At 36.6% G+C, this 72089-nt stretch overlaps 1 protein-coding gene across 1 annotated transcript; it reads right to left on the reverse strand.

Annotated features, from left to right (window-relative positions):
• Window positions 1-32591: 32591 nt before the first annotated feature.
• On the reverse strand, window positions 32592-45490 carry LOC112777333 (probable inactive ATP-dependent zinc metalloprotease FTSHI 5, chloroplastic). The gene is given in 20 exon segments (XM_025821684.3): window positions 32592-32783; window positions 33129-33209; window positions 33953-34060; window positions 34136-34195; window positions 34951-35025; window positions 35194-35379; window positions 36280-36399; window positions 36599-36781; window positions 37400-37528; window positions 39964-40165; window positions 40280-40401; window positions 40860-41033; window positions 41418-41549; window positions 41672-41761; window positions 42310-42582; window positions 42674-42967; window positions 43057-43257; window positions 43392-43863; window positions 44368-44503; window positions 44506-45490. Coding segments are annotated over 20 exon segments (3852 nt in total). The 5' UTR covers window positions 45266-45490; the 3' UTR covers window positions 32592-32729.
• Window positions 45491-72089: the final 26599 nt, after the last annotated feature.

Here is a 72089-nt window from a genome sequence, read left to right on the forward strand (position 1 = left end):
CAAGTGTTGCACTCTATGCCACCAGTGTTCAGCTTCTCCCTCCAGTATATAGGTTGCAAACTCCACATGTTGTCCTTCTGGCACATGTTGCACTTGCAGTGACTTTTTGATACTACAGAACCAGTTATCAGTTTCAGTAGCCACCAGTTTTCCTCTAAACTTGGGTAGATTTGCTTTCAGAAAAGTTGCCAGCATCATAGGGTTATTGTGATTTCAAACACCTTCATTACCATTACAATCTCCATTGCGCTCACCATTACATCCTCCATTATGATCTCCATTCCTTTCTCCTAAATGGTCAATTGCTCGTGTTGTAGCAGTTGCAAATTCATGCACAGCCTCAGCCATGGTGTTTACCGCATTGATGAGTGGATATTTTATACACTTTTTGGCATCATTTTCTTAGTATTTCTAATATATTTTGTTAAGTTTTAATATGTTTTAGTAGGTTTTAGTGCAAAATTCACTTTTTGGATACTACTTTGAGATTTTGTGTTTTTCCCATGATTTTAGGTGAATTTTGGTTGAATTCGGCAAGTTTTGGCAAAGTCTGATTCAGAGGCAAGGAAAGCATAGGATATGCTATCAGATTCTGACCTCCATGCATTCAAACGAGCATTTTTGGAGCTATAGAGGTCCAAATAACATGTTATCAACCGTGTTGAAAAGCTAACCTCTAGAGCTTTCCAGGAATATATAATGGTTTATACTTTTCTTTGAATTGAACCGGCCAAAATGGGTGTTGAACGCCCAAACTACCCCCTAGTGGGCATTCAACGCCCCAAGAGGACCAAAGCCAGCGTTGAACACCCAAACCTGGCGTTCAACGCCACAAGGGGAGCACAGAAGCAGCATATTTACTCTCTAGTAAGTGTCCAACGCCCACTCTTTCAAGTTGGACGCCAAGCTCAATTCAAACACTCACCAAGTGGATCCAAAAGTGGATTTTCACACCTTTAGCTTAGTTTATTTCATTTTTGTAATTTCTAATTATAATTAATGTCTCTTTAGGTTTAGTCTGAGTATATATAAGGGAAGATCACCATTGTTTAGGATCTTCTCCACTACATTAGAATATTACACATTACTCTCTGTACAGTATGAGCAACTAAACCTCCTAGGTTAATGTTAGGAGCTCTGCTGATTCCTATGGATTAATGGAATTACTTTTCTACTTCAATCTATGTTTGATTCTATTCTATGAGGCATTGTCGTTCTTCATCCTTATGAATCTTGATTCTACATGAGTTCCTTACGAGTCCTGACTCGGATAGTATTGAGCTACAACTTGAGAATGCCTCACGGGTTCCAACAAGTTAATTGGGCTAATTGGGGTATGTGATATAAAACCTCGTTAGTCAGGGGTAATTGAGGTTCATGTGGCTTTAAAGGCTAGAATCATAGAGCGTCAGTCTCTAATCCAAAAGATCCGACCTTGTCTGTGGCATTTTGAGTAGGGTAATCCAGAAGAAGAAGCATCTCCGAAGCCTTAATTGATCTCTCACTACTGTTTCTACGTTTACTGTTATTGCTTGTTTATGCGCCTACAACAAACAATAACTATCCTTCTATTCGCCTGACTAAGATCTGCAGGATAACCAAAGTTTGCTTAATCCGGAAATCCTCGTGGGATTCGACCCTCACTCACTTGAGGTATTACTTGGATGACCCAGTGTACTTGCCTGTTCAGTTGTACAAGTCACAAATTCGTGCACTACGCAGCCATAAAAGCATTTGCATCCCTCATCGGATCATCTATAAGGTTCGCACCACGCCTACCACGTCCCCGTTCCCATGCAGCCATCAAGATCCTGTTCACACCCTACATTCAAAATTAAGGTGATCAGTCTTAACATCTCAGATAAAGTGTGAATAATCTCTTAAATGAATACACAGCGACACTCATGCAATATATATCATAAGGATATTCTATATGTATGAGACACAACTCAGAGTATGCAATGAAGCATGATTTAGTCCATTTCCCCAGGCTTTAATAGGAACAAACTGCTCTGAAACCAAAATGTAACGATCCAATTTTCAGTACATCATGATCATACTGAAAATCAAGTGTCACTAACTTGCTTTCCTAAAAATTAACTAAATATTTATTATCAAGCTTGTAATCGTATTAGCATGAGGCCGATTTTTTGAAAAAGAGTAATAATTAAATAAGTACGATAAAATAATGCAAACTTCAGAAATAGAGATAATATACATCATATATATATATATATATATATATATATATATATATATATATATATATATATATATATATATATACTATCATACAGGTCATAAGTTAGTGTAAAACCCTTCACATCTTGTTACTATATACATAATCAACACTCTGCGCCCTGGTCCATATAGGAAGGCCCCAAGCTGGCGCCCGAAAACTAGCTAGTCAACTATATACATCCTACTCTCTCAGTGAGTCTAATCAAAAGTGAGAGACTAAATACAGAAGCTAGGCTAACACAAAAACTCCCAAAAGCCACATCCTCAGCTCCCAAGCATCAACTGTCATCGTCAGAGGAAATCTCAATCACATATGAATACTCCTCAGGATCCTCGTCCTCATCATCAATAATCTCAATAATCTCAGGAGGGGTCTTAGCACTCGTACTACTACTCTGGTCCACACTCGTCGGTCCACTGATGGAGGTGGTATGCAGCTCCTCAGATGAGGGCTCAGACAAAGACACTAAGATCTGCTCTACAGAAATATCCCACTCAGGTATATGGTTTGTAAATCCTAGATAATTAGTAAATAATTAACCCATAAATTATTTATTATTTAAAAAGTTAGAAAATTAAATTTGATAATTTAGAAAGGTAAAAATAATTAAAATGTGAATTTTGATACTAATTTTAATGATTTTGGCCAAAAATTGTGTCGTTGGGCCAAATCGGTTGGACTGGATCCAAACCAGGCGTAAGGCCCATTATATAAAACCCAAAAATGTCATCTTCTTCCCCAAAACCACATGAATGCATGCTGAAGAATAGGGATTTCACTCGAACCCTAACCTCAAACCTTATCCAACTTCAAATCTACATATCTTTTAATCCGGAGCTCCGACTGACGAGCCATCAATGGCCACGCGTTTGTCTTGGAGTCCTCTTTAATTATTTCCTAACAAAGTGGTAAAAAACTTTGTTTTCATGTCCAGATCTTCCCTTCCATTCAGATTTCATTTTTGGGTTAATGGGTATTGAGAATTTTGATGTTTTGATGTATTAGGATTGAATTAACTTGAAAAAATTGATGGGCTTTGTCTAAATGATCTGTGAGTAAGGTAAGAAAACTCTAAAAGCTTATGGTTATCCAATTATCTGAACGCCAGTTATTAATTTGGTGAATTTCATGGAATTAGATTGAGTTTATGTTAAATTGGAGACTTAATTGGTAAATTGGGGCACTTAAAATCAAGCTTTGGTGGTTGGACCTTATAACACTTGATTTGGAATCTTGGAGGCTTAAATTGAGGAACTTGAGCTTGGGGAGAAATTGGCCAACGTATGGTTTTGGTTTCTCGTAGTTAATGTTTAATCTCACGTGAAAACTTAGGCTAGAAGGCCTTAAGATAGGTTGAACGGTATGAGTTGATTCAGTAATGTGGTTAGTAAATGAGTATTTATATATGTATGTATGGTTTTGGTGGTAGTATTATGAATTTAAATTGTTAATATAATGAGTTGATGATAATTATAAATTGTTGATATTTAATGTTGATGTTGGTGGTAATTATGAGTAGGAACTATGGCTTTAGTTGACGAATTTAGGTGTGGAGATGATGAGAAGTGTTTGGAAAATAGGTGAATATGATTTTTGGAGCTGTGGGGCAGTTTTAGTTGTAAAGCAATTGGTTTAAAATTGAGAATTCGGAAAGTGGAGGTTTTAAGCTCTTTTGGTAAAACTTGATTTCTGACCAATTTCGGCGTGCCATAACTCGGCTTCTGGACCACCAAATTTTGTCAAACTTTTTCAAATAAAAATTGGCTCCGTGAAGTTTATACCATTTGAAGAACAGATGAAAAATCATTTAAAACAAAAGAGTTATGCGCGTTTGAAGTTTGGTGTCAAATTTTGAAATTCTGCAACTTAGGAGCTTTTTTAGGAAAAGAAGGGGTTGTGTACGTGCAAGCATGCACACGCGACGCAAGATTCACTCACTACTTCGATATTTCGCGTATGCGGACCTGCTAAATTGGACGCTCACGTATGTGGGCATCACACGCTATGCGAGAAGTTCCTCCTGTTTTGCCCTCTCGCGTACACGATCAGAAACTCGCGTACGTGAGACCCCTGTTTTGGCTAAAAGTGAGATTTTTGTATAGTAAACCAATTCTCTAGCTTTTCAAACCTCCCTTATACATGTTTAAGGTCCGTTAGTGAGCTTTTAAGCAATAGAATAAGGAAGAGTTTGTTGTATAATAGAGGAGATATTTGGAAGAGCTTTGCAAAGTGTTAGCTGAAGTAAAGAGGCGTTGGTAACGTTGAATGAAAGGAGATTGATGAGGATGATAGAAGTAATGATGACTTGTAATTAGATGAGATCTATGCAATCGGGAAAGAGGTGGTGCCGTTGTCCACTCGCTCCGAGTAAGGGTTTGAGACTCTCGGTAAGTTGCAGTGGCATTGTCCACTTGCTCCGAGTAAGAGTTGAGGAAGAAGAATGATGAGAATGATTGAAAGTGACTATGAGAATAATGATTATGATTGGAAAGTGTGACGGTGATGGAGGATAAATGTCGGTCTAAAATTTTCTAATAGAATTTCGTTGCAAGCATAGTCCAAACCAACAAATTATCCTCAATCAAAGTTTAAAAAGATTGTCAATATACAAATCAAAATAACCGGGAGTATTAATCCCGGGTCGTTCTCCCTAGGAAATGAAGTGCTCAATTATTGGCTATGAGGATTTCTTTTAGGGTTTTTGTAATGAGAGACAAGAAATGTAAATAACAAGAAACTAAATGACAATTAACAAACAAAGGAACGGAAATCAAATGGTAAAAATGTCTTGTCAAGGGTTGATGGTTAAGGATCACTATCCTAGTTACTAACAACAACATGATAATTGCAAGTATCAATCCCATTTAGTCATCCTCTAACAATTAAAGGAAAGTCAAATGAGCTTCATCAATCCTAATCCATAAGTCCTAGCCACTCACTAATTGAATTAGTGACGACTAGTGTCAATGGACACCAATTATCAATCACTTGGACATTAGCAACTCAAGGTCACCCATGTAACCAACCCAAGCCAAGAAGAGGAAATATAACCTATAGCTAAAGAAAACATTTTATCAAACACCTAGAATGCAATAAAAGGAAAGGATGGTAAAATAGCAAGAATAATAAAATCTACAACCACCCAAAGCAAGAAAATAACAATAACAAAGCAATTAAACAATGAGAACATCAAACATAAATTGCATTAATGGAAATCAAAGGAAACAAGAGTGCATAAACAATAAAGTAAACAAATACAAGAAATAACAAATAATGATAAAAGAGACAAGATGCTAGAACAAGAAATAGTAAAGGAAACTAAATCAAAACAACAATTAAACCTAGATCTAATAGAAATTAACCTAAATCTAACCTAATTCTAAAGAGAAGAAAGAGCTTCTCTCTCTAGAAATCTATCCTAAAACATGATGAAAATTAATCTATGACTACTTGGTTCATCCCCCTTCAATCCTTGGGTTCAAAAGCATCAAAAATGTGTTAGACTTGGCCCTGCATGGCTCAAAAATCGCCCCCAGCGTATTGCCTTTAAGTTGGTCACGTGCCTCTTATCACGTGTATGCATGGGTCACGCATACGCGTTGCCTGGCAAGTGACCTTCTCACGTGTACGCGTCGATCGTGCGTACGCGTCGCCATGAATCTTCCAAATGCTCATTTCTTCATGAATTCTCCACTTTACATGCTTTTCTTCTCACTACTTCCACCCAATCCTTGCCTTATGAACCTGAAATCACTCAACAAACATATCAAAACATCGAATGGGATTAAAGTAAATTAAAATTAGCTAATTAAAGGCCTAAAAATCATGTTTTTAACCATTAAGTACAATTAGGAGAAATTCATGAAATCATGCTATTTTAGTGAATAAATGGGAGAAAAGTTGACAAAATTCACCAAATTCATTACAAAATAAATCATAAAATTGTGGTTTACCAAACGAGCACTATATCCTAAGAGTGTACTGAGCACTATATCCCTGATAGGTAGTGACTGTGACTATGATGAGGTGGATTGAAGAATGATTATGTTAAGTTACGTTTTGGTTTGTGATACTGGTTGTGTATTATCTATCCTGTTTATGTTGCATTATTTTCTCTCTGTTTGTAAAGTGTGTCGGGTACTATATCCTATGAGTGTAGCAAGCACTATATCCTAAGAGTGTGGCGGGCGCTATATCCCAAGAGTGCAGGAGCACTTTACCCTGGGAAGTGTGTCGGCCACTATATCCCATGAGGGCAGCATGCACTATAACCCAAGAGCGTGGTGGGTCCTATACTCCAAGAGTGTGGGAATACTTTATCACAAGAAATTCGACGGGCACTATATCCCAAGAGTGTGGAGGCATGTCAGAAAGACGATATCTAGGTTAGCTACCGGTGTGTCGAGTTCTAGCAAAGTAACCGACACGTGAGCTCACGGCCAGTAGGGCAGGCATACATCTTATGCATTTGCTATTTTGTTTGAGTGTGCATTACTTGGGTTTGCCTAGTTGATTATCTATGCTTATTTGCTATATGCTATACTTGTTGTAACTATATTCTATCTGTGTTTTTTCTTGTCTGTATTGTATGTCTCTACAACTGAGAGATCCCTCGTATGGTGGAGGTGTGACGAGGATTATTCTACCGGAGTTTTGAAGGGTTGGAGGAGAGTGAGAATTGTGGGGATTAAGTTATATTTGGATTAGAACCAAAGTACCTTTAATAGTTTACCTTGTTTCTAGTTTAATTTATAACTCTAAGCTTTAAATCTGAGTGTCGGAGTTCTAGGAATGCCTCTGGCTTTTCCGGGATCATTTATATTAACTATGCGGGCACCTTTACCTTGCTGAGAACCCCCGATTCTCATTCACATGCATCGGGAGCACCTCACTGAGAGTCTGGAGACTTTTAAGAAGCGAAGAACTATATTTGGGTTTAGCATTTTGGTTGTTCTTGTATATACGTATGTTCATAGTTATTCTCCGAACCTTGTATTTTGTATATTGTCCCTCTTAGAGGTTGATAATAGAGAAATAGGTTTTAGTTCAAGTCGTGTTTTGGGTTGTATACATATATATTTACATACTCTGGCTGGCCTTAGCTTCACAGGTCGAGTTTGGAGCTTGTTATTTGTATCTTTGGAACTCTGATCATATATATATTATCCCTTCCGTTCAATTTTATCTACCTTTCTGATTTGACCCAATCGTGAGTCATGTGATTTCTGTTTCGTTTTTAATTAACTTCTTTTTCAATGCTTCTAGTTACGATTTCCTTCAATTATATTATTTTATGTATTTTTTATTTTAGAGGTCGTAGTGCCTTGCCACCTTTGATTTACGTCCTAGGCGTAAAGCTCTATATGGTAGGGTGTTACAAACTCTGGTACAAACTCCTCCATAGGATCAGGCTCAGGGACCACCTGATCCTCAAGCTTATTAGGATGCTGATGAGCTACATATCCGTCTTGGAATGGGTGAAATGCAGCATCAGGATGAAGCCAATACAACGGGAACTCATAAGGCATATTGGCGTTAAAGAGCGGAGTGTTAATCAGATTTCGGAAAGGGTGGTCATGCAGAACGTACTTCAAACACTTCTATTCTTCAAAATCATTTGGATTTTCCTAACAGATTGAAGAGTCCATATTTGATCGTAAATTTTGGCTTGAATTGAATAGATTTCATCAGATAAACCCGTATTTATTCACTTAAATAGCATACTTTTGTGTTTTCTCTCTAAGTTGCACCTAAATGTGAAAACATGCTTTTTCATGCCTAAATTGAGCAATTTTATTCCACTTTTTTCCATTCAATGTCGTGATGTGTTTTGTTGAGTATTTTTAGGTCAATTAGGCAAGAAAGATGTGGGAGAAGTGGAAAGAAAATATGCAAATTGGGATAACACAAGAAGAAACAAGGGAGAAAAGCATTTCAATGTGTGCGTACGCATAACCTTCTGTGCGTATGCACAAGTCTGGGTGCGTGACTTCATTAATAGTCATGTGGCTCACAATTTTAGGGGCCTCTTGTCAATTTTGATTTCTTTAATGAAATTTTGATATTTTATATTCCTTTGATGTTTGTTTGAGTGATTATTATTATTTCTTTGTAATTAGTAGTTATAGATTTTATCATTATTGCAATTTATGATATTTTCCTTTTGTGTATACTAAGTGTTTCATAAAATGCCTATTATAGTTTTTGTATAATACTCTTGGCCTGAAATTGGGCAATTAGGTGACCTTGAGTCATAGATGTCCATTCTATATTGTGATTAGGATTGTTAGTTGGTTTGGTTTCCACTAACGCTAATCTTTCACTAAGTTAATTAGTGAGTTGACTAGGATTTGTGGATTGAGATCAATTATGCCCTTTTGACTTATCCTCGATGTTAGGATTGACTAATTGGAATTCTTCACAATTACCATGTTTGGGGTCAATGACTAGAATAGGAATCCATAATTCCTAACTGATGAGTGGATATTTTATACACTTTTTGGCATCATTTTCATATAGTTTTTGTTATGTTTTGTTTAAGTTTTATTATATTTTCATCAGTTTTAATGCAAAATTCATATTTTTGGATTCTACTTTGAGTTTGTGTTTTTCGATGATTTCAACTATTTTCTGGCTGAAATTGAAGAGTTTTGGCAAAGTCCGATTCAGAGGCAAGGAAAGCGTAGCAGAAGCTGTTAGGATCTGACCTCCGTGTACTCAAACGAGCATTTCTAGAGCTATAGAGGTCCAATTTATGCGTTCTCAACGGCATTGAAAATCTAACTTCCAGAGCTTTCCAGCAATATATAATGCTCTATACTTTTATTCAAAGGAGCCTGCCCATTCTGGGCATTGAACGCCAAGGAGCTACCCCCTAGCTGGCGTCCAACGCTCCAAAGGAGATCCAAAGCTGGCGTTGAATGCCAACCACCCCCTAGTGGGCGTTCAACGCCCAACACAAGCACAAGGCAGCGTGGTTCACCTCCCATTCCTCAAAGTGGACGCCAAGCTCAGTCCAAGTACTCAACCAAAGTGGGCCCAAGGATGGATTTCGCACCTCTAGTCTATTCTATCATATTTTTTGTACTTCTTAGTTATTAAATTAGTATATATAGAACAAGGATCACCCTTGTTCAGGACATTATACCATATTTTTGAATACATTACTACTTTCTGTAAGCCATGAGTCACTAACCTCCTAGGTTAAGGTTAGGAGCTCTGCTGATTATTATGGATTAATAATATCATTGTTCTATTTCAATCTATGCTTGATTCCATTCTAAGATGTATTTTCGTTCTTTATTCTAATGAATTGGAAGTGTAACTTGACCACCATCCCTATTCTACATGGGCTCTTGCGAGTCCTTGACGGGATAGCACTGAACAACAAGCTTGATTATACATCTCTTAGACGGCTAATCCATGACTTCGTTGGGGACTTGGAGACATCAGTTCAGCTAAGGTACGGGGAGAATAGGACCTTTGTGGTATAGGCTAGAATCAATGGAGCAGCGTTCTCTAATCCAGAATCCGACCTTGTCTGTGATGCTTTGAGTAGGATCACCAAAGGAATGGACTGCAGGAGCTTCACCCCCGTTCAGATTGGATGACCACTGACCTAGAGTTTGATCTGAAGCAGAGAAGATTAATGACCACTGACCTGGCGTTAATCACTTACAGCCTGCCATGGAATGAATCATCAGAAGTTGAAGTAGACAGTGAGAAAAGTTGATCCAGAAGGAGGAAGTATCTCCGAAGCCTCAACCGTTCTCTTATCAATTGAATTCACATCTATCCAGTAATACTTTATTTATTCTGTTTTTATGCATTTTTCCATAACTATATTTTCTATCTACCTGACTAAGATCTACAAGATAGCCATTGCTTGTTCAAACCAACAATCTCTGTAGAATCGACCCTCACTCACCTGAGGTATTACTTGGATAACTCAGTGCACTTGCCGATCTATCTGTGTGAATATTGCGGAGTCAATTTCGTGCACACTAACCCTTGCCAAGAGTTCCTTTTTGCCACTTAAATTCTATTTTCATTGTTTCACTTGCTTTGAGTTAAATTCCTTGCATGCTTATTTACTTACTTGCCTTTTATTTTCTTGTCAATTTTTATCTCAACCCCCATTCCCTCATAGCCAATAATTTAGCACTCGATTACAATTCCTAGGGAGAACGACTCGAGGTTTAAATACTCTCGGTTTTTTATACTGGTTCGCATTGTGACAACCTTTATTTTAAACTTTGATGTGAGGATTTGATTGCCGGTTTGGACTATGCTATCACGAAGAAGCTCTTTTCTATATTGAGAAATTCTAAACCGGCATAAATCTCTCATCACAGATCTTAGAGAATCGGCATAGATCCTCAAATTTTCGGGTTTACTCTACTACTGACATATTCCCTTGTTTCAACTGCATCAATTCCATCTCTTTAGCATCACGAACGGATCTAAGGAAATACTTTTTGTAAAATTCCTCCTTAAAAGTATCCCAGACAATCTCTTCCACCTCCTGTCTCAACAAGCATTTCACTCCATGCCACCAGTGTTCAGCTTCTCCCACCAGCATATAGGTTGCAAACTCCACATGTTGTCCTTCTGGCATATGTTGCGCTCGTAGCAACTTTTCGATACCACAGAACCAATTATCAGCTTCATTAGCCACCAGCATTCCTCTAAACTTGGGCGGATTTACTTTCATAAAAGTTTTCAGCATCATAGGGTTGTTGTGATTTCCAACGCCTTCATTACTGTAACGGCCTAGCTTTTAGCCTCGAAGAAACAGCGGTTTTTTGGGATCAAACGGAAATTTTATGAAATTTTTAGGAATTTTAGTGCATATAAGCACCTCTGCTGCACAGGTGCTGTGTCATCAAGCTGACTGCACCAGACACCTCTCCTGATCTAAGTAAGCAAGTCGTGAAAAGTTGCGTTTTTGAGCCACTTCGAGTCCGAATTTCAAAATTCTGATTTCCGTGGTTAGTCTCTATGTGACGAGCCAGTCACGAATTTCGAGAGAAAAATTATATTAATATAATATTCATATATTATTATTTTATTTGGAATATTATATTATTATTTTTTCTACTGTGGTTAATGTTCATCTATGTTTAGTAATGTAATAACTGAGCTAGAAATCTTCCGGTAATGGATAATACCGGCATTCCTAGATGAACTTAGCAATGCTAATGCTTCATCATATATCGTTTATTCTGATGATTATCATGTTACTAGTATCATTTATACTAGTAAAGCTCATGCTTATCCTTTAGTAGTGTAATCTGATGTATCTAGTTTTAGTAATTATCTCCAGAATGATATTTTATTATTAAACTCTGATGAGTCAGCACCCAGTGACACGTGGCTCTCCCAGAGTTAGCCACCACATGTTTCCTTTCTTTCTCTCCGAGCCAAGCTTTCTTAAGAGAAAAGTAAGAAACACTTGTATTCTAACACATCTAGCTTCAGTAATTATCCTTTCTTGAGATATTTTTACACCAAACTTTAGGATAATGCTTATCCAAACCCCACATTCTCCCATGTATCATCATTACTATCATTTTTACTTTCTAAACAAGTTAGAATTCGAAAATCACCATGAGAGAAAGTGAAAGAACTTCCATGAACACCTGAGCTTCAACCTCCGTTCTTTCTCAAACTAAAACCCGTATCAAAAATCTAATCCGACCAAAATGTTCATCTCTTTCTCCTCTTCATTTTTATGACAATTTTTAAGGAGTAAATTAAGGTATGATGGCTGCTCCTCCTCCTTGAAGTTTCAGCCATGGTGGAAACTCAAGCTAATGGTGTTTTCTTCATGTTTTCTCTTCGGATCTCTTGTTCAACCACCATAGGCTCTAAGTAAACGTGATCTCTAGCTGCTTTAAGGTGAGAATAACCTTCTTTTCATTATCATGAAGCTTCAGCCTTCATGGTTCATATGGTTCTAAAGTTATTTTTGATGTTAAAATAGGCGTAAAAGTGCTTCTAGAAGCTTGTTTTTAGTTCAACTTTTAGCAGCAGCAAAGAAAGTAAGGTTTGGTAAATTAATCAATGATTGGCTGTGTTCTTGAAGTGTTAAATCAGATCTTGTTGCTTGAGGCTTGATTTTGAGTGTTTGTGTGATGGTTTGATCATGAGATCTTGTTGTTTAATGCTTGAAAATTATGTTTTTGATGGTTCTGAAGTTGTTGTTGTTGCTGCTGGAAAACGTGGCTTTCCAGCCATGAAATTCATGATATTTGACTTGTTTTTTATGTGTATTTGATGGCTGAAACGTTGCTCTTTGGTTTGGTCAAAATCAGGTAAAAATCGGTTACCGAAAAGTTTGAAAAACTGGTTGAAAATCAAGCTAAAATTTGATGAACTTTTGGAAAAATGTTTTTGGTTTTTGGAAGGATGTGAAAACGTTCATTTGATGATTTTGAGGACAAAATGCAATTATTAAAAAGTTTGGGGTTGAAAGTTAATTAAAGAAAAGTTAAGGGGCCCAAGTGCAAATATTAAAGTTAAGGGGTCAAAATGCAATTTCCAAAAAGTTCAGGGGTCAAAATGCAATTTTTGAAAGTTGAATAAAATATTATTATTTTAATATTAAAATATTAAAATATTATTTTATTAATAATATTATTTTATTAATAATAATAAAATATTGATAAAAAGACAATTTTTCCCAAAAGTCTCAAGATGGCAGTTTTGAGTCTATAACTCCCTAATTCTCTTTATTAAACACCTAAGTGAAGGTATAAGATAAGGTATCGAAGAATGTAAGGTAATGAAATAAGTTCTAAAAACTTACAAACATGTTAGAAAGAAAGGGAGTTAAGAACTATATAGCAGTGTGCTGTTGTGATGTTGTGATGTATACAGAGAATTATGAAATGACATCACTGTGATGCTTGACTTATGATTGTGGAAAGATGAAAAAGGATGATTTCTAAGTGATGGAAAGTATGGTTATATGTGACTTATGAGCCTTCGGGCGATGCTTGAGAATGGTTATGTAAGAATCTGCTGCAGAGAGGCAGTCAGATAAATGGTGGTGCGACCACTGAGAACGCTTTCCTGGGATACTTAGCTATAGTGCTATTCTGTAAGTCAGAGGACTCTTACAGAGGTGTCAAGAAAACACAACTAGCATATGCTCCTGTAAGTCAAAGGACTCTTACAGTGAGTGTGTGTGTGTGCTCTTGTAAGTCAAAGGACCCTTACAGTGAGTGTGTTGGGCAAACTAGCTCCGTCCTGCAAGTCAAAGGACTCTTGTAGTGGGTAGCTAGTGCCACTCTACAAGTCAAAGGACTCTTGCGATGGGTATTGCCAACAGGAAAGCCCTACCTGGTCAAAGGACTCCGGGTAACGTCGGGAGTGGGTCTGTAACCGACAAATGAGCTCATTACCTGCAGTAGGACCAGACATGCATCATACTTATTTGTGCATATTGTAATTGGATTTCCTTTGTGAATAATTTTGTTTAATTGCTAATTGCTATACTTGATGTAGCTGTTCTTGATTGTGCTTGAACCTTATTGCTTGTGTTTGTAACTGAAATTGGTTGAGTTGTGGTGAACTGGATGTGATTGAGCTGTTTAGGCTTGAAGCCATGATTGATCATGTGATGGGCCGAAAGCCTTGATTAGTTTGAGTGTGGTTTAGTAAAGTGTGAAATATCAAGCTGGTTCAACATAGACTTAATTAACCTATGTTTGGAACAGGTTGGTCATTCATACCACTGGGGAACTTTTAAGATTCTTTTATCTGAAAAGTGAGTTTTGATTTTGGGTTAATTAACTGATTTCTTTAAAAAAGGTTTTGAGTTTTTGATGGTTAAACCACTGATTTTCAAAGGACTTAGAAACTTGCAAAGACATTATAAATGAACTTAACTAATAACCCCGACCTTACTAAGAACTCCCCAGTTCTTACCCCTTCTCTCTCCCTTCTCCCTTCAGATGCAAGCATGAGTACCCTTCCGTAGTTCGTTGATGACGTTCCACCTGACTTGAGTTTTGAAGACCTAGAATGTACTTTCCCTCACATTAGTATTTTAGAGGGACTAGGTGAGTGAAGAGTCTAGGCTAGCCTGGGCGCCAGCTTATGGACTCCTTGAACAGGTCAGGGCCTGGGATGTTGTATGTATGTATATATATATATATATATATGTATAAGGTTATTATCTAGCTATATCTAGGGGTGTTCTAACCTAAGATCTATGATCTAATAAAGGCTAGATGACTGAATGATGTCAGTTGTTTGAGATGTATGAATTTATATAAATGTGTGTTTACTTTTGACTGCTTATCTTGTTGTTACTTATGATATCATCTATGTATGTTCATGCCTGAAAACTTAAATGTTTTGAAAAAAATTTACCCCACAAAATAACAACACTTCAACAACGAATCAGGCTCATATGATAAATAATAGATAATAATTAGGAAGACAAATTAGTAGCACTCAGTTTCCGGTATGATCTAGAAATACTGAAAATTTGGTCATTACAATTACCATTACAGTCTCCGTTGCACTCACCATTATGACCTCCATTACGATCTCCATTCCTCTCTCCTAAACAGTCAATTACTCGTATTGTAGCAGTTTTCATTTCACGCACAGCCTCAGCCATGGTATTTACCGCAGCAATAAAAGCATTCACATCACTCATATGATCATCTACAAGGTTCGCACCACGCCTACCACATCCTCGTGTTTTACTTGATTTCCAAAATAATCCTCGCTATGGATTCATCAAAATAATTCGGTTCTTGGCTGTATTTAAACCGAACGAACCTCAAACTTATCACAAATATCAATATATCACAAAAATTCAACATAAATTGAATCACTCCAATTAGCAATCAATCACAACATTAATTCACTCATCCAATACAAATTTAACCGGTGAGAAATTACCAAAACCCTACCTCTGTACGAAATCAAGATAACGGAAACTCAAGAGAAGCTTTTTGAGCAAGCAGCTGAAGAAGCTTTTTGGCCAAACTCAAGGGGAAAGGAAGCGACATCACCATCAACTTCTAGCGAACAAAAGTGACACGAACGTATAGAGGAGGAAGATACGATCACTTTAATCGGTTTAGATTTTTTATTGGAGTTACAGATTAAAAGAAATTGAAGAAGGAAAATGGTGGAGGGTCACGGTTCTCTCAGGAATACCCCTGACTCTCTCTCTTCTTTTTTTTTTTCAAGTTCAGTTCAGTGGTGAATGAAGAGAAATGAAGATGGTTAGTGATTATTCATGATTAAGTGTCATTGGTTAGTAAATGAAGAGGGCATGTGTCATGATTTTCTCCCTCAATATTCTCGTGCTTTCTTTCTTTTGTTTTGTTTTTCTTTTTCGGTCACTTAAGGGAAAAGTTTAATAGATGTAATGATGATTAAGGATGATTATTGACTAGGTGTCAAGGTCTGGAGCTACTGAGTAAACGATTCAAGTTATAAATATCTTAAACGAATAATTATAAAAACTGGATATATTAAAACACAAGTAATAATAATATATATTTAGGTCTTAGGGTTAAATATATATGAGTTACTAATATAAATGACATTAGTAACTTAAGAATAAAAGATATTTGATGAAACATTAGCAACTTTAAACTCATGAAGAAATACCGATAATTACTTATATCGGCAAATATCAGATTTGATAATAATAATAATAATAATATCTAGGCTCTATTATAATTATAGCATGTAAAATCATTTAATAACATAATAATAAAATTATATTATCATTTATTTTACTTCAAAGCTCAGAATTGACTCATCGAATAAAACTAATTGTTGAAAATAACATTTTTCGAAAAATATCGTGTTGACATGAAAATTCGGGTTGTTACCAAACCCTTGACTTGTTAGGCAAAAATTTAATCATTCATCAGGACTAAGACATTTATTCATTTATTATTCTGTTAATAATCTTTTAAGAATGTTCATTATAAGCATTCTGTCTTTTTCAATTTTTTCTTTCTTCATTACTTTTTCTCTTCTCTTTTAGTCATCACTGATCTTCCCTCAGTTCCTCACATTTACCTTAAATCTGTTATGTAAAATGGCTCAACGTTCTTAGCCTTAAATTATATTTTTTCCCCTCTTTACTTAAATTACCATTATATCCTTAGCTTTTTCGTAATATTACATTTATGTCCTTAATTTTTTACCAAAATTATCGTTATGCCCCTCAGCTTTCGTAAAATAATTTTATAATCTTTTTGTCCTCAAGATTTTATATATTTACTATCTTGCCCTATCACTTTTCATTATTATCTTTTTACCCTTGATCTCTTATATAATTACCTTTTTATCCCTGAAAACCAAAATGACTTTTTTACCCTCATATTTTATTAAATGGTCATAATGTCCTTGTATCCTCAAATTATCATTTCGACCTCAATCTTTCATCAAAAGACCACTATACCCCACTTTTTAACATTTTCATCTCACTATCTTTTCTCCTTGACCAAATTCTTCTCCCTCTTGATATATTTCGCTTCTCTTATCTTCTTTGATTATTAACATTTTCTTTAAGCGTTTACTTGATATCTTTAAGTATTGTTGTTTTCATGAATTAAACCTTCAATTTTCACTTCAAAAATATTAAACAAGCTTAGAACAAGGTCCCTTACAAGTACCTAACAATTCGACCATGGTACTTCTAAGGAACACCAAGTTTCTAAGCTTGTAAATAACATACAAATATCACCAAACAACCTTTTAAACATCTAATACGAATCAATAATCATTAATTTATCAATCACACAACAAACATACACTTTTCATACAATTAATACAACTAAACTCTTACTTTTCTTTTAAGCTTGTAACCAGTTTTCTCTTGGAACTTCTAACACCACTTTCTTGCCTAGTTTTCAGTCAAAGATAACCTTTAGCCTAAGAAAGCCATGAAGACCGAATTACAAACAAGGGAAAAGGGAGAGTTTTACTCACCCCTTGAGCGTAAAACTTTAAAGCTACACTTCTCAAGATACCTAGAACATGAATCAATCATGAATTAGAACAAAACATGGATACTCGTTTAGTGCATCATCAAAATCAAACCTTCTTTAGCAAGGAGTAAGAAGTTTTCTTCACCTTTCAAGCTGGAAATCAAGGATTCCTTATTCCATAAGGCTTCTAATTAGATTTTCCTAAGAAGAACATCAACAACATTAAGAACATCAAGTTTCTTCCATGGATACATCATGGCCGAGACTTCAAGAGGAAGAAACATAAATCCTACTTTAATTTACCTCAGGAAAATTAATATAAGAGTAAAGAGGAGATCAAGGAGAACACTTTTATCGGTTTAGATTTTTGAGAAGGGTTTTGGCTCTCTAGTTAGCCGAACTTGAAGCTTGATGAAAATGGACATATTTGCTTGGTTTTCTCTCTTATTCTTTTTCTCGAAATTTCGTGGATGAAGGTGAACAAATGAAGGAGGAGGTGGCTGAAATGGAGGAGACTATGTCATTAAGAAGGTGAGTCATAAAGTGAGTTATCGTTAAAATATCATTTGGGTGATAATTACCAAAGCTAGATATATCAGATCACATGTGTTTACTTTTCTAAAGTAAACATATAAGCTACTAGTATATATGATACTAATAACATGAATATCTTAGCTATGAAGGATCTACTAGATTGTCTTAACATAGCTAAGCTCATCAGAGAATGCTGACATTAATTCGTTTTGGAAGATTTTAGATCCGATTATTATATTATTAAACTTATCTCAGGTTTAACTATAACTACTAAAATAATAATATAATTTTTTATCTTCAGATTCGGATCCAACTCGTTGCACGGAGTCTGACCATGTCATCCGGATTTTTCAGATTCCCAATCTAAATGGCTCCAAAAGTTAGCTTTCTGTAGTGCTAGGCGAGGTTAGTGTGTTGAGGTGCCTGCTAGTACATTTAAGGTGTTTGCTTTACTGTACTAGTATATTTTAAGGTGCCTGCTTCATTGTACTTCCGGCAAAAGGTTTGTTTGCTAATTGGGTTGTTACATAGTCAATGGGAGAAAAAAAACTAAGAACAATAAATATACTTGTGAGAGAGATCAAGATAATTCTAGTTTAGGCAAGAGTGCATTAGTATCATTAAATTTCAAAGAGTCTTTAATTTTTCATATATCTAACCTTGAAATACCTAGTGTTTTCATGTTAGTTTTTCAAGATTTTATAAGTTTTATAGTAAGTATCGAAGGAAATAACGTCGATGGGAAGGAAGAAAGACAACCAATTCCAAATTTTAGTAAGCAGTAATATGAAAGACGTATCAAGTACTCAACATACGACAAGGTGTTGTATGTTTTATATTTGATAGTACAAGGGATCTTGTACAAAAGACATGCAAAGTGGACGGAGTTGATTGATTATTTTCCATATGTGATTGAACAAGGTAATGACAATGTGGTTATTGATGAGTTGTTCAAAAGATATGATCTAATCACTACTCTTACTCCCAACTTATTTGTATTTAAATATATGAATAATTTTTATGAAGCTCAATCTGATTTTCCTTCTATATAGATGTTGCTTGTGAGAATATTGAGCTTTCTTATAATTCTGCAATTTATTACTCTGTTGGGTGTTTTGTGAATCTTTGCATGATTTTAATTACTTGGCCATTTTAGAATTAATGTCTTTGCCTTTGAGTGATGGCTAGTGAGAGTAAGGCTAAAAAAGTTAATGTCTTTGCCTTTGTTTAGTAGCATCTTTTGATGTTTAATATTTAGATCAAATCTAATCTAATCTAATAAGATCAAATTTGATTTGAATTAGTTAGAGTTAATTTTGGATTCATATCTTTTATTTAATTTCAGATTTCATAATTTTATTCTAGGAAGATTTAGTTCATTTTTAAACTGATCAATTAATGGTCTATTTAAACAAGTTTGTAAGATATTTTATGCAATTTTTGTATGAATAAATTTTATGGGTGCTATTATACACATTTTTCTATGTGTATTTAAGTGAGGTGAGTGATTTGCTTTTGTAACACCCTATCACACAGAGCCTTATGCTTAAGTCGTAAAGCAGAGGTGGCGAGGTATTACGACCTCTGAAAGAAAGAGATGTATATAAATATAGTTGAAAGAACTCATATCTAGGAGCCTTGAAGAAGAAGCTAAACAAAAGAAAAGACAGAAATTTGCATCACACTTGCAAATATACGCGTAAGATGGATAAAAGACATTAAAAAGGAAAGATATCACATATATATAATTATTGGAGTTCCAAATATATAGCTATCAAGCTCCAAACTCGACCGGTGAAGCTAAGGCTGGCCAGAATATACATACATATATATAAAACATAACCCAAAGTTATCCCAAAACATATACTAAACACTTGTTTCTCCAAAGGCCAAAATACAAAATATACATGCGGAAAATCTATATATACATATATACATAGCCTAAAACAAAATATAACAGCACAAAAGATTATTCTTCACTTGTAAAGAGGGACTCAACGAGCTGCCTAAAGAAACTTGAAGATTGATGGTTTAGAGGTTATAGTAAACTCTCGTTGCAAGTATAGTTACTAAACCAAGCAATCAACCTTTCTTACAAAAGTTTTGGTTGTCACAAGTAACAAACCCCTTTAAAATTGATAACCGAGTATTTAAACCTCGGGTCGTCTTCTCAAGGAATTGCAGGGAAGTATGTTCTTATTATTGGTTATGAGTTTTGTAAATTGGGGTTTTGGAAGTAAGGAAGAAGTAATGTAAGATAACAAGTCGTTAAAATAATAAATAACAAAGCTCTTGGCAAGGTATAAGAACTGGAAGTCCTATCCTGGTTATCCTTATCAATTGTGATGAGAATTGGATTTTTCTCCCACTTTGTTAACCTCTAACTATGAAGGTAAGTTAAGTGGATGAATTAATTTTTACTCCTCAGATCCTAGTCTTTCCTTGAGAAAAGTTAGAGTTATTGGAACACGAATTAATTCTTGAAGAATTCCAATTTTCAACCAACAATGAGTTTGATAACTCAAGTGTCTCTAATGACTCAACCAAAGCCAAGAGGGAAAATTCTAAATTAAATTAAAAGCATCAATATAAATAAAGCTAAGCAATCTTAAATCTGAAATACCTCAAATAATATTAATTAAGAAAATCATAACATGAATGTAGCATAAGGCAAATAGGCAACATAACTAATATAAGGATTAAAGTATCTGAAAGTAAGAGATAAATATAAAGTAAAAGAACATTGAATCTGGGATTGAGAGGCACTCCTAAAACTAAGAGAAATCCTAAATCCTAATCCTAAGAGAGAGGAGAGAACCTCTCTCTCTAAAAACTACATCTAAATCTAAAATTGTGAATTATGAGAGCTTGTTCATATATGGATGCATTCCCCCACTTTATAGCCTCTAATCTGTGTTTTCTGGGACGCAAACTGGGTCGAAAACAGCCCAGAAATCGCTGGAGAAGAAATCTGCCACGCTGATTTTTCGCCACTGCGACGCATCCGCGTGGATCACGCGACCGCGTTGCCTAGCGTCAGAGAAACTATGGCATATTATATATCAAATCAAAGTCCCGGACTTTATCTTTCCAACGCAACTGAAACCGCGTCATTTGGACCTCTGTAGCTAAAGTTATAGTTGTTTGAGTGCGAAGAGGTCAAGCTGGACAGCTTAGCAATTTTTCCAACTTCTTGTATTCCTTCCACTTTTGCATGCTTCCTTTCCATCCTCTGAGCCATTCTTGCCCTGTAATCTCTGAAATCACTTAACACACATATCAAGGCATCTAATGGTAATAAGAGAGGTTTAAACATAGGGAACTTAAGGCCAAAGAAGCATGTTTTCAATCAAAGCACATAATTAGGAAGGCAAATGTAAAACCATGCAAATAGTATGAATAAGTGGGTAAAGAGTTGATAAAAACCACTCAATTAAGCACAAGATAAACCATAAAATAGTGGTTTATCTACCTCCCCACACTTAAACATTAGCATGTCCTCATGCTAAGCTCAAGAGAAGCTATAAAGGAGTGAAGAGGAATGGTAAAATGTATGAAATGCAATCCTATCTATATGAATGCAACTAAATACAAAATGTTTCTACCTACTTAGTTAAAAGTAAACAAATCTTTCAAGAAGAAATATGAACTGGATTTTACTAATTCAAATCATGAAAATGAAGTACAAATAGACTTGCAAGAAGAAAATAGCTCATGAAAGCAGGGAACAAGGAATTGAGCATCGAACCCTCACTGGCAGTGTATACACTCTAATCACTCAAGTGTTTAAGGTTCGATTCTCTCAATTCTCTACTAACCTTGCTTTCTAAGGCTTGCTCTTTATCTAACAATCATCATAAATTTAATGCACAGATACACATATCAAGAGGTCTTTTAAGGGTTGTAATGGGGTTAGGATCAAGGTAGGATTGTATTTGGCCAAGTGGACTAAAATTTGAATCCTTAATTAACTTAAACTTTCCACCTAACTTTAGACAATCCATGAATCATAATACCACATCTAACTATCCATTAACCATGTTTTCCACAAATTCATGCATTCTAATTTCAGGTACAGTACATATGCATTGCTTTCACCATTTACTTTGGGGTATTTTGTCCCCTTTTTGCTTAATTGCTCTTCTCTTTTTTTTTTTCTTTTTCTCACTTTTTATATATATATATATATATATATATATATATATATATATATATATATATATATTTTCTTTTCTTTTATTTTTCTCAATGCATATGATTAAATTATTGGATGCATGAATCATGTCCTAAACATTTTTTTTCACATTTTCAGAAAATTCTAACACACTCAATTCTCAAACCAAATGTTTCCAAATTCAACTTTTCCCCATACTTAATTCATGAGCACTCTCACTAGTCTAAGCTAACCAAGGATTCAAATTAAGGACATTATTGTTTTCCGCTTAGAGTTAATGATGTGCTAAAGTAAAGAACAAAAGGGTATAATAGGCTCAACATTGGTTTGCAAAGAATAATGAAAGGGTAAGGCCATATGGGTATGTAAGCTCAGTGAAACAAAGGCCTCAATCATGTAAGTGTATGCATACATCAAATAATGGAAATATAGAATTAAGCAAGACAAAGATCACAATTTTAGAGAGAAAAACACACACCAAAAATAAAATATTGGTTGGTAAAATGCAACCAATTCAAATAGGCTCAAAAATCTCACAAGTTTTGTGTGTTCGAGCTCTAAACCATGTTCCAGTATAATATTTCTTCAAACAAGTGTAACATTAAATTTTATTCAAATTAGTGAAATGCTCTGAAAGTTTTTTTTTTTTTTTGAAAAAGAAAATATTTCTTCAACCAAGTGGTAAAATATGCACAAAATCAAATAATCATGCAATCAAACATGCAAATGCAACAACTAACAAGGAAAATAAATCATGGGTGTTGAGATAGAAGAGTAACTAACCCATGGAGATCGGTATCGACCTCCCCACACTTAAAGATTGTACCATTCTTGGTGCATGCAGAGATGTGCAGGTGGACGGGTTGTTCCAACTGATGTTTTCCTTCAAGGATTGTGCAGATGGACTTGTTTGTCTCCCCTTTTAGAAGTTTCTCCCTTTTTCCGTCTTCGGTGGCCAGCCTAAAAGAAGAGAAAAAGAAGAACAGTAATACCCAGAAGTAAAGATAAGAAAATAAATGAAGTATGGGTGGGTTAATGCCAAATGATAAGGGTCTCATTTACATGGAAGCTTCAACATGTACGTGAGAAAACAATAGAAGCCATGGCATACCAGTGGTGCAAAATTTGCAACAATGGGAAGAGAGTGGGGAAGGAGAGATAATGTAAATTCATGTCAATGCAAAAGTAATACAAATATAAAAGATTGGCATTGATTGAAATAATATTACTCAATCAGAATTAAACAAGTCACTAAACACCAAGAAAATACCAGAAAAGATGTAACAGTTGAATAAGAACATTTGAACACCAATGGTAAAATAATAAATTTAGAAAAAATAAAAATATGCAATGAATGAAAGTATGCAAATAAATTTAATAAAATAAAATGAAAGATAAGAAGAATGAGAAGGGAAAGAAGGAAAGAAGAAGTAAGTAAGAAAGGAGGGAGGAAAAATTAGGATTGGGGAAGAAAAGATAAGATAAGTGGTAAATCAGGGAAGCTGTGCGGCGCAATCGACGCGGTCGCGTGGGGCACGCGGTCGCGCAACTTGCGCTTATACTGATTGACGCGGTCGCGTCGGTCACGCGGTCGCGTGACCCGTTTTATGCTACTGGCGCGAGGGCAGCCTCGCACTCGCACAACTCTCTGTTCAAAATCATTAGTTGCCAAATATTGGGTGACGCGATCGTGTGGGGCATGCAATCGCGTGAGTGGCCTTATTTCCAATATGACGCGGACGCATGGGGAACGCGTTCGCGTGGGAGGGCTTGGGCTTCCATCACGAGTCCAGCCCAATTCCAGCTCAACTTTTGGCCATACACCCTTTTTACGTCGATTTACAGGGCCACGCGGTCGCGTGGGTGACGCGGACGCGTGGGGAAGCTATTTTTCAATTGACGCGGTCGCGTCGGCGACGCGGTCGCGTGGGTCAAATTATGCTAAAGGCGCGCCTCCAACCACGCTTTCGCATGACTCTCTGTTCAATTCTTTTCTTCCCAACGCACTAGTGACGCGGACGCGTCAGCGACGCTGTCGCGTCGCGTGCGTGCTTTTTTTTTTAATCTGAAAAAAAAAATGCAGAATGCAGTGTTAATATGAATGTGATGCAAAACTCCAGGTTCAATATAATAAAATAAAACAAATAAAACTAAATAAAAATAAAAAATGAACGATCATACCATGATGGGTTGTCTCCCACCTAGTACTTTTAGTTAGAGTCCTTAAGTTGGACATTTGGCGAGCTCCCTGTTATGGTGGCTTATGCTTGTATTCATTCGGGAATCTCCACCAATGTTTGTAATTCCAGTAGCCTCCGGGATCCCAAACAAGGCACGTAAAGCCCTTAAGAAGCTTCAAACAGATTCTTAGGCTCCCGGGGTGACAAATGTCAGAGCAGATTTCAAGATCCCAAATCTTGCTTTTACACCCATTTTTGTCGGGATCTGTATTTTTCCAACCGGGTGATAAGTGATTTGAATTCTCACTGCAGCTACCAAACAGCTTCCTAGACCCATTCAATTGAGCTTTACACCAACCTTTGCGTTTAAACTTAAAGCTTCCAACCATAATGAACCTTGCAGGACAATTCTTACCACTGACCATTTTTCTCTTACTCTTAATGCCACAAAGAGCTCTAAGTTGACCATCCGTCTCCAATAGCCCATATTCAAGTGGGATTAGAAAGCTAAGGGATATGAATTTTACCCACTTGAATGTTGTGAAGGATGATGGCAACTTAGGGGGAGGAGTCTCCAATAACTTTGGCAAGGTGATTTCAAGCTCCACTCCCTTGTGCTCTTTGACAACTTCCACCTCTTTGCAAGCTTCTTCAATTTCAACCTCTTCCTCTTGGTAGCTTTCTTCCAATTCAATCTCTTCTTCATTACTTACCAAGGGCATGGGAGGCTGTGCTTCTTTTTCTTTGATCTCCATCTCTTGATCAACCTCTACAAAGTCTTCAACCATGATCTACCTTGGAGGTTGTACACCCTCCTCAACATCAAATGCAACCGTCTTGGAAGGAGGTTCTATGTCTTGACTTTTCCATGGTTGATAAACCACTTCTTCTTTGATAATTACAGCTTCCTCCACTTGTTCCAGTACAAAGTCATGCTCCGTACTGTCCACTGGAGTTTCTAATATCTCCTTCATGCTACGTTCTTCATTAGATTGCCCACATGAAGCCATGGGGGTTCCTTGAGTGTCCGAACGTCGGGAAGGTAGTCTATTTATTACTTGATTCAATTGGTGAAGGGTTGCTTGAAGTTTTGCACATGTTTCCGTGAGACGATCCGTTGATTCTTGTTGTGCTCGGCTATCAATAGTAGGATCATAGTGCTCTTGGATTGATGGATATGGAGATGGCAAATATTGAGGTGGTGGTTCTTGGGAGTAATTGGGTTGGAATTGGGGTGGTTCTATATATGGTTCATATGGCTCATAAGGTGGTTGGTAGGTGGTTGAGGGTTAAGGTCATATGGAGGTAAATAGCGGAAAGGGGCTTGTGAGTTTGGTGGTTCAAAGGTATGTTGAGGAAAGGGTTCATAGGCATATGGTGGTGGTTGTTGATAGTCCATTGGAGGTGGTTGTTGCCATGAGGGTTGATCAAATCCTTGTGGCTCCTCTCATCTTTGATTGTTCCAACCTTGATGCCTGTTCTCATTGTAATTTCTTCTTCCTTCAACATAATTGTAACCAGATTCATAGCGATGGTAGTGAGAACTCATAATAGCAAATAAAAATTAAAAACGAAAATAAAAACAAATTTTAAATTAAAAGGTTATTTAAATTTTGAATTTGAAAATTAAATTTTGAAATTTGAAATTTAAAATTTTGAAATTTGAATTTTGAAATTTGAATTTTAAATTTTTGAAGTTTGAATTTTGAAACTTGAAATTTGAGATTTGAAAATTTTTAAATTTGAATTTTGAAAATTTTTAAATTTGAATTTTGAAATTTGATTTTTGAAATAAGATAAGATAAGATAAAAATTTTAAAATAAAAATCTGAAATTTTTTTTTATGCAAATTTCGAAAATTCAATTAAAATAAAGAGAAAAAATATTTTTGAATTTAATGAGGAAAGAGAAAAACAATAAAATGACACCAAACTTAAAATTTTTAGATCAAAACGAAGAAAACAACTAAGAACAACTTGAAGGTCAAGATGAACACGAAGAACAAATTTTTGAAAAAAAAATTTTTAATAACTAAATAAAAACCAATAACCTCTTAATTTATGAAAAAGGAAAAATAAAAACAAAAATAAAAACAAAAAAACAAGTAAAAAGCAAATATTTACAATAACTAATAATAAGGCACACGTTTGCAATTCCCCCGCAACGGCGCCATTTTGAAGAAACTTGAAGATTGATGGGTTAGAGGTTATAGTAAACTCTCGTTGCAAGTATAGTTACTAAACCAAGCAATCAACCTTTCTTACAAAAATTTTGGTTGTCACAAGTAACAAACCCCTTTAAAATTGATAACCGAGTATTTAAACATCGGGTCGTCTTCTCAAGGAATTGCAGGGAAGTATCTTCTTATTATTGGTTATGAGTTTTGTAAATTGGGGTTTTGGAAGTAAGGAAGAAGTAATGTAAGATAACAAGTCGTTAAAATAATAAATAACAAAGCTCTTGGTAAGGTATAAGAACTGGAAGTCCTATCCTGATTATCCTTATCAATTGTGATGAGAATTCGATTTTTCTCCCACTTTGTTAACCTCTAACTATAAAGGTAAGTTAAGTGGATGAATTAATTTTTACTCCTCAGATCCTAGTCTTTCCTTGAGAAAAGTTAGAGTTATTAGAACTCGAATTAATTCTTGAAGAATTCCAATTTTCAATCAACAATGACTTTGAAACTCAAGTGTCTCCAATGACTCAACCAAAGCCAAGAGGGAAAATTCTAAATTAAATTAAAAGCATCAATATAAATAAAGCAAAGCAATCTTAAATCTGAAATACCTCAAATAATATTAATTAAGAAAATCATAACATGAATGTAGCATAAGCCAAATAGGCAACATAACTAATATAAGCATTAAAGTATCTGAAAGTAAGAGATAAATATAAAGTAAAAGAACATTGAACCTGGGATTGAGAGGCACTCCTAAAACTAAGAGAAATCCTAAATCTTAATCCTAAGAGAGAGGAGAGAACCTCTCTCTCTAAAAACTACATCTAAATCTAAAATTGTGAATTATGAGAGCTTGTTCATGTATGGATGCATTCCCCCACTTTATAGCCTCTAATCTGTGTTTTCTGGGCCGCAAACTGGGTCGAAAACAGCCCAGAAATCGCTGGAGAAGAAATCTGCCACGCTGATTTTTCGCCACTGCGACGCGTCCGCGTGGATCACGCGACCGCGTCGCCTAGCGTCAGAGAAACTATGGCATATTATATATCAAATCAAAGTCCCGGACTTTAGCTTTTCAACGCAACTGGAACCGCGTCATTTGGACCTCTGTAGCTAAAGTTATAGTCGTTTGAGTGCGAAGAGGTCAAGCTGGACAGCTTAGCAATTTCTCCAACTTCTTGTATTCCTTCCACTTTTGCATGCTTCCTTTCCATCCTCTAAGACATTCTTGCCCTGTAATCTCTGAAATCACTTAACACACATATCAAGGCATCTAATGGTAATAAGAGAGGTTTAAACATAGGGAACTTAAGGCCAAAGAAGCATGTTTTCAATCAAAGCACATAATTAGGAAGGCAAATGTAAAACCATGCAAATAGTATGAATAAGTGGGTAAAGAGTTGATAAAAACCACTCAATTAAGCACAAGATAAACCATAAAATAGTGGTTTATCACTGCCACTCAACCTGCATCTGAAAAACAGCAGAAATATGTATGGAAAGAGAGCCAGGAGTTCTCATCATGGTAAAGGTGCCCGCGTAGTTAATATAAAAGGTCTCGAAAAAGGCAGAGGCATTCCTAGAACTCCGTTTACTCAGAAATTAAACTTAAACTTAAAATTAGTTCTAAACCAGAAGGTTTGGTACTCTAACTATGGGATTCCTAGCTCTAAGCTAATACTTCGCCTTCATCTCCTTCAAACCTCCGAAACACCGATGGAATAACCCTCATCTCTCCTCCGCCGTATGAGGGGTCTATCAAATACATATACAAACAAACCAAACAAAGAAAGCACAGATAGAATTCAGATACTCTAAGTAAACAAGTAGCAGATAAATATGGCAAAACAGTTAGGCAAACCAAAACAAAATGCACAGTCAAGCAAAACATTCAAATGCATATAATGTATGTCTGTCCTACGGCTGTTGAGCTTAACTGTCGGTTATATAGCCAACCCGACATGCCCTAGTAGCTAACCTTAGACAGTCCCTCTGTGCGCGCATCCCCAAGCTCAAAAATATCCATAGAAAAAACCCAAGCTCATCCATGGGGAAGACAAGCACCCCAAGCTCAAATTTATTTATATATGCATGCTCATGGGGGAACCCGAAGATTTAAAGTGCCCGGTCACATCTTGCGACAGAGGGTCAACAATTTGCCTCAATATGTCCAAGCCGTATAGGTATTTAAATCATTATTTCTCAATGTCAACATCATCATCAATTTACATCTCATTTCATCTCAAATTCATCATCATTATCAATCACATATCATGTATCATTCATCGCTCCTTTGCTTTAACAATTGCAACCATTTACTTCTCAATCTCCTTCTCAATTTTCTATCTAATTCATTCAATACGTTCACCCTTGTTCTAATGCTTAAAAACTCGCTAATGGACCCTAAACAGGTGTTAAAAAGGTTTGGAAAGCTAGAGGAATAGTTTAAAACTTAAAAATACACTTTTCAGAAAAACATGGGTCATGCGTACACATGCCCATTCTCGTGTACGCATTAGTGTTAAAATGCCAAAATCGCATATGCGAGCACCGTCCGCGTACGTGAGCTCATAAAAACAGAAGGGGTCCCCGCGTACGCAGGCCCTCAATCGCATATGCGTGAGTGTAAATAAAGCATTTTCGCGTACGCATACACATTCCTGCATACGCACGATTTGGAATTTTAACATATTCGTGTATGCATCCACCTCATGCGTACGCGAGTCTGTTGAACAAATATTATTCTCGCGTACGCATGCCTTAGGTATTTCAGAAGAATCTGCTAAGTTTGTAGAAATCAATTTTACACACCAAACTTCAAACGCGCAAACTTTTTCGTTAAAAATCGTGTTAGTCTGTTCTTCGAACCTTATAAACTTCATGGACCTAATTTACATTCAAAACAAGTTTTACAAAATTTGAGGGTCTGAAAGCCAAGTGATGGCCCACCGAAATTGGTCAAAAATTTAGCTTTTACCCAAAAACACCAAACCACAAGTTTTTCCAAAACGTTTAATTCAAAACCCAGCATGTCACAACCCAAAACAGCCCCTCATGTCGCAAACCATATTCTCATGCTTTCCAAATCACTTCACAACATACCAACACTCAAAACCACAATCTATTTAATAAATTCATTCATACAATCTCACCAAATCCAACACTAACCATTAACACTTCATATCAAATACATATATCATATCTATTCACAATCTCCAACCACAATGCACGTTAATTTCCACAATCATTTTCTATATCCACAAAACATGAACAATTCACATAATTCAGCTTATCCTATGGTCAACTAGCTTAAGATTTCACGTGATAATATACATTAACTATGAGAAACCAAAACCATACATTGGCCAATTCCTTTCTAAGCTCGGATCACCTCAAAATGCCCTCCTTCCAAAATCTCCAAGCCTCCAACTCCTTACCAAATGAATTTTCAGCTTTCAAGGCTCAAATTAAATCTCCAATATCCACCAATTGAGCTCCAATTCAACAAGAAACACAATCTAATTCATACAATATCACTATAATCAACATAGGGTTACCAATTTCAATAATTCACGAAGATTTGATAGTTTTCTCACCTTACCCACAGTTGTTTTGGACAAAACACAACAATTTTCACAAGCTAGCTTGATCCTAAAACATGAAAACATCACAAATCTCAATGTCTATAACCCAAAACTTCGAAATTGTAAGCAGGAAGGGTTGGGTGAGAAAATGTAAATTCCTTATCACTTTGTTCGGATGATTTCGAAGAGCTCGATGCGGTGGTCGCATAGCCGTAAACAGTGTGGCGATCGGAGCTTTGAATTGAGAGATATGTGGAATTGAAATTTGGGAGTGAAGGTTAGGATTAGTTTCTTGTTTCCCTTCTTGAAGTTTAGCGTGGAAATGTTTCATGAAAGGGAGAAGCTGGCTAGGTGATGGCTTTTATATGTTAGACCTTGGGTCTGGTCCAATCGATTCAGGTCGTTGACCCAATTTTTAGCTAAAATCTTTAAAATTAGTATCAAAATTCGTATTTTAAATATTTTTACGTCTCTAAATTATAAAAATTTAATAACCTATATTCTTTTAATAATAATTAATTTATAGCTAAATGTTTATTAATTCTGCAGAGTTTACAACTTTGCTTGTTACATGAAGAAATTGAAGGATCCAATCTAAGGTAATTCTTAATGTTATTTATTTTAGTTTCATTCCTTTGATCTAGATTGTCAAAGACAGGATCTTTGAAGATCTAATAAGAAAAACTTTTTCAGTTACCGAAGTTGCTTAGAACAGATTTTTTAAAAGTCTGGTAAGAAAACTATCTATCCACTATCTTTTATTCTTTTATCGTTATCTTTTCATTTTCACTGTGTCTTTTATTCCTCGTACATTTTTTTTCTTATCAATAGTTATGTTGTGAATGAAATGGATGTTCTAGAATTAGAAGTATACCTTTAGGTGTATATATGTTGTTTATGTTGTTTTGTGTTGCTTATGACCATTGTGTCATTCACTACATAATAGGCAATTATATTCGTTTTAATTGTATTTAAAAACCAATATTACAATTGATAAATGATTTGAATGTTAATGGTTCTCTAAAAAGTTAGAAGAATAAGAACAAATATTACAATTAATAAATGACTAAAATGGTAATAGCTTTTTTTATTTTGTTTTTAATTGCATTTAAAAACTGATATTACAATTCATAAATAATGAGGCACATAAGAAATAAAAGCAAAAATTAAAAAGTAATTCAATTAGAAGCAAAAAGATTAAAAGATAATTCAATTAAATATATAGTAAGCAAATTGTACTAATTAGCTACTTTAGCTAAACGTGGCACAAGAGTAAAAAACTAGAAGACCAAAAATACAATGAAAGACTACCTTAAATTATGTTTTAATATATTCTAAATAGATTCTGATGCTACAATGATTGAACAAACTAATGGTGGAAAAACTCTCCGAGACGGGAAAATTTCCGCGGGGACAGGGATGGGAGGCAAAATTCTCCCGAAGCAGGTGTAAGGACCTGAGCAGGAATCCCCACCCTATCTCCGCTAATCCTCAAAATTTGTGAACTTACTTAACTGTCCTTAATTAATTTCTATTATAATTTTTTAGTCATTTCACATACCATATATATACAGTTGTGGCATCCCCTTTAAGACTTCTCCCCAACCTCTCTGCAGTCAGCAGTCATCACCTTCAATCCTTCATCACTATGCGCCATCACCCTTCACCGTGTTACAGCGTCACTCTCTCTACTCCGCCGCGTCATTCAGTTTGTTCGTGTCTATGCAACCATACTGTTAGTCTGTGACCCCTCATTGCGTCGTCACATCATCGCCCCACCACCCCTCACTGCTCCATCACCACTTCTCTAGTCATAGCCGCTTGCATTTCCTACATTGTCCCCTTTGCTCGCATTCGTCATCGCTGCTGGTTGTCCCTCCTCCTCTTCCACTTCACTTCAGGTTCAAATCCTATTTATCCGTTTATGTTCCTATTTGATTCTCTGCCATAGTTGGTGAATGTTGTGTTTAGTTTATTCTGCTCTATTTCACATTTAACATCCTTGTGATTTTTCTATTGCACTTTTTTGTGCTTGTGCTTGTGCTTGCCCTAAATTTAAGGATTAAGAATAAGAATGGTGGTAATCAATGGATTATTGCTATTCCTAACATTATGTTTTTGTTTAGCCCTTTTCCTTTTAACGATGGAAAAAGATAATGTTGAACATAACTTTTACTCTTTAAGGCACTCCAATCAGCATAGATACTTTGTGTTGTTTGTCTGCTTGAATTGAATCTTGTGTTTGCTAATTTTTTTTTGTCTAAACTTGAACTAAATCTTACGTTAGCTGAATTTTTTCTGTATGTCTAAATATGAGGATCTAAATAGCTTTTGTATAACAATTTTTTGTTCTTGCTCTTACAAAATTGTGTTTTGTACATGATTGATAATTGCAACTCTACTTTTATGGAAATTAATGACCGATCATAACCAACACAAAGTTACCCTCGTCACCAATTGAAGCAAATTTTCAAGAACGAGAGGGAGGACAAGAAGAAACACAAGATGATGGAGAATTATAATTAATTTGTAATCTTGGACAAGATGTATTTGTATATTGTTCCAATGTTTTATGACTTCTATATTTTTTAAGAAAATTTTCATTAGAATTTCCATAAAATTTTATCAATTAGGGAGATGGAGCATGGGATGCTACGGGGAGCAAATCAGGGTTCGGGCACGGGGAGTAAGGAGGCATGCCCCGCCCGTTGACATCCCTAGAACAAACGCATGACAATAATTTACCATGTCAATTTGAAAGTTAATCACGATCCTAACCAAACAAAATAACAAAAATGAACAAGGGCCTCACTTAAGACTGTACAATACCGATAGTATCCCCTTTTTTATCTAGGACGTTAGGAGAGCACTTCCAATGCGTTTCCACTTTCAAGGAATCCGCGGGATGTTGGCTGAAAACAATAACAGAAACAGTTAGTTCATCTATAATAGATGTATTATACAATTGTATTGTTGTTTTAACATAAATTATACATGATACAACATCTTGCAGAGACAAATTAAAAGATATTTGTATGATAGATGTCAATGTGGTTTTGCAAACTCAACATTGATATGCCATACTATCTATGGTAACACATAAGAAACCAAAAGTAACTAATAAACACAAAAGGCTTGGGAAAATTAATCGGTTTCATGTAGAGTAAGTGACAAGGCAAAGATATAAAATGCCGAGGGACTCTATTGAAATTGCTAGACTTATAGGAAGATCCAAAGTTTTCACAATAATCATATACCTCACTAGCTTGAAGTTCACAAAGAGAAAAAGGTTCTTTCTCTTTGATTCCACCATTATCCTTGGTAATTCTTTCCAAATCCTGTTAGAGAGCAACTTGTGTTATGAACAAGGGAATAATAACTTTCAGAGATCAAGTATGAGCCATAAATGTGGCCAAACAGGTGCCTCATATGCTTTTAATCAGATAATCAGCGATACTGAACAGGCACTTCAATTTAATTTGAGAATCTAATATATACTACTGATTTATCCATTCCCAGTACAATAAATATATAAACAATACCAGCTAAAAGGAGACCCGCAAAATTTAGAGAATAAGTGAATAACCACGAAAGTGGATCCAGCTGAGTCTATATACTAAAACAATTGAAGAAATATATAAATAGCATCATAGATGTAACAAACAATAATACCTCTTAAAATTGTAAATAATAGCGAGGTTGGTTAATATTCCCCCAAAAATATGAACAAATTGGAATTAACAAACATGCAATCAAACTAAAATTACCAAATCATAGATTCAGAGAGGATAAGATCTTGCAAAAGCAATGCTAGATCAAGAGGTTAAGCTTCTGGGTTGGCAGCTTTCCCTAAGACATAACCATATTAAGTGGTTGAAATGAACAAAAATTTGGGGTAATGATTCAGTCAGTATATCCTTTGTCAATGGATATGATAAATGGGGACCTTCAACAGAATTAGGAAGATGCATACTCATGCTCCTTGGATATCAACAGAAAAACATGCGCGCAAAGGTTTCAAGATAGCCTAAAAGCAAGTACACAATACTAAATATAACATCCCAGACACATTATCAGTTACCTTTGCAGTCAAAATTTCAAACTCAAGTAACTCCTCTACAATCTTTTCTAGCACCTGCCGATTTTTCTGTAGCATTTGACTTGCTTTGAGATATGCCAAATCAAACATCTAGAAACATCATAAGTAGATCAAGTAAGAAGCTTTTTCATACAAGAAGTTAAAATTTTACTAAGAAACAGCTACCTTTTCAACTTTAGCCGCCATCACATACTCATGATCATCCCCCATGCTTAGTGCAGTAGACTACGTCACCAAAATGTCACAAGAAAACATATAAAATAATAGCATTTAAAGAAAATAATAATCATAATAGATGTTTGCCTTTCTTATGTAGTTGACATAATTCCCTTCATCATATAAATATATAGTTTTGTTTATCAGAAAGCACTACACTACAATCTTCTTTGCTTACAAAAATAAAAAATAAAAGAAAGGGAAAGATGAAACTTGAAAGTGATAGAAGCATGTAGGACACCAGCATTGGAAACCCAGACTACAATTCATCGTGGAACTGGAAAAGCAGTGGTTCAAAGATTAATGGTTATACATTTGAGTTTGAGGGAATCAATCAACATTAGAGTAAAATATGAAACTCTTCCTCCATCAAAATAACCCTTTATTCATATGTTGCATCAATGGGAAAGTTCATGATCAAGTCACACATGAAACATCCATAATTGAAATAGTTAAACAGAGAATTAACAAAGTGCACATGAAACATAGCCTTATATTGAAGAATTAACCATTTATGAGCTAAACTGCATTACTATTATGTTAGATTGATAGATTCTATATCCTCTGGTTCTTCTCAGAGTTTATGTTTTTCCTCCTTTATTTATAAAAAGCAATTCAGCAAATTAATTTAGAAAAAAAATCCACTTCTTAACATATTGAATATGCCTGCAACTCCCTACCAGATATTTTGAACCCCACGAATGTAAGAAGGGAAAAAGATCATTCACCACAACAGCCAAAATGCATGTAAGGAAGGTGCATACCGCATTGCTATGGTAATAAATTGCAGCACTGTCATCTGGGGCCCAACCATACTGAATGACCATTCTTGTAGCAATCTGTTGTAAAAAATTTTCAAAAATAAATAAATAAATAAAAGAAAAAAAAAACCGTAAAAAGGGTCGAATTTTCTGTGCTAATGAAAAAAATGATAAGCAGTATGTTCAATTTCAAAGACATTATAACATGAAAGACATGCAGATGTATCAACCACAGATATGGCCAACCTCTTGCGCCTGTTGTATCTCAGACGAAGACAGAAAGTTTTCTTCCCCGAAAGGAAGTAGCATTTGAGATGCAACATGTGATCCAAAACAAAAGACAAGTTTCTTTTCAAGATATGATCTTGATTCTGAATTTCCATTAATGGAGCCTTCATTTCTTGCTTTTGTGATTTTTGTACATCCGATTCCCTGTACAAAACACGATTAAGTATCTATCATTATTCAAGTGACTATGATCAACAAATTATAATTTCCACCATTGGAGAACACAATTACCATGCAGAATTTGGAGAACACAGGTTAGCACTTAGCTATAATCCCCATATAGAGCCACTTAGTTAAAAATCAGGGTTTCAGTCTTTATTACATTGTCATACAGCAAACTAAAGACTTAGGACTTGAAAAAGATTAGTCACTTCTAGAAACAAATGACAGGCTAGACAGGCAACAGAAAATAGCAGAGATACTGTATTATATACTTTATTAACACATATATGCAATGCTTTTGAAGAAAAGTTATTCATCCATATCTTCTTCACCAAGTTAGGGAAACAGTAACACATAGAAGCAAAAGTTGATTACCAACAAGGCCTGCTATAACAGCAGTAGATATGGCTAATAGTACAAAGTAAATATTAGCTTTCTTGCATTGCATTCAATAAATAGCCTCCTTAATAGAAGAAAAAGTTACTAGAAGAGAAGAAATGAATGCGAAAGAATATAAGATATCCTCCATTCAGTTAATTTTCTTGTATTTGGTACAATGACTTTGTTCTTGATCGTGTTGTTTGGTAACCGGTCCCAGAACAAAATACAAAAATGTTGAGATGATAAAGACAGAGAAAAAATACAGAGAAAACTTGTCTCGGGACAAAAATATTTTGCCTGTTTCTATACATGTCTCCTTTTCCAAATAGGTTTCTCCCCTCCAGTGTCTCTAAATTTGTGTCCCTATATAGTCTCGAAATGCAACCTAAACTCCTATGAACTACTTGAAAGAGAAGCAACATTTCTACCGCCAGAGATGTATTAAGTAAATGAGAATATTTCCAGGCAATATAAAGCAGAGCATGGACGAATATGTCTAACCTGCCAGGATAGTGGTTCAAGCCATAAATTATCAACCTCATCAAAATTTGGTAATAAAAGAGCAATAAGACCACGGCCAGCTGCCCAAACAGCATGTGGAAATTTGCTTTCCCTTGTCCACTGAACAATAATGAAAATCATTTAGTTATTTTTCTCTAGCATCATAATGATATTAAATTTTAACTTCAAAAGATTAGAAAACTTAGGCTGCTACTATACTCAAATTTGAAAATGGATGACAAAACTCAGTGATTATACATAAGGAGGAGCTTTATGTTGAATACATAACAAGCATTATGGAAAAATCATTGTTTCTTACATCAAGTGGGGGACTCAAAAGCTCTATCCCATTGCTTATCTGACCATATGGTTCCATCAAATCAACAACACTCTGCAGATCCTCCTTTGTCAATGTCAGTCCAAGATGATTCACCCATGCTTTGCTTAACATCTTGGCAATTTTAGTCTTCCGCAGAAACAAGGGGACTGCGGAACTGCAAGTCTAACCAAAGGAAATAAATATACTTCATTCTTACTAGACAAAGTAAATCAAACCAAAATTTAGAAAATATGGTTGTAAAAAGAAACAGATCCATATGAGTATCAAGTTAACAAGGCAAATAAATATATAAATAAATAAAATTAGGCAGTACGAAGTACTGTTCAATCTGCTTTTCATTAAAAATCCGCATAATTTAAAAAAAAAAAAAAAAGAAAACAGAGAGAGAGATAGTAAAGTTGAATTCTTGAAAAGAATAACAGAAATACTAACATGTTAATACTATTATAAACATGCTTCAAATTCATTTCTTTAACTGCAGAAAGCATTTGAGGAGAAATGTCTTCCGTTTCCTCTCTAAGTTCTTTTCTTTTTCTAATCCAATGCATGTCACTAAGCACAAATCTAAATTATTATGTTATTCTAACCTTAAACAATATAGAAGTAAAGCAAAGTTCATACTAGTTAAATAAAGTACTAGTTGACTTGCCTGGGGAAGTCTCTGCAATTGATCACAAAAGGGGCTAGAATCATATCCTGCTTTAAGCCCCACACATAAATCTAAATATAAAAGAGTTCCTAATATTGTTGAAAATAAGTACAGAATCAGCAAACTCTTACTGCAAATAAACCACAGTAGCTCATCAATTCATCTGTGTCAACAACTTTGCTTCGGAAGGCACTTCCTTCTAAAGCAACAGGTACGAGTTTTAATTCAATAGGTCGTAAAAGAGCTGTCTTCTCAGCAACCTGAAATCAAAGAGCTTTTAAGTGTAAATGTAGGGATGATATATATATATATGGTGGATTCTAGTATGCCTATACTTATGGTGGCTACAGTTGATATGCAAGTGTTATAAAAATTAAAATCATACTTTTTTTTACATTTTGGTAACACTTTTTTTAGCAACACTTTTTAGAAAGCATTGTTAAATAATAAAAAAATTATATTTTAATTTTAACAACACTTTTTGAAATACACACACAACAACAACAACAACAACAAAGCCTTTTTTCCCATTGGGTGGGATGAGCTAGATGGATTAATCAATGCCCTACGATCTGTCATGTATCATGTTCGAAGTAAGATTTATGCTTAGGTTTCTCTTAAGCACCTCATTTAGAGTCTTCTTAAGTCTCCCTCTCCCTTATCTTAAGGTCAAGAAATTTGTTTGGACAAATGTCCTTAATAGCAATAACTATTAACTAGAATGAGACCCAATGCGCAGGGCGGTAAATTAATGATAGTATATAATAAATATTAAAAATTGTTATATTTTGTAGAATTAAATTAAATGTGTAAACTAAAGTTAAATTTAAAAGGTATTTTATTTAAAATAATTTGTAGTACAAAAAATTTGGATATTAGAGTTGTATGTACAAAATGACATTTTTATTTGGTGGTTTGATTTTTACATTTGTTTTAGTTGATAAACTTAGTCTTCTTATGTGGCGCTCGTCCTCCTTTTTTTTTTATTGATTGTTGTTAGAGTTGTTACTTTCTTCTTTCTGTGTAGGTTCTTGTGAAGACATGTTCTTTATGAATTGTTGAGTTACATGTACTTTTTATTGTGTTGTTTGTTCCATCTTTGCAACTATGTTCTTCCGAATGTGTCTTGAATTTATATAATTTTCTTTCTCCTTAATCTCTTGATGGTATGTGATCTTCATCTAATGATATTAGTGTTGGCGAAGTTAGTTCCTATAATCAATGAATAATTTAAATTAGAAATAAAAACGATGTCTAAAATAACTAAAATAAGTGATTTTTTTGTATTACCTGTTTTATTTGTTGTAATGAGTGGAGGTTCAGTGTTTTTTGTTGTTGGAACAAATATCTTGGTAAGAATGTATTGTTTAGAACTTTCTTTAAGATTAAAATCATTTACCTTAACTTCAAATATAAGTGAGGTTGCACAAATTTTTCAATTGGGGTGGTGTTTCAATGTCATTACTTTTCTGGAGTGCCATTAGATTTGAAACAGTTGTACCCAACAATTTTTTTGCTTCACCATCAAATAGTACAAAAGTTGTTGTACCACTTTGATCTGAAACCTTTAATTGAATTTCGAACCTAAAATAAGTATCGAGTTAGTAACTAATAATTTGATAGATGGGATTATGAAAAATATATAGAGTTTCCTTATTGTTGGATAGTGTGGTGTTTGATTACATGTGTCACAAATGTAGTTATCTCCTTTTTCATATGCTTTCTTCTTACACTTTTCACATTCAACGTAATTATCTTCATTTGAGTAAGTTTGAGATGGTGTGTAGTTCGGAAGTAATTTTTTTGTGCTAAATTTGATGTTATTTGAAAGAATAGTAATAAGAGACTTATATAAGTAGTTCAAATAATATGGAATTTAAATATTTGTAACGTAAAATTTATTATAATTAATAATATTATTATGACATTTGTAATATGGATGTTTATTACATTGAATGAGTTATTTATAGAAATTAATAAATTAATTATTAGAATTATAATTTTTTTGTATTGTTTACAACGGTAAGATATAATAAATATAGAAATATGGATTTAATGTCTTTGTAAGTTACAAATTTAGTTAGACGCTATTAATTTCTAATTATTGTCGTTGGTAATTATTGTATTGTTTTTTGCATATTTTGTTTTTTTTTTTTTTTTTTGCTAATGATTTGGCAAAAATTGAGTGGTTGATTCTAAAATTTTGCCAAGTAAGCGATGTTGCTGACATGGCATTGGTAGGAGAAGAAAGATGTCTTAAAAGTAATATGGGTTATGTATCTACTTTATATATTAAGAATAGATAGATAGATAGAAGATTTATACAAACGAACTGCAGATTCCTGGCCCCCCCCACACTCTCCAAAAATGTTATGTATAATTCACCGTCAGAAAGGTCACTTATTTTTTTTGCATTGTTTGGTGAGTTCTATCTTATCAAAAATCCTCTGGGTTACTTGGTGGAAACTAACTTTATCCCTCTACTATGGAGCAGTTTCAAGGATTTCAAGATATAGGATTTTTTTTTATCTATGACTTCTGTTTCGTTCTTATTCGTGGTAGTTTAAGTACCATTACCATTTCCAACATAAACAGAAACCAGGCACTGGGTAAGATATCTTATAATCCTCTTACTTGTACTTTTCCTGTTTTCTGTAACTGAATTTTCCAAGGGGAAAGTGATGTTTGGATTTACCTTTTTCCAGTCTACATAATCAATAAGCTGATCATCCATGGTTTCCTCTGCTGCCAAGTATAATATTTTTTCTCTCTCTGCTTGAGTTGGTCTTTGAAGATGAAATATTCTATCCATGCGACCTGGCCTCTGCAAGGCTTCATCAATTTGTTTGAGATTTCTTGTAGTAGCCATCAAAACAACCCCATCTTGTTTCTCAAAGCTGCAAATTGTAACAGCGAACAGAATAAGATAAACTGCATAGCTCGATCCATCTGATATATGAGCATATATTCATTGTCAATAAGCCAAAAAAGAACCCAAAGATATAAATTACCCATCAAGTTCCACAAGCAGTTGATTAATGAAAGATTCATGATCTTGATTTTTGGTATGAATAAATGTGCCACGTACACCAGCGAAAAGGTCAAAATCCTCCACAAATATTATTACAGGAGCCTACATGTAGCTGCAAGCTAATCAGTAAAACAGGAGATAGATAACCTAGAATGGATAGAGTAACAGATTCAGACTACCACAGTACTACAGAGGATGCATAGATGAAAGATCAATGTCTAAAAACACCACCAGGGAATAAAAAATTGAGGACTGGCACACAATTCAAATGGTTTGACCACTAGTCAAACCAAGGATACATCAGTGGCCAATTTAAATGAAACATGACCATACAAAGCTTATATTATTGGACATTTTTACCAACTCTTCTCTTCTGAACTAAATATTTTATTCTGATCAAAGATCAAAGGTTCTAAACAGTGTAAGTTAAGGAAAAAGAGAATAAACATTAAGGTGGTTTAAGAGGATAATCAAATCTCTTGCTGTCTGAAACAAAGGTTCTAAAACAGTGTAAGTTAAGGAAAAAGAGAATAAACATTAAGGTGGTTTAAGAGGATAACCAAATCTCTTGCTGTCTGAAACAATTCACGAACATTAGATGCACTTTGTCCAACCCACAAGCCAGCTTCCAATTGTTGGGCCTTAATTTCAACAACTGGCACTCTTGCCTCGGCAGCGATAGCCAGTGCTAGAGATGTCTTTCCCGTACCCCTCTCGCCTACAATAAGAACTCCCTGCATATAGAGAACAGTTCTCAGGAGCTGATCTTAGTTGATAAAGGCATTTTCAAATCATATTGTGCATGTGAAACAGATAAGGATGCCTCTGATAAGAGGATACCTGTAGTTTCATCAAAACAAAGTTGTTAATTTTGATCTCTTTGGAGGATGCCTTATCCACTTTTTATAATTTTTCCTATCTTCTAATATATATTTTTTATCAGGGGGCAAATATATAATGAATTCTTTATGCATTAAACTACAAGGAAGAATCTAAACATGATAAGAAAAAGATTATATCACAAATTCACAATTTAGTGATAGCCACAAAAAAAAAGAAAAAAAAAAAAAAACAGAAGATGCCTTTTAATGTTGAAAAATCTTCATGCTATATCATACCCGAGGTGCCCGTGCACCCATTTCTTGAAATGCCCTTGGATTTTGCAAAAATGCCACAACTTCATTGATTTCCTCTTTCATAGACTCAATACTTGCAAAATTCTTCAATGGTATTGGTGGTTTCTTCACCCTCTGCAAAACAGCCATAAAGCTTACAACTTTTCCTCTGCGAGAATAGTATATACTAAATACTGCCAAAACAGATTTAAAGGAGGGAGGCACCCCTTGCGCGCTGCAGGGGGTTGCTTGGTTACCTTCATCTGTTCAAAAGCTGTCTTTATGGGGTCAACACCATCCTTTCTCTTCTGCTTGATTCTTCTTAATTTTTGGTTAACATAATACTTCTGCAAAAGATTTTATTATAATGAGTAATAATAAGCTCCCAATCTACTAGTCAAGAAACTATGCTCATTAACAGATACTAAATCAAGGAAGCTGAAGGCATGGCATTAGTGGTTGTAATCTATGTCCAGGAGGGCAATAACATGGGTTATTGCTTAATAAATAATTAAAGAATATAAGACCTACATTCTTATCAATGAAACTAACCAACTCAGTATATTTAATATGGAAAGTTTGAAGCTTGGTTTAAATCAAATACAACATATTTGAATCAACACAAATTTTTCTTAACAGTTCAGTAAAACTAAATTGGAATAGTCTCCTATGTGATTGTGACTTCTGCAATACTTCATATTGCTTTCATCTTGATTTGTAAGCCATCAATTTACCCTCAAGCTAGGGTAACATAATAAAATGTCACTATGCAACATCAAAATTGAAACAAGTAATACACAAGCTAATGTTAAGCAGGATTGCAGGAATCCCCCAAAACATGGAAACAATCAGAAATTTAGAAGATAGTGTGTCAGATGCAAGAAAGAAGCAATACCACTCGGCGCAACTTCCGCATATTGGGATCTCTTCGCAAAGGACCATAGCCAAACAGACGTGGGACTTTTCTCCCCAAAAATTTGAACACATGAAACATAACAAATCCGAATACAGCAGCTCTAACAAAAAACCAAAAGTACCATCCAGTGAGTTCATCCGTTAATCTGGATTTATAATTGAATTCTGCCTCTGATTGCCATTTCAAGTACCACGTGGCGTCAACTGTCTGATATATTTCCTCTGGCCAAGCCATTCCTAATCTCATCCTCACCTGTAATACAGTGACAACAGAGGTTTCAAAAACTTGTTATTCAAAACTGACCACTTAATTAGCAAATGGGAAGTTCTCAGATCAACGATACCGGATAAGGGACTAAAAACTCCACAATAGGAAACCCTATCACCATCATTAAGTCATCAGTTATATCCTTAAGTTCTGTAAAGATCCGATTTCTTGCTTTCACAACAACTTCAGAATTCCACAGCCCATTAAAAACCCAGCGAGACACCCTAAATATCAGGAGGAACTGCTGACGGAAGTCCAGCTCTGAGAAAGGAATCCACATCAGATGAACAGCTGTTGGAACACCAGAAGCAAGCATTTTCATATACAGCACATCGAAACCCCCAAAATCTTCAAAAAGCATTTCAAATTCCTGAAATAAGAAGGTATTCACTAACCATCATATGAGTAACAAAACAAAATAGGTCTCTTAAGAAGAAATACAATTGATAAGGCTACAACCTTTATGTCAACATAAAATTCTTTCTCCTCCCCCTTTAATGCAACATACATGGCACCCCAATCATGCCTAATCCGAGCATGCTCTATTAGCTTTCTGGAGACAGCATAAGGAACAGCCATGGGATGCATTTCCCATCTATTTTTCTCTTCATTGTACCATGCCCTTGACATTACTCGATCACGGTCCAAAAGAATCCTTTCCTACAATGGGCAAGTAATGAGAAATGAACATAGCAGCAGCTAATGACCAAAAAGCCTGACCCAACTTTATGCTCAAAATATGTATGGTTAAAGTTGATTCAGCACTAAAAATACATCTAAAAGCGAAATGGAACCTGTCTTTCAGCCACATATTTTCTGCCAAACTCAGCATCTTCCATTAAATTGCGTTTTAAATCCGCTTTAGCTTCTGCGCGCCACTTCTTCCAACCATGGTACAAATGAAGGCTAACAGCTTTAGGAACCACAACCTCCTTATTTCCAAACATCCACTTTAACTGAACATCAGGAAAACCCTTAACCACGTCTTCTTCTGGTGAGGAAACAATATAGCGATTTTCCTTGCCAAACTTCTTCATATGTTTTCTTATCTGAGCCTCTAAATTTCTTTGCATATCCCTTGATTCTTGAAGACGTCTTTTCAAACTTTGAGCAAAATCAATGGAATCTTGATGAAAGAATGGCCCAAGATCTTCAACATCCAAAATACTAGGAAGAATGATTTGTTCTAAATGTTTTCTCTGTGCAGTTTCCAAGTCTTTTTGAATGTCCAATTTTGAGAGACTGGTAACTGGACTTGCAGACGAACTGAAACCACAAATTTATGCATGAAGACATATGATTCCAAAGGCTTAATACCATAACTAACTTGCATTATAGAATATTGCGCAACAAAGAAACCCTTTGCACTCAAGACTGAGAAAATTTGACACCGTCAAATAGATTAAAATAACACATGTGTTATATGGCTTTGATTGCAGCTTTAGCTTACAAGAATGGCTAATTCAAAAACATATTCAAGCAAAAGTAAAGGCAACTTCAACTTCCTCCCTATCTATCAGGCAACTCAGAGACAAAAGAATGATAAAAAATTAAAAAGTGCGAGTTTTACATCCGAAAATATTGAAGAGTATGAGGAATGAAATCTCTTATTGAAATTTCACCCAAACTGCCGCATTGACGCGCCACCAACAAAACTAGATTAAAAAAACCACATCCAAATTTAACTAAGACATAACATAATAATACATTAATGCAACTAATCAAAATGCAATCAATCAGGTTATTAAAAAAAATGCATTCAAGTAAAACCTTTTGGTCTTCTCCTTGTGCCTCATTTCTCGCTTAAACCTCTCCACCATCTGCTCACACTCCCACTGAATGAAGTTAATCTCCCTGACTCCATAACTCAAAGCCACCGTCTCCTTCCTTGAAATCGCGTCTTCAAATCCCCAACTTTCTCCCATATCCCATTGTACTCATCCTCCAACTCCGCAACCTTCTTCTCTATCGTCTCCACCGTCAACTTCTCTTCCTCCTCCAACCCCTTCTTCTTCTCCTTCCTCCTCAATTTTTCATACTCGCCTTTCGCAGCCAAAATCTCATCGATTATCTGCCCGGCGCGCTTCCCCAACGCACCCTTCTGCCTTCTCAGAACTCTCAACTGCGGGTACAGCCTGTCATTGATCTCCCCACGCACCTCCTCCTTCTTCTCATTCACCGCCTTCATCGCCGCCTCCACCTCCTCCATTCCCCCGTTCCCGTTCCTAACACCTTCCACAGTCCTCAGAAGAACCGAAACCGTTTCTAGAAGCTTCTCGGTGCAATCAGCGTACTCATGACCACTCTTCGCCTTCTCTTTCCCGGCGTTTTTCTTCTTCCAGGAAAAGACATCTTTCACAACGGCAGGGACGGCAATTGCAGTTGCCGTAGGAGGAGAGGAGAAGGCGCCGAGGGCCGTAACTCCGAGGGTGAAACAAAAGAGCGCTTCCTTGAAGAGGCATTTGGGAGGTGAGGCTACTCCGACGTCGTTTCGGTTTTGGTGTTTGGGTGTGGTTGTGGAAGCGCGCGTGATAGAGATAGGGTTGTTGTTGTTCCGGAGTAGGTTTAAATTGGGAGTGAGTTTTTGGTTTCGGATTGGGAATTGGAATGGGAATGGTGAACGGAGGGAATGGGAATGGAGTGGGTGAGGGTGGAGTATAGAGTCCATTGGATTTTTAGTCAAAGGAGAGGAAGGAGGGAGGGAGAGAAAGACATAGGCATTGAACTCAGAAGTGTAGTGGTAGAGTGTGGACTGTGGAGTGCGGGAGTAGGAAGAGGTGCTATGTCATCCTCTACCTTCGCTCTTGCAAGAGCGGAAAGTGCGACTTTTGTTCGCCCACTTCTTAGTTCTTCCTTAATACAAAAAACAAAAATAATTAATTCGTGAGGAGGAATGCTAGGGCAGCAATTTTTGTGCTTTCTAATTATCAATTGGTTATTCATAGTGTTTTTACTTTTTAATAGTGTGAGATTATATCTAATAGTAAAAAATTATTTATTTTTTGTTTGATAGTTAAATGTTGGCCACAAAACACAAAATTTAGTGGTTCTCTAGACTTTCTTATTCGTGAGTGTCAATCGGGACTCTATCCTTTTTAACGGAGAGGACAATATAATTTGATGGAAAAATAATAATAATAATAATTTTTGTACCCAAAAAATTTAATTTTTGACAAAAGAGTAAAGTATCATTTTTTTCTCCAACGTTTGGGATAAATCTTATTTGTGTCCATAACGTTTAAATCGTCCTATTTATGTCCTTAACGTTTGTAAAAGTGATTCAATGTCATCCTGCCATCAATTACACATCATGAACGCTTTAGTTTGAGTTTTAAAAATCTCTTCTTGAAGTTAGAATACAAATGTCTGGGATAGAATCGATGATCTACTCCAAAAATTAGCTTATCAAATGTTGAAACTAATTCCTACAACATTTACATAATTCAGTTTTCTAGGGACATAATTGAATCTAAACACAAATAGTGGGTATAATATTAAAATCGAACTCATCCAAGTGAGACCTAATTGAAAATGAATACATCCAAGTGAGAATAATTGAAAAATATAATCTGATTTGTTAGTATAATTGATAGTAGGATAACATTGAATCTCTTTTATAAACGTTAAGGATACAAATAGGACGATTTAAACGTTAGGGACACAAATAGGACTTACCCCAAACATTAGAAACAAAAACAATTTAGCAGGTTTGGTGTCCCTAGAGTACTCATCAGTGATGGGGGCACTCACTTCTGCAATAAACAGCTTTACTCTGCCATGGTTCGGTATGGAATTTGCCATAAGGTGGCTACTCCATATCATCCACAAACTAATGGGCAAGCTGAAGTCTCTAACAGAGAATTAAAGAGAATCCTAGAACGGACAGTAAGTACCCGTAGAAAGGATTGGGCACGGAGCTTGGATGATGCTCTGTGGGCTTACAGAACAGCATTCAAGACCCCTATAGGGACCTCTCCATACCAACTCGTGTATGGTAAGGCATGTCAGCTGCCCGTGGAACTGGAACATAAAGCCTACTGGCAACCAGATTCCTAAACTTTGATGCCAAGTTAGCAGGAGAAAAATGATTGCTCCAGTTAAATGAGCTAGAGGAATTCAGATTCACAGCTTTCGAAAATGCCAAGCTTTATAAAGAGAAATAAAAAAAAGTGGCATGACAGAAAGCTGTCATCTAGAATCTTTGAACCAGGACAGAAGGTTCTGCTGTTTAACTCTAGACTCAGGCTATTCCCCGGGAAATTGAAATCCCGGTGGAGGGGACCATACGTGATTACAAGTGTATCACCATATGGTTATGTGGAGCTTCAAGATATTGATTCTGATAAGAGGTTCATTGTCAATGGACAGAGAATCAAGCACTATCTTGAAGGCAACGTTGAGCAAGAATGCTCAAGGCTGAAGCTAGACTAAAAGCTCAGCAAGGTCCAGCTAAAGACAATAAAGAAGCGCTTGCTTGGAGGCAACCCAGCCATGGGGCATCAATCCTCTAAGCATTTTGCCCTATTTCTATTTTTATTTTTAATTGTTTGTATAGAGTTCATTGATACTAAGGTAAATCATCATTTTCATAAATTCACAGGGTTACAGAAGGAATCTACACACAAAACAGAGAAAGGGAGCTCACTGGTAAGAAAACGCCAGTGAAGGCCCATTTTGGGCGTTCAGCGCCCAAAAGGGGCATCCAGTGGGCGCTGAACGCCAGTAAAGGATAGCTTTCTGGCGTTCAACGCCAGAAAAGGGTAACAATTGGGCGTTGAACGCCCAGGAGAGCAGCATTTGGGCGTTGAACGCCCAAAATAGGCAGTGTTTGGGCGTTCAAACGCCAGGATGGTAGGGAGGAGCCAAATTCTACATATTTTTCATTCTAATTTTAAATTTTATGTTTCAATGCATGATTTTTTTTACATAAACATGTTAAGAACCCTGATTTCTAAAATCCCCAATCTCTAAAAATCCTACTTTAAAAATATCAAATATATCTTAATCCATAAGCACAAACCCTCTTTGCGAATTCAATCCAACTCTTTTCAAATCTTTTTAAAAAAAAACAAATCTATCTTTTCAACTCATCAATATCTTTTTCAAAATCTCCACTTTATCTTTTTCAAAATCTAGATCTATCTTTTTCAAAAATCTTTCATATCTTTTCAATTTTAAACTATATCATCTCTTATCATATCTTCTATCTTATCTTTTCCAAATCAATCTTTTTTATCATATCTTTATCTCTTTTTTCGAAAACCCACCCTCCCTCCCTTTAAATTTGGGTTCGGCCTCCCTCCCCTTCCATCAACAATTGCACCTAGCTCTCCTTCTATCCCTCTCCTTTCTTTTCTTTTGCTTGAGGACAAGCAAACCTCTAAGTTTGGTGTGTTTATCCGCGATCACTAAGATCATGGCTCCTAAAGGAAAATAACCCACTCCAAGAGGCAAGAAAGAGAGCGTTCCAAAACCACTTTGGAATCAAGGGAAGTTCTTATCTAAAGAACATTCAGACCATTATAACAAAATAATGGGTCTGAGATCAGTGATCCCGGAAGTTAGATTCGATCTGAAAGAAGATGAATATCCGGAGATCCAAGAGCAAATTCGAATCAGGAACTGGGAAGTCCTAGCTAATCCTGAAACGAAAGTAGGGAGGAACATGGTTTAGGAGTTCTATGCTAATATGTGGCAAACTGACAAGCAGAAACTATCTGGGACTGCTTTCTATGACTATTGGACCGCGGTCAGAGGAAAGATTGTTCATACCCACCCTGACAGGATCAGGGAGATCTTAAAGCTACCTCAGCTGAAAGATGATCCAGACTCCTTCAACAGGAGAATAATGAGAACAGACAAGGGCCTGGATAAGATTCTAGAGGACATATGTATCCCTGGAGCCAGGTGGACCACCAACACAAAGGGTGTCCCAAATCAACTCAAGAGATAAGATCTCAAACCAGTCGCCAGAGGATGGCTGGACTTCATTGGGCATTCTCTGTTGCCCACTAGCAACCGTTCTGAAGTCACTGTTAAAAGAGCAGTGATGATCCATTGCATCATGATGGGAAAGGAAGTGGAAGTTCATCAGCTAATCTCAGCTGAACTCTACAAAATTGCTAACAAAAATTTTAAAGAGGCCAGGTTGGCTTATCCAAGCGTGATTTCTCTGCTCTGCAAGGACGCTGGAGTAAGGATGGGAATAACTGAGTATATCTCAGTTGAGAAACCAATCACCAAAGCATCAATGGAAAAACAACAAGCACAGGATGATCCCACCAAGAGGAAAACACAGGAATTTCTCCCAGAAATCCCTCAATCTGAATACTGGGAGTATCTTGAGACGTCTGTTACCAAGATACGGGAAGCTATGGAACAAATAATAAAAGAACAGAAGAAACACAGTCAAATTCTTACCTATATGTTTAAAGAACAAGAGGAGCAAGGGCGTGACTTAAGGGAATTGAAGCGCCAGAAGTTATCTCTTGAAGGACCAAGCACCCCACGGATCAGAGGAACATCCACTTCCCAGAACAAAGGTTGTTAAATTCTAATTTCTGCTTTAACTCTGTGATAGTGTCATTATAGAAGTTCACCTTAGGAGTCATATAGTAGTAATTAGTATCTATTTTGATTTTATCTCCAATTAAGCCATAGTTTATTTTTCTCATCATCAGCAAACATGAATAAAATAGTAGATCTTTTGAATAAGAAGCAATAAAATTTCGAGTTTTAATAAGAGAAATTCTAATTAGTTACATGTGGTGGCAATACTTTCTGTCTTCTGAATGAATGCTTGAACAATGCATATGTCTTTTGAATTTGTTGTTTAAGACTGTTAAATATGTTGGCTCTTGAAAGAATGATGAACATGAGACATGTTATTGATAATCTGAAAAATCATAAAAATGATTCTTGAAGCAAGAAAAAGCAGCAAAAAAAAAAAAAGCCAATAGCCCTTAAAACCAAAAGGCAAGGGTAATAAAAAGGATCCCAAGGCTTTGAGCATCAGTGGATAGGAAGGCCTAAGGGAATAAAATCCTGGCCTAAGCGGCTAAACTGAACTGTCCCTAACCATGTGCTTGTGGCGTGAAGGTGTCAAGTGAAAACTTGAGACTGAGCGGTTAAAGTCAAGGTCCAAAGCAGAAAGAAGAGTGTGCTTAAGAACTCTGGACACCTCTAATTGGGGACTTTAGCAAAGCTGAGTCACAATCTAAAAGGTTCACCCAATTATGTGTCTGTGGCATTTATGTATCCGGTGGTAATACTGGAAAACAAAGTGCTTAGGGCCACGGCCAAGACTCATGAAATAGCTGTGTTCAAGAATCATCATACTGAAATAGGAGAATCAATAACACTATCTGAATTCTAAGTTCCTATAGATGCCAATCACTCTGAGCTTCAATGGATAAAGTGAGATGCCAAAACTGTTCGGATGCAAAAAGCTACTAGTCCCGCTCATCTAATTAGAATCTGAGCTTCACTCAAAAACTCTGAGATATTATTGCTTCTCAACCTATTAGTCTTCTATTTTATTTGTCTAGTTGCTTGAGGACAAGCAACAGTTTAAGTTTGGTGTTGTGATGAGCGGATATTTTATACGCTTTTTGGGGTTAATTTCATATAGTTTTTAGTATATTCTAGTTAGTTTTTAGTTTATTTCCATTAGTTTTTAGGAAAAATTCATATTTCTGGACTTTACTATGAGTTGTGTGTTTTTCTGTAATTTCAGGTATTTTTCTGGCTGAAATTGAGGGAGCTGAGCAAAAATCTGATTCAGGATGAAAAAGGACTGCTGATGCTGTTGGATTCTGACCTCCCTACACTCAAAGTGGATTTTCTGAAGCTACAGAATTCAAAATGGCGCGCTTCAAATTGCGTTGGAAAGTAGACATCCAGGGCTTTCCAGCAATATATAATAGTCCATACTTTGCTCAAGGATAGATGACGTAAACTGGCGTTCAACGCCAGTTCTCTGCCCAATTCCGGCGTCCAGCGCCAGAAAAGGATTAAAAGTTGGAGTTCAACGCCAGAAATGGATCCAAACCTGGCGTTGAACGCCCAAAACAGCCTTATGCACGTGAATTGTTTAAGTCTCAGCCCCAGCACACACCAAGTGTGCCCTAGAAGTGGATCTCTGCACCACCCATCATAGTTTACTTATTTTTTGTAAACCTAGGCTACTAGTTTAGTATTTAAACAACTTTTAGAGACTTATTTTGTATCTCATGACATTTTAGATCTGAACTTTGTACTCTTTGACGGCATGAGTCTCTAAACTCCATTATTGGGGGTGAGGAGCTCTGCTGTGTCTCGATGAATTAATGCAAGTATTTCTGTTTTCCATTCAAACATGCGTGTTCCTATCTAAGATATCCATTCGCGCCTAACTATGGAGAAGGTGATGATCAGTGACACTCATCACCTTCCTCAATCCATGAACGTGTGTCTGACAATCACCTCCGTTCTACATCAGATTGAATGAATATCTCTTAGATTCCTTAATCAGAATCTCCGTGGTATAAGCTAGATTGATGGCGGCATTCATGAGAATCCGGAAAGTCTAAACCTTGTCTGTGGTATTCCGAGTAGGATTCTGGGATTGGATGACTGTGACAAACTTCAAACTCGCGAGTGCTGGGCGTAGTGACAGACGCAAAAGGATAGTAAATCCTATTCCGGTACAACTGAGAACCTGCAGATGATTAGCCATGCGGTGACAGCGCACCTGGACCCTTTTCACTGGAAGGATGGATGGTAGCCATTGACAACGGTGATCCACCTACACACAGCTTGCCATAGAAGGACGTGCGTGCGTGAATCAGAAGACAGAGGAAAGCAGAGATTCAGAAGACAAAGCATCTCCAAAACTCCAACATATTCTCCATTACTGCATAACAAGTAACCTTTAACCCATACTCTCTTGTTTATTCGCAATTCAACTGATAAATAAAATTGACTTCTTGACTAAGAATTGCAAGATAACCATAGATTGCTTCAAACCAACAATCTCCGTGGGATTCGACCCTTACTCACGTAAGGTATTACTTGGACGACCCAGTGCACTTGCTGGTTAGTGGTACGAGTTGTGAAAAGTGTGATTCACAATTCGTGCACCAATACCCAACTGTAAGATATGGTGGACAACCTTGTAACTACCAACAAGCCCCACCCCGTGCATGTGAACCATCCTTTCAACATAACCTCGAACCACCACACTCACAAGCTTCTCTTCACCATTCGCCATCATATGATCCTTCCTTACCCCAATACCAATCCAATCGTTCCCAATCATCACCACTTTCCTTTGTATCATGTCCAAGTCTGGCAAACCGCGAAGGAAAGGATTGCCTGAAAGAAACAATGATTAAATTTCAAACAACCATTCAACAACTGGAGCAAGCACTAATTCAATGGGCCACTAGGCGCTCAAATATACAAGGATCAACCACAGCCCCATGTGGACAGCCCAATGAAGAGCGTAGCATGAAAGAAATACTAGAGACTCCAGTGGACAAGACAGAGAATGAATTCGTACTAGAACAAATGGAAGAAGCTGTCATTGTTCAAGAAGAAGAGTTGGTTGAAGATCTAGGCGATGCTGAACTTCCTTGGGAATCCAGAATCGAGGAAAACTCCGTCCGAGATACCACAGTTGATGCTAAGGAGGATACCGTACAATCTCCAAGGCAAGTCGTTTACGAAGAATCAGACAGAATAATCCAAGAAGCAAATTTCCTTGATGATGATAGTCACAAGTCTAGTTCTCCTAGTGATGAACTTACGTCTGCAAGTGAATTCTCTAAGATCGAAGAATCTTCCCCAAGTGAATATGAAGATGATGCGGAGGTAGATTTCTCTCAACCTCCAATCTATGACTCGAGTGATGAGGAAGACATAGAAGACTTTGACCAGGATACAGATACAATTGAAGATCTTTGCAAGGAAGTGGAAGAATTCACAGAAGAACACAAGAAAACGAAACTCGCAGAACCACCAAAAATACCTATCTCAAGGCCATTACCACCCAATACAAGCTTCAAGTGGGTACAATCCTTAACTTATAATTTTATTTATTCACTTGAATATGGTTTGCTTGAAACAGATGGCCAGCTTAGAGCTCTCTGCGGCTTTAAGAGTAAGAGGGAAATGGCTCGTACTCAGAGCTGGTGCACCAGGTTCAATAAGGTTCCACGCTTCACCTCGAAGTACACGGATTGGTATCGTGCTCAATTGCATGGATCACGGAGAACGTTTGGTCGCCACGGTGAGATTCTACTCTTTAACCCGCCCGAATGGAAACTTACAAATCAAAACGAAGGCGGATCTAAAAACACAGCTTGGGATCATGGATTATGTTCTGACATTCGTCATCCCGGGAGGCTGGATATCTGTTTAAAGCTGCGCAGAAGCTTTACATGCCTAGTTTGGGACCCCGGAGGCTATTGGCATTGCAAGCACTGGTGGAGATTTTTGGACGAATTTAAACACAAGCCACCATAACAGGATACTCTTCCAATGTCCAACTTAAGGACTTTAACTAAAAGTGCTAGGTGGGAGACAACCCACCATGGTATGGTCGCTTCTTTTTCAATTTATTTCTTGTTAATTGCTTTAATTTTTCCTTTTTTATTTTAATTTATTAAACCTGGAATCATGCATAAGCATCCATGATAGTCATTGCATTCTGCACTTTTCATGCATATAAAAAAAAAAGAAGGTTGCACGACGCGACCGCATGCCCCATGCGATCGCATCATATCGCGAAAAACACCACCCATGCGACCGCGTGACCCACGCGGCCGCGTGATATATATATCGGCGTAAGGATCCAACGAACAGAAAGTTGGGCTGGAATCGTGCGGCCCTTGTGCGTTTCGCACAAATTGGCCCACGCGATCGCATGCCCCATGCGATCGCGTCACTTACCCAATACCAATCCCACGCGACCGCGTGAGCGACGCGATCGCGTCGCATGGATTGCACATCGCCCCAAAAGGAGACAGAGAGTTGCGCTAAAACGGCACTGGAGTCGTGCGTTTAGCACGACTTCCAACGACGCGATCGCGCGACCCATGCGATCGCGTCACCCTTCTTTCCCCTTCTCATGCGATCGCGCACCCCACGCGATCGCGTCACTCCCATTCTTGACCCAACCACGCGACCGCGTGCCCCACACGGCCGCATGGATTCGAAAATATAACCCCCCAGCCCGCGAACCCTATCAGTCGCGCAGCCCTCACCCCCAACCCTCTTCCCCTTCTCTGCCTCCTCCTCTTCCCCTTCCAGCCGCCACCGCACCATCCCCAGACGCCACCGCCGACCCGCCACCGCCGCCGTACCACCCCCTCCCCTTCTCTCTCCTTCCTTCTTCCTCTCTCCTCCCCTTTCTACCGCTGCTCGCCACCACCAACGCCCACCACCGCCGGCCATCCACCGCGCCCCACCCCTTCAGCCAGCAACCCCAACGCACACCTCCCACCCCTATCCTCTTCCTCCAACACTTAACCTAAACCCTTTCTCCGCCACCAACCCCCTCCGCCGCCACCACCGCGTCGCCGTGCACCACCACCGCGCCGGACGCCGCCGCAGCCACCTTCTTCCCTGTTCAACCCCTTCCGCTTCCCAGGTTTCGCAACACGCAACCAATTTTTTTTATCTGTTCGTAACTTTTTTGTATTTTTTATTCCGTTTATGTTCGTAATTAGAATAGCTAGACTTGCATGTTGTAGTGGATTTTTAGGTTGTTAGGTATCTTAGGCTGTGGTTAGTGGATCTAGGTCTGTTTACTTGCACTGTTCTTACTTTTGTTTTATCCTATGTGCAAATCTGTTGCTGCTATAATCATGATTCATATGCTGCTTTCTTGTATGTTGCTGCTGTTTACATTGAGTTTTTATGTTTATTTTATATTTATGTACATGCAGCTTGATTTTTTAATTCATATGAACTGATTAAATTGCTGTTTATTTTCCGGGACAATCCACTTTTTAGCCGGAATGCTGCCCAAATTTTTTTAATTTTGTTTTCATTCATGTTTTGGTTTGGCATTTCTGAAATTTATTTTACTCTGCTTTACCCAAACCACTACATGAATGCTATGGCAGATCTTCTCATCCTTTTTTGATTTCCTGGTTCATAAACTGCTTGTTCAATTATGAGTACTTCTATTCTCACCTGTGAATCCTTGTTATATGGAATTTTTCTATGCCACTTACCTTCCTAACTCACTGATTTTAATTTACTAATTTCTTTTTCAAATCCTAACCATACTAACCCTTTTGGTCTCTTTTCTGATTATTTTCACTTTCCTCTAACTTTCTAACCATGGCATATTGCTTATTTTCTTTCCATTTAACATTCATTCAATCACAATTCAATTACTCATTTTCCTTATTCTATTGATGATCAGACAGGGCGCCGACATCCCCTCCGAGCCCGACACCCCTTCAGAGCCATCAGAGGATGAGCACGAGGAGGAGGATGAGCACAAGGAGGAGCCTCATTCCCAGGCGGAGACTCATCAGCAGGCAGCCACAGAGCAGGCTGCCCCGCATCAGGAGGATATGCCCCAGATAGAGGCTGCAGATCCGGAGATCCCGCTCCAGTCCGTACCACCTCCACAGCAGCCAGACCCTCAGCCCACCACCGCCACGGAGACCCCAGCTACCATCCCTACCATTGATGACACTCCTTCACACCAGGCTTGATTGAGCATCGAGGACGATGCTGCGTTTTAAGTGTGGGGAGGTCGCCATCTCTGACGTTTATTTTGGTGAACCACTACATACTTTTTTCTTTTATTTTGGATATTTTTTCTGTATTTTCCTCTTTTTCTTTTACTGTTATTTTTTGAGTACTTATACATTGCTACTTGAGTATTTTACTCTATTTTCTGCATTTTGCATTTTTTGTTCATATTTTAGTTATTTAGTTTAGTTTAGTTATTTAGTTTAGTTTGCAATTCTGATTTATTAGTGGATTAATTAGTATAGTTTACCCTTTTTAGCATAAGATAGTATAGTTTAAATAGAAAAATATAAAAAGGAAGTAAACTAGAAACTTTAACAGAATCAAAACAACCCACACCTTGTATATATAGCATTACATGTTAGTTGACAACATTTCATCAAGGAGGAACATTAAAACTTTAAAAGCTACCCTAAATAATTTTTTTCAAGAGAATAATGGGAATTTTTAACTAAACCTGTATACAATATATGAATGATATATGATGCTTGAGTTAGAGAACACACAGCCTGTGAGTCTTGAGCTTAAATTGTATGGTTGCATTCAAACCATAATTTCATTTCTGTGTGTCACATTTCTTTTTATTCTGATGTTCTTTACTTTGCTTTAATCTATATGTCCAATTATAGAATATAGGATAGATACACACCAAGAGAATGATTGAGGCCATCATTTGATTTTAGCTCACTCACCCTAAATCAGCCTACCTTTTACATCACCCTTGTTAACCCCCTTGAGCCTTTTTAAAACCCCTTTATTCTATTTAGCCAAATTACTAGCCTTAAGCAGAAAAACAAAGGAAAACCCCAAGTGAATCCTTAGTTAGCTTAAGATAGAAAATTATAAATAGAGTTAAATGTGGGAAACCTTTTGGAAACATGGGTAATAGAAATAAAAGGGTAGAAAAAAAGTAAAAAGGAATAAAATAAAATTTGGGAAGCATGCTCATGAGAAAATCTAAGTGATTTAATCATCATGTGCAATAAAAAAAAAAGTTATTTTTCAGCATCTAAATAAAAGGGAATACAAAAAGGAAATTCCCCAATGAAAACAATGCACATGGAATAAAAAAATAAAATAAAAAGTGAAACATGAGCATGTAACAATAAGTGGGAAATTATGGGAAATTAGGTAAAGAAATTTTATTTTACTAGATGTGTATGTTAGGTGAGATCTTAGTCTAATTAGGGATTCTCTTATTAGCTCACTTAACCTTATACATAAATCCTTACCTTTACCTTGGCCCCATTACAACCTTAATTAAGACCTCATGACTTTTTGGTATGACTATATTCTATAATTGTTGATTGGTTATATGAAAAACAAAGCTGTAGAAATTAAGAATAAAAAGAAAAATAGAGTGAATAAACCCAATAAACACTGATTGACTAGAGAGTAAACACAAAACCCAGTGAGGGTTCAATAACTCACCAACATATATCTGTGCTTAAAATTTACTAATTGTTTTGCAAGTTTGTACAATGTTTTCTTTCCCATCTCATTTGCTAAAGTGCTTTATTATTTAAGGGTTGGCTATATATATACACACAACTCCTTGAGAATGTGAATTAACTTAGCTACATGTAAACTTTATATATGAGTGGATGAATTAGAATTGCATGACTCATTAGGTAGATGCATTTAGCATAGGTTGCATTTCGTAACATTCCATCACTTTAACCTTAATTATTTACCTTGGATTTAGCATGAGGACATGCTAGTGTTTAAGTGTGGGGAGGTTGATAAACCCATATTCATGAGTTCTTTTGTACTTAATTAGAGTGATTTATTCAACTCTTCACCTACTTATTCACATTAATTGCATAGTTTTACTTTCCCTTCCTTATTATGTCATATAATGAAAAACATGTTTTCTAAGCTTTAAAAATTAATTATTCTAATTACCTTTTTTTTCATTCGATGCCGTGATTAGTGTGTTGAGTAGTTTCAGATTTTCTAAAGGCAGAATGACTTAAAGGATGAAAAAGGAAACATACTAGAATGGAAGGAGGAAGCAAAACGGAGCTTTAAAGAAACTGGTGTCCACGCGATCGCATGGATGACGCGATCGCGTGCCAAGCACGAATCAGCAGCGACGCGGCCGCATGACTGACACGACCGCGCGCCTTAAGCAGAATACACATGACGCGGTCGCATGACTGACGCGACCGCGTGGCAAGGAAAAGCTCCAAATGACGCGACCGCGTGACAGAGGCCACGCACCAGAAATTACAGAATACGCCCCCAGCGAATTCTGAAGCCCTTTTTGGCCCAGATCCAAGTACAGACAGCATAGACCAGAGGTTATAAAGTGTGGGAATGCTTCCATTCAAGGGGGCTCGCATATTTTCACCTTTCAATGATTTAGATTTAGTTGAGAGGGAGATCTTCTCTCTCTCTTTTAGGATTTAGGATTTCTTCTTGTTTTAGAAGTAACTCTGGATCCAGGTTTAATGTTTTTTTAGTATTACTTCTATTTATTTATTCCAACATTTGAATTGATTATTATTATAAATTGATCTAAGAATTATTCCATGTTACAAATTTCTAATTGAATTAATGATAATTTGAGGTATTTTCAGTTTATGATTGTTCTCTTGATTTAAGCTGCCATTGCTTCCCATCTAAGGACTCTTTTATTATTTCAGCAATTTACTTTTTCCCCTTTTGGTTTTGGGTAAGAATTCAGTAACTCAACAGTTATTAAACTCAACATAATTGATAATTGTTACCTTGCTAATTGAGTTGAACTTAATTAATCCCAACCTTTTGTCGTTTTCTTAGGAAATAATTAGGATTCAAAGGTCAATTTTATTAGTCCCTTAACTTTCCTTTGCTCTGGTAAAGGTTGACCAAGTGGAATTAAGTCATTATTGTTGAGAAGGATAACTAAGTTGGACTTCTAATTTCCCTTATCTTGCCAAAAGTTGTTTTGCAGTTATTATTTATTTTTACTTGCCATTTAATTCACTCGTTATTTAAATTACTTGCTTCTCACCTTCTAAACCCCGATTACAACCTTTATAGCCAATAATAAGAACATACTTCCTCGCAGTTCCTTGAGAAGATGACCCGAGGTTTGAATACTCGGTTAACAATTTTTAAAGGGGTTTGTTACTTGTGACACCCAACACGTTTGCACGAAGGGATTTTTGCCGGTTTAGAAACTATATCTACAACGCAACCGTTTCTATGAATTTCTTTAGTGGTAGAAAACCCGACGTCAGCGTCCATCACTCATTTTTCTCTGGAGTCCCAGTGCCAAATGCCAGAAACTATCACTAAACACCGGCAGCGCTGATAGGAGTGGTCCTGGTCCCCATGTCTTCAACAAATCATCACGGAAAGCTTTATTTGATTTTCAATTTAATTTTTTAAATTAAGAAAAGATATTTTAGGTGTTAAAGTTTTAATTTCAAATCAATTAGGATTAGATATAAAAGGAGAAAATATTTAGCCCTTTGGGCTCTCTTTTCTCTTTTACCTAATTCTACACTTTACGCACTTTTAGAACTATAGTTTTATTTTTTTTGAGTCATGAGCAATTAAACCTCCATTGTTAAGGTTAGGAGCTCTGTTTATTCTATGGATTAATACTAATGTCACTCTATTTTAATTATTGTATTCATTTGAATTCAAGGATTACTTTTGTTCTTTATATTATGAATTGAGTGTATTGGAAAATAACTCTTGTTCTACATGAATTCTTGTTGATTTTTTGAAAAGTTAACTCACTTGAATACTAGCTTGAAAGTAATTCCTCCTAAACCACTAATCACCTAGACTTAACGGGATACGTGACAAATAATCCTCTTATATTTGGGTAATTCAGATTTTTGTGACTAATAAACTAGAATTGGACTTAACCCTTTAATCTAAATTAAGTGACCAAGGAATTGGCGGTTGATTAAGTTAGAGGAGACTAAATTACTAAGGAATTAGGGTTTGTCATGAATTGAATCTTGCATGATTAAAATAGTTAGTAAGAAATATTAATCCGAAAAAATAAATACCTCTGAAACCTTAATTATTCTCTCATATAGTTTTCACACCAAATTTACTGCTTGCTTTCTGAATTCCTAATTTACTGTTTAATGTACCCGAAACAATCTTTTCTGCTTGTCTGACTAAGTGAATCATTCAACCATTGTTGCTTGGTCCATCAATCCTCATGGGATTGACTCTTACTCACCTGAGGTATTATTTTATACGACCGGTGTACTTGCTGGTTAGTTTGTGGTTTAAAATACCGCACCAAGTTTTTGGCGTTGTTGCCGAGGATTAACTTGTGGTTGACAATTACCCTTGTTTGATTGCTTAGATTAGACATTTTCACTAAATTTTGTTTAATTTCTTTCTTTGAATTTTTGAAAAGTAGCTTTATAGTATTTAAAATTTCTTTCCCTTAATCTCTGAAATTAAGTTTGGTGTCCCCCTAGTTTCTTTGCTTTATTTTTCCTTCATTATTTTTGAAATGTCTTGCTTATTTTTTTTATTTTCGAATAGTTTAATTTTTTCTTTGTAATTTTTGAAAATCTAGTGGTATTTATTTATTTTATTTTGTTTTATTTCTTTACTTAAGTTATCTCACTAGGAATTCTCTTCACTTTGACGTAGAAATTCTCACTTTTTCTTATTTTTTGTTTGTTTATGAGAAGGAACAAGAACAAAGAACCTCTTCTTGACTTTGATCCTGAGATTGAGAGAACTCTGAGAAGGCGTTTACAGTAGGCTAAAGCTTACAAAGCCGCTGAAATTCTCAAGAATAATTTTGAGAAGAAAACTGAAGGAGCTACTATGGATCCAAACAACAACAACAATGTTGTTAATCCTCTTGTTCTCAATGCTACTAATGTGCCTGAGCAACCAAGAAGGACACTGGGTTCATACACTGCTCCTAGCCCCAATTTCTATGGCAATAGCATTATTATACCTCCTGTGGCTGCTAATAATTTTGAGTTGAAGTTTCAGCTCATCTCTTTGGTGCAACAGAATTGCCAGTTTTATGGACTCCTGCAGGAAGACGCAAACTTGTTTATCTCTAATTTCCTACAAATCTGTGACACTATAAAAACTAATGGAGTTCATCCGGATGTCTATAAGTTGCTTCTCTTTCTGTTTGCTATACGGGACAGAGTCAAGCAATGGCTTGATACATAGCCCAATGAAAGCTTGGATACTTGGGATAAATTTGTTAATAGATTCTTAACCAGGTTTTCTTCACCTCAAAAGCTGACTAAACTGAGGACTGATGTTCAAACCTTCAGGAAGAGAGATGGTAAATCTCTTTATGAAGCCTGAGTGGGGTACAAGATGATGCTCAGGAAGTGTCATTTTGATATATTTTTGGACTAGATTCAGTTACAGATTTTCTATGATGGAGTTACTGAGGCCACCAAAATGTCTTTGGATAATTCTGCAGGTGGATCTTTAGACATGAAAAAGACTCCTGAGGAAGTTCTTGATTCGATTGAAATGGTTGCTAACAACTAATATCTGTATTCTTCTAAGAGGACCTCTATGAGAAAAGGAGTCATGAAATTGGATGTTCTAGGCACAATTCTTACTCAGAACAAGGCCATGTCTCAACAGATAAATGTCATTACTCAATACTTGGGTGGACTACAAGTTTTAGCTATTAATACCTAAGATGATGACATGAGTGGTAGATTTTCTCAAGGTGAGCCTTATAATTATGGTCAATTTTCCTCTAAACAGGTTAATTATGTGGACAATTCCTCTAGACCCCCCAATAATGATCCTTTTTCCAAAACTTATAATCCGAGGTGGAGGAATCACCCAAATTTTGGATGGAAAAATAACCATTGAAGCACTAGAGCTTCAATAACAATCAGAGCCATCAGAATAATTTCAATCAGAGTGATTTCAACAACAATAATGCACCTTCTCATTCTTAGAAATCTTCTTACTTGGAATCTATAGTTGCAGAGCTCTCCAAGAGTACTTTTAGTTTCATATAGGAAACCATAGCTTCACTTAGGAACTTGGAGGTTCAGATAGGTCAAATAGCCACAAAAGTTGCTAAGATTGATTAGAGGTCCACCAATATATTTTCTAGTAATTCAATTCCGAATCTAAGAGAGGAGTGCAAGGTTATCACCTTGGTAAGTGGACCAGTGGTAGGTGAGGAAGCACAAGTTACTGAGGGACTGGTTGAAAAAGAAGCTCCAGAAAAGACCGAGGATGCTGTAGTACATACCCATCCAAGTCAAAGATGCTATATCCTTAGAGGCTTCAAAAGGAGACCAAGGACAAGTAGTTTTTAAAGTTCTTGGAAATCTTCAGAAAGTTACAAATCAATATTCCTCTTGTTGAGATTTTGGAGCAAATGCCTCTCTATGTCTAGTTCATGAAGCAGTTGCTATCCAAGAAGAGGCCTTTAAAGGACGATGAGGCAGTGCTCCTGACCAAGGAATGTAGTGTCATAATTCAGAGTAATTTGCCAAGGAAGATGCCTGATCCAGGGAGCTTTCAAATCCCATGTACCATTGGGAGCACAACCTTTGAGAAAGTCTTATGTGATCTAGGAGCAAGTATCAATTTAGTGCAATTGTCTGTGATGAAGAAGTTCTAAATCAAAGAGGAACAACCAACAAGGATAGCATTACAAATGGCAGATAAATCCTTGAAGCACGTACATGGAATGGTAGAGAATATCTTGGTCAAAGTGGGTAAGTTCTTCCTCCCAGTAGACTTTGTAATTCTTGACATGGGGGATGAAAATGGTTCTATCATCCTAGGAAGACCATTCCTAGCCATTGGGAGAGTTTTGATTGATGTGGAAGAAGGTAAATTGATGCTGAGGGTGTGATGGATCCATATTTGATAACAATTTTTGGTTTGAATTAGATGGATTTTACCACATAAACCCTCGTTTATTCACTAAAATAGCATACTTTTGTGTTTTATCCCTAAATGGCATTTGAATGTGAAAACATGTATTTTTGTGCTTAAATTGATCAATTTAATTCCACTTTTATTCCATTCGATACCGTGATATGTTTTGTTAAGTAATTTCAGGTCAATTAGGCAAGAGTGGTTTGGTAGAAGTGGAAGAAAGCATGTAAAAGGGGAGAATACATGAAGAAAACAAAGGAGAAGCACACACTCAAGTGTGCGTATGCACAATATGAAAATCAGCAAGTGTGCATACGTACACAACCCTGTGCGTATGCACAAATTTGGGCGCGTGACTTCATTAATGAAGCACGTGGCTCGCGATTTTGAAGGTCTCTTGGCCCAATTTTGGAAGTGCTGAAGCTGATTGGAGTGCTATATCAAAGGGGGCCTCATTACAAACATTACACACCATAGTAGGAGTAGTTTTAGTTAGGTTTAGGTTGGGGGATTCTCTCTTAGTTTTTAATTAGGGTTCATAGTAGAATAACTCATCTACAATTTTTTATCTTGAATTTCAATTTACCACTTTTGTAAGTACTCTTAATTTCCTTTTAATTCACATCACATCACATCTACTTTTGTTTCCTTATAATAGAAGTTATTTTGTTAGTTTTCTCAATTTTGATTTCTTGAATCTTTTATTGATGATTTTGATGTTTGATAGTTTATATATGTTTGCTTGATTTTCTATTGTTGATATTGTGCATAGTTTGGTTATAGTTCTCATTTTCTCTTGCAATTTGTCATGTTTTGCTTTATTGCCCACTAAGTATTTGTGAAAATGCCACTTGAAAATTTTGAGTAGATTTTCACACCTTGACTTAGGAAATGGGTTCCTAGGATACTAGAGTCATAATGTCCGACATTTAGTAGTAATTCTTGGGTTGTTAGTTGACTCTTGTTTCCACTAACGCTAGCTTTTTACTAAGTTAATTAGTAAGTTAGCTAGGACTTGTAGATTAAGGTCAATTATGCTTGCTTAAATTACTCCTCGATTTTAGAGGTTGACAAAGTGAGATTAACTCATCATAATTGCCATAGTTGTGGTTATGACAATGATAGAATTCGTTAATCCTCATTCCCAAGCCAAGGCTCTTTTATACAATTATTGCATTTTCACTAGTTTTGATCTTGCTTTATTCTAAATTGCATTAATTTTCTTTTGATCTCTTGCTAGTTCGTTCATGCTTGAAACCCCCGTATTTCACAACCAAAGGTGTGCACACCAATTTGCATAAGTCCGAGGGAATACGACCCAGGATTTAAAACTTTCGGTTTATATTTGTTTTGAATTGTGACAATCTTTGAAACTAAACTTTGATTGTGAGAGTTAATTGCCGGTTTGGACTATACTTGTAACGAAACGCTTATTTTCTATTGAGAAATTGTAGACCGGCACAATTCTCGCTTATCAAGTTTTTGGTGCCGTTGCCGGGGACCATTCAATTGGTGTCATATTTTTTGTTTTTGTGAATATGTGAATATTGTAAATAGATTATACTTTTTGATTGTTTGTTTATTTTTGTTAACACTTAGGTGTTTGTTTCCTTTGTTTATTGATGTCTTGAGATTTTGTTTTCTGCTTTATCTATGAGTATCACCCTCCTTGCTTGGTGTTTTATTGTGATTATATTGTAGGGTATGATAACTTCAACTTTAGATTGCATTATAGAATGGGAGAACCAATTGAGGGAGGAATCGTATGCGTATGAGCAACACTCATGGAAACCACCTCCCCCATGTTACAATGAGCCAAACCCTCCCCAATGTGTATACCAAACCTAAAGATATGAACGATACCCCATACACAACCCTCAACCACCAAAACTTCAAGCACCACACCATCTGCCTCCATGGAATCCGAATGCTTATGCATCTTACCATCACCTCCTTACACACTACCTCAATACACTCACCCACATAACACACTTTCCAACTATATAACTTTTTTTCCAACCAATGAACCTTCTTTTTTATCTAAATATGAAGTTCTCCAACCCTTGCCCCAAGAATAACAAGAGCTTCAAGCTTTTCTCCAAGAGCAAGAAGGATTCCGAGAGAAGTAAGGGCAATTCATGGCGACCATAGCCGAAGCGATGAACCACTTGATGCTACTATGCTCAAGCAATCAAAGCACTTCTCTTGAGAAATGTGGAGGATTGGTGCGCAAGAATTACACTTTGCACAACTGAACCAGCAAGTGCACTGGGTCGTCCAAGTAATACCTGAGTGAGTCAGGGTCGATCCCACAAGGATTGTGATTTGAAGCAAGCTATGGTTATTTTGTAGATCTTAGTCAGACGGATTGAAAGGTTAGTTGATTGTTTAAAGTGCATAAAAGTAAAATAAAGATAACGTTACTCAGTTGATGGTGAATGCAATGATAATAAGATGGTTAAGGCTTCAGAGATGCTTTGTTCTTCTGAATTAATTCGGTTTCACTGTCTCCTCCAACTGTGAATGATTTCTTCTATGGCAGGCTGTATGTGATCAACGCCTTTCTTGAGAGGTCGCCAATGCTTCTCCAAATCTGAACCCCAGGATTAGTGCGGATCCAGTCTGATTGAGGGTAAAGCTCCTACAGTCCATTCCCTTTAGTGATCCTACTCAAAACACCACAGACAAAGTCGAATCTTCCAGATCAGAGAATGCTGCCCCTTTGGTTCTAGCCTTTACCACAAAGACCCTAATCTCCCCATACCTGGGTTGAACTTGTGTCTCGAGAAGTCCCCAACGAAGTCGTGGATTAGCCATCTAAGAGATGTATAATCAAGCTAGTGGTTCATCATTATCTGATGAAAGACTCACTCTGAACCCATGTAGAATGAGATAACATTGTGCTGGTTCAACACATTCATAAGGATGAAGAATGAAGGTACATCTTAGAATAGGGAATCAAACACGGGTTGAAGATAAAATAGTAATACATTTATTAATTCATAAAACTCAACAGAGCTCCTCCCATCAACCTAGGAGGTTTAGAGACTCATACTGATAGAAAATACAATGTAAAATGTGTAAAGTGTCAAAAAGTCCTTAACAAAGAGTGATGTTTTCCCTTAAATACTAAACTAATGATTAAAGATTACATAAGAAGGGTAAAACAGTTTTTTAGTGCAAAAATTCACTTTTGGGGCCCACTTGGTGAGTGTTTGGGCTGAGTAAAAGAGTGAGCCACGTGCTAGGAGGGATCTAGGGCATTGAACGTTGGCTAGGGGTACCTTCTTGGGTGTTGGACGCTAGTCACTCCTCTCTTGGGCATTGGACGCCAGAATAGGGTAGATGGCTGGCGTTGAATGCCAGTTTTGGGCCTTTAATTCTGAAGCAAAGTATTGACTATTATCAATTGCTAGAAATCCCTGGATGTTAGCTTTCCATAGCCATTGAGAATGCTCCATTTGGACTTTTGTAACTCCAGAAAAGCTCTTTCGAGTGCAAGGAGGTCAGATCCTGACAGCATCTGCAGTGCTTTCTCTTCTTCTGAATCAGACTTTTACTCCAGCTCCTCAATTTTAGCCAGAAAATAACTAAAATTGCATAAAAACACAGAAACTCAAAGTAGAATCCAAAAATGTGAATTTTGCACCAAAACCTATGAAAACTTAATAAAACTTAAACAAACATACTAAAAACTATATGAAAATAATGGCAAAAAGCGTATAAAATATCCGCTCATCACAACACCAAACTTAAACTATTCCTTATTCCCAAGCAACTAAAAATAAAGTAGGATAGAAAGAATAGTAAGATACAATAAATCTCAGAGTTTTCAATGAAGCTTAGTTTCAATTAGATGAGCGGGACTTAGTAGCTTTTTGCTTCTGAATAGTTTTGGCATCTCACTATCCATTGAAACTCAGAAGTGTTGGCATCCTTAGAAACTTAGAATCCAGATGATATTATTGACTCTCCTAGTTTAGTTCTTTTTTATTCTTGAACACAGCTTTTTAGAGTCTTTGACGTGGCCCTAAGCACTTTGTTTTCCAGTATTACCACCGGATACATAAATGCCATATACACTTAACTGGGTGAACTTTTTCGTATTGTGATTCAGCTTTGCTAGAATTCCCAGATAGAGGTGTCAAGAGTTCTTAAGTACACTCTTTTTGCTTTGGATCACGACTTTAACTGCTCAGTCTCAAGCTTTTTACTTGACACCTTCACACCACAAGCATATAGTTAGGGACACTTTTCATTTGAAGTGCTTAGGCCAAGATTTTGTTTCTTTTAGGCCCTCCTTACCGTTAATGCTCAAAGCCCTGGATCCTTTTACCCTTGTCTTTTGGTTTAAAGGGTTATTGGCTTTTTGCTCTTGCCTTTTGGTTTAAAGAGCTATTGGCTTTTTCTGCTTTTTATTTCTCTTTTGCTTTTTTTTTCTTGCTTTATTGCTGCTTTTTCTTGTTTCAAGAATCAATTTTTGGATTTTTCAGATTACCAATAATACTTTTCCTTTTTCATCATTCTTTCAAGAGCCAACATTCTTAATTTCAATTTCAAATATGCACTATTCATTCATACATTCAGAAAACAAAAGCAATGCCACCACATCAAAATAACTGATTATTCTTATTATAGAATTCGAAAATTATGCATTCTTACTACTAAAAAAAATCACTATTTTATTCATGTTTAATGATGATAAGAAGAATATTTTATAGCTAATTGGAAAATTAATCACTACTAATGCTTATGTAATTCTAAAATTTAAAAGACAGAAAAATAAATAAAAACTTAAATACTACTAGTGATCATGTAAACCTAAACATGAAAAATAGGAATTAGAATAACAGAAATATGGAAAACAGGAATTAAAGTAGTCACAGGGGTGGAACTCAACAACCTCAAGCTTGGGAGGCGCTGGGCTCTTTAGGGGAGAGCTTCTAGCGCTTCAACTCTTCTATCTCACGCCCTTACTTCTCTTGTTCCTTGACCAGTTTGCAAATCATGCTAGTCTGATCTTTCTGCTCTTCTCTTAGTTGATCCAAGGTGGTTTGTAGTTGCATCACAGATGCTTTCAACCGATCCCAATATTCAATTGGAGGGATCTCTTGGGGAGGCTCAGGTGCCTTCCTTTTGGAATGATCCTCTGGTACCTTGGAGCTTTCCATCACCTGCTTGGTGATTGGGCTTTCCACTGGAATGAATGTATCTACGTGAATAAGGACTTTAGCCTCTTGGCATAGGCGAAAGATAAGATTTGGATAGGCCAGCCTGGCTTGAGTAGACATCTTGTTTGCCAACTTGTACATCTTATAGGGGATTATTTGGTGAACTTCTATCTCATTTCCCATCATGATGTAGTGAATCACCACAGCTCTCTGAATAGTGACTTCAGAGCGGTTACTAGTAAGGAGTATAGAACGCCTAATGAAGTCTAGCCATCCCTTAGCATTGGCTTGAGGTCCATTCTTTTCAGCTGGTTTGGCTTGCCTTTTGTATCCTTAATACATTGAGTTCTAAGCAGGCATATGTCCTTTAGGATTTGATCCAGCTTTGGGTTGGCTGCCACCCTTCTATTGTAGGAATCAGGGTCATCTTTTTGTAAGGATAATTTAAAGATCTCTCTCACCCTATCCAGATGAAAATAGAGGATCTTCCCCCTGACCATAGTGCAAAAAGTATGGAATGATGTTCCATCTTTCTTTTGCTTATCTATCATCCACAAATTTGCATATAATTCATGGATCATGTTGAATCCAACAGTGATCTCAAGATTAGATAGAATCTCCCAGACTCTCTTTCGAATTTGCTCTTGAATCTCTGGGTATTCATATTCTCCTAATTTGAATCTGACTTCACGGATTACTGCCCTCTTACTCATTATTTTGTGATAATGTTCTTCATGTTGCTTGGTGTAGAATCTGACAGGTTTGAAAACAACTGTTGGGTCATCCTATTTCTTGTTTCTTGGGGCGGTCTTGCCACTTCTTGGAGCCATGGAATTCGAATCTCAATAGGAGAACAAGGCTTCTTCCACACCAAACTTAAAAGATTTGCTCGTCTTCAAGCAAAAGGTAAGAAATGAAGAAGTAAAAAGTGAAGTAGAGGAGGAGAGAAGAAGATATTTCGAATGGAGAGGGGGTGAATGTGGTAGAGGGGGCACGGATATAAATACGAGAGGGGTGGGATTTTCGAATTTAATGTTTAGAGAACGATAAAGAAGTTTTCAAAAAGATAGAAAAAGATAAGTTGTTAAATTTGAAAGATAAGAAAAAGATATTAAAAGATATAAAAGATATAAAAGATAAGATAAGAAGTAAGAAAAAGATTTTAAAGTTTTTAGAAAAGATATGAACAAGAATTACTAAAGATAAGATTTTGAAAGAATTTGAAAACAAGTTGAAAAAGATATGAGGTTTTGAAAAAGATTTGAAAATATTTTAATTTTGAAATCAAATTGAATTTGAAATTTTTAAAAAAGATTTGATTGAAAAGTCATGGAATTTCAAAATTAAAATTTAAAATGGTAGTTTGAATGAGAAAAGAAAATAAGATGAAGGAAGGATAAGGTTTTGAAGCATTACCTCCTTTCCTGTCTTTCTGGCTTTAAAGGCCCAGAATGGCTGCATTTTGGCGTTTAACGCTGCTGCCGCCCTCCTTTATGGGCGTTGAATGCCCAGCCAGTGCCCCCTGGCTAGCGTTCAGAGCCAGGTATGCCTGCCTCATTAGGCGTTTGAACGCCCAGCCAGGCTTCCTGGCTGGCATTTAACGCTAAGTTGCCACCCCTCCATGGGCGTTAAACGCCCACTTGGCACCCATTTTTGGCATTTTAACGCCAGAAAAGTGTTTCCTCCAGGGTGTTCTGTTTTCTGTTCTGCATCATTCTGTCTCTGTTAAACATTGTTCATGATCACTAACTATAAAAAAAACAAATTAATAAAAACTAATTATGAAAAAGACTATTTCAAACATGAATAGTTAGAGAAATAGAAACTATTATGCTATTAATTATTGGGTTTCCTCCCAACAAGTGCTTCTTCAATGTCTTTAGCTAGACTTCACTGTACTTAACTTAGCAGCAGTGTTGAGCCTCCTGGCTCAATATCCCCTTCAAGGTAATGCTTGACTCTCTACCCATTGACAGTGAATCTATTGTTTGTATTTTTACCTTGAAGTTCTATATGCTTATAAGGTGATACACTAGTAACCACATATGGTCCCTTCCGACGGGATTTGAGTTTCCCAGGGAATAATTTGAGTCTTGAACTGAAGAGCAGGACCTTTTGTCCTGATTCAAAGACTTTGGAGGATATCTTTCTGTCATGCCACCTTTTTGCTTTTTCTTTATAGATCTTAGCATTTTCAAATGCGGCTAGGTGGCATTCATCCAACTCATTTAGTTGGAGTAGCCATTTTTCTCCTGCTGCTTTAGCATCAAGGTTGAAGAATCTAGTGGCCCAATAGGCCTTGTGTTCTAGTTCCACTGGAAAATGACAGGATTTTCCATACACCAACTGATATGGTGAGGTTCCTATAGGGGTTTTGAAAGCTATTTTGTATGCCCATAGAGCATCATCAAGCCTTCTAGCTTAATCTTTTCTAGAGGCACTTACTGTCCTTTTAAGGATTCGCTTTAGTTCTTTATTTGAGACTTCAGCCTGTCCATTTGTTTGGGGATGATATGGTGTTGCCACCTTATGGCAAACTCCATAACAGCTTAAGACAGAATCAAGCTGTCTGTTGCAGAAATGAGTACCTCCATCACTAATCAGTGTCTGAGGGACACCAAACCTGCTCAAGATGTTCTTCTGGGGGAACTTCATTACTACTCTAGTGTCATTAGTGGGTGATGTTATTGCTTCAACCCATTTAGACACATAGTCTACTGCTACTAGGATATAGGTGTTTGAACATGAAGGTTGGAAGGGTCCTATGAAGTCTATACCCCACACATCAAACAGCTCAATCTCTAGGATCCCTTGCTGAGGCATGTCATGACCATGAGGGAGATTGCCAGCCCTTTGGCAACTATCACAGTTACGGACAAACTTTCTAGAATCCTTAAAGAGTGTGGGCCAGTAGAAACCACTTTGGAGAACCTTAGTGGCTGTCCACTCACCTCCAAAGTGTCCTCTATAGTCTGAGCCATAGCTATGCCATAGGATTCTCTGTGCCTCTTCTTCAGGCACACAGCGTCGGATTATTCCATCTGAGCATCTCTTAAAGAGATATGGTTCATCCCACAAGTAGTACTTTGAATCATGCATGAGTTTCCAGGCTTGCTGCCTATTGTACTCTTTAGGAATGAATCTTATAGCCTTGTAATTTGCAATATCTACAAACCAAGGTGCTGTCCAGATGGCATAGAGTTGCTCATATGGAAAGGTTTCGGATATGTCACTGGAGGGAGAAGAAGTCCCTGCCACTGGTTCAATTCGAGACAAGTGGTCAGCCACTTGATTTTCTGTACCCCTTCTGTCTCTAATTTCTATATCAAACTCTTGCAGGAGTAATACCCATCTTATGAGCCTCGGCTTAGAATCTTGCTTAGTGAGTATATACTTTAGAGCAGCATGGTCAGTGTAGATAATGACCTTAGATCTTACTAAATAGGATCTAAACTTGTCAATGGCATAAACCACTGCAAGTAGTTCATTTTCTGTGGTAGTATAGTTCTTCTGTGCGTCATTCAGAACATGACTGGCATAATAAATAACGTGCAAAAGCTTGTTATGTCTCTGCCCCCAGAACTGCGCCAATGGCATGGTCACTGGCATCACACATCAGTTCAAATGGTAAGTGCCAGTTGGGTGCAGAGATTACAGGCGCAATGATAAGCTTAGCTTTTAGAGTCTCAAAGGTTTACAGAAACTCTTGGTCAAAGACAAAAGGAGTGTTAGTGGTGAGTAAGTTGCACAGGAGTTTTGAGATTTTGGAAAAATCTTTTATAAACCTCCTGTAGAATCCTATATGTCCCAGGAAACTTTTGATTCCTTTGACATTAGTGGGAGGTGGTAATCGCTCAATCACTTCCACCTTAGCTTGATCCACTTCTATTCCCTTATTTGAAATCCGATGCCCAAGAATAATGCCTTCAGTCACCATGAAGTGGCATTTTTCTCAGTTCAAAACTAGGTTTGTCTCTTGGCATATCTTCAGAACTAGGGCCAAATGGTCAAGGCAGGAGTCAAATGAGTCTCCAAAGACAAAGAAGTCATTCATGAACACTTCAAAGATTTTTTCCACCATATCAGAGAAGATGGAGAGCATACATCTCTGAAAGGCGGCAGGTGCATTGCATAGGCCAAATGGCATTCGCCTATAGGCAAACACGCCATATGGGCAGGTGAATGCTATCTTCTCTTGATCCTGTGGATCCACTGCTATTTGATTGTACCCAGAATATTCATCTAGGAAGCAATAAAAAGCATGCCCTGCTAGTCTCTCTAGCATTTGATCAATGAACGGTAAAGGAAAATGATCCTTTCTGGTGGCGTTATTGAGCCTTCTATAGTCAATGCACATATGCCACCCTGTAACTGTCCTTGTAGGAATCAGTTCATTTTTTTCATTGTGAACCACTGTCATCCCTCTCTTTTTGGGAACAATTTGGAGATAGGGCTTACCCAGGGGCTGTCAGAGATGGAATAAATAATCCTAGCCTCTCAAAGTTTCGTGACTTCTTTCTGCACTACTTCCTTCATAGCTGGGTTCAGTCACCTTTGTGGTTGCACCACTGGTTTGACATCATCTTCTAGCAAAATTTTGTGCATGTATCGGGTCGGGCTAATGCCTTTAAGGTCACTTATAGTCCACCTAAGGGCAGTCTTGTGTGTCTTGAGCGTTTGAATGAGTGCTTCTTCTTCCTGTGGCTCTAA

Source organism: Arachis hypogaea, chromosome 19 (assembly GCF_003086295.3).
Source record: "Arachis hypogaea cultivar Tifrunner chromosome 19, arahy.Tifrunner.gnm2.J5K5, whole genome shotgun sequence".
NCBI lineage: Eukaryota > Viridiplantae > Streptophyta > Magnoliopsida > Fabales > Fabaceae > Arachis > Arachis hypogaea.